This window comes from Scomber scombrus, chromosome 8, assembly GCF_963691925.1.
Source record: "Scomber scombrus chromosome 8, fScoSco1.1, whole genome shotgun sequence".
Lineage (NCBI taxonomy): Eukaryota > Metazoa > Chordata > Actinopteri > Scombriformes > Scombridae > Scomber > Scomber scombrus.
Window position 1 is genome coordinate 13,635,111 of NC_084977.1, and position 60,948 is coordinate 13,696,058.

Below are 60,948 nucleotides of genomic sequence, written 5' to 3' on the forward strand. Positions count from 1 at the left end.
ATAAACGAATCTTCAATGCAGACATTTCAATAAGTGAGCTCAGAAATGTGGCTGGAATATAATGGTATGGTATTGTAAGATAGCGATGATTATACTGTTGAAATCCTCAAAAAACAAACTTGACTTAAAAAAAAAAGAAGAAGATGTTTGGAAAGTTATTTTCTCAAAAATACATTTCATAAATGTTTTATCTTTTCCTCCTTGATGGTGGATTGGTGAAGTGATTTTTTTTAACTTTCAACTGACCTCTGTCTTTCTATTTTCCTTTTTTACCCTCCTTTTCATTCTTTATTTCTTTCTTTCTTTTCTTGCCCCTGAATCTTAATCCAAGGTAAGGGAGACCTTGGCAGCAGAGACTGGTCTGAGTGTTCGGGTTGTGCAGGTCTGGTTCCAGAACCAAAGAGCCAAAGTAATACAAAGTGCACACACACACACACACACACACACACACACACACACACACACACACACACACACACACACACACACACACACACACACACACACACACACACACACACACACACACACAGTCATATGCGCTCCTAATAAAAGAACTCTTTCTGCACCGTGTTTGTATGCCAGAGTGGAAATCAGCCTGGTTATCTCCTCATACAGGAAACTGATGACATCTCACTGCAAGATCACTGTAGATTAAACCCCATATTTCCTCGCAAAGTGGGCTCATGTGTGGTTTCCCTCCTCCACTGAAAGATGTCCTTTACCTCACTGTTAATACTTTGCAATTGAATGAACACACTCATATGCCTGGGTGGCAGAGGGGCTGTGGAGTGAAAGGGAACTTTTACAGTAGGCCTGTTTGTGAACTTTGATGTCTTTTTAGATGAAGAAACTGGCCAGGAGACAGCAGCAGCAGCAGGAGCAGCAGCAGACTCAGGAGCAGCTTGAACACCCATCACATCACACAGGTATTATACTGTTGAAAAGTATTTTAATACATCCACATATACACCACATTACTCCGTGTAGTTAATATAAAGTTAGATACATCCTTTCCTTCTCAGTGAAGGGAAATCAATTAGGAAGAAGTAACAAAATAAATATTTAAAAAGTGGGAGATTCTGTTTTGTCAGTTTTAAAAGATTTCTGACAGATTTTTTAAAGTTTTGATAGCAGCAAAAGTCAGTTAGTAGATAACATGAAGGTAATGCAGGGAACAAAAGTTCACCAAAACAAAGACATTCACAGACACCACTAAGCATGATCTCCTGTGTGACTCCTCTGCTCCATAGTGCCCTCCCGTGGTCTGACCTCTGAGCTGGAGTGCCTGGGGTCCGCTTACTCCCACATTCAGCAGCAGCAGATGGGACTCACCACGCTGGAGCAGCAGGACTATGACATGGACCCCTTCAGACAGGGCCTGACCCCACCTCAGATGCCAGGGGATCACATGCACCCCTATGGTAAAGACCTCAGTGCTGTCAAACCGTGATGGGAAGTCACAATGTTTACAAATCCTCAGTGTGACTATAGCAATTTAATAACTTCATTTTTGAAGATATGTTATCAGTCATGATATTGTTATTTTAAATGTACAACAGAGGTATATTTACTTATTTATTCAGATCCCAGTTAGCTGGGCATAGGATTTTTTTCCTTGGGGTTTTTCTGGGGTCTTTGTGCTGCAGAATAACTCAAATTTACTTTTTAGTATGGGGCTAGTTGAAAGGTTTATTTGCAAAACATAATTGATTCATGGGGGGGAAATGTTACCACATTTCACAAAGAAATATCTAAAATGTTGTTAATGATGCTTAAACAAAGTGCAGAAAACATCCCTAAATGTACTTGTATTATGCAATCATTTTACAACTGGAATAGAGGATGAACAAAACTCCCTGGCAATTGTCAAAAGACTTTCAGATTCAAATACCAGGAATGTACACAATAAACAGAAAATAATCACAAAATTACATTAAAATATAATGTGACTTAATATAGTGGAACCACAAACAAATATCAGAATTCCTAACCTTTTGAAACAAAAATGCAACATTATATACAGTAATGTTTGTCCACGCCTTCACAGTGCAAACTACTTTAAAAGTCCTATACAACTCCACCAAATTATATTTTCACTCAACCCAAAAGATGATCAGCTTAATCTCTAATTATCCAATGATCAGCGATGTGTGTGTCTGTTTTAGGTTACAAGGGCCTCTACAGTGACATGGACCAAGACCATTTTTGTCCTGTGACTGACAGCGACTGTCTGTCTCTGGGTGACTCCTCTCTACTCACCCCCATTGACCGCCTCTACTCCATGCAGGACTCGTACTTCGCCTCCTGAAAGTAGACACCGGACTCAGTGAGAAGCGGTTCATCTCCTTCGCTCAGCATTGCTCTCTGGCCACATTATTTGTCTGTCCAGACCATGCACAAGGTAGTTGAGGATGTGGGTGCAAAATGACTGCCATGGGGATATGGGTACACTGTGATACCGTGCAATACACTGTAAATCAGTGGTAATCAGGCACCTCCATATAAACATGCACACTCTTATGCTTTACTACCCCGCTGTACAACACAGCCTCTTAAAAAGTCACCTGTGTATGCATGATACTGTCAGACCTCTCCCACTATGTTTGAATGTTAGATTATGAGATTATAATTGCATTTTAATGTAAATAGCTGTTTGAGTGTGTATTTGTATTTATTCTCACTTTGTGTATATGCTGTTAATTTTGAGCGAATCAACAATGATCAATAAATAATGGTTATGGTACAGTGAATCAGTCCAGTATGAAGTGTGGCATTGTGAGTATAAAGCTCCAACAGATATGTTATGAAGATGGGGTATTTGTGCTGAGGGTTGGAGCCAGGTCAGTCCATCCTCAGTCCTTATCAGTCCAATCTAGGTGACAGGTCAGCAAGGCATCTTCCTCTGGCTGTTGGGTGGATCATCAGATTGTAAATGCTGGGCTATGACAGCAGTATGGGTCAGTGGCAGGTAAGCATCACATCCACGCCGCCATCATCAACGCTCACATTGTGCTCCTCGCGGTCAAAGGCCTTTGCTGCATTTTTCTGCCTTTTCCTTCCTCCAATCAAAGAGGACGGGAGGGAGGGGACCACCCAGGCACTGTGCCCAGCTGGAATGCACCAATCCTGGGGAGGCAGGCTGAGAAAACCCAGGGAGGGGGCTCCAGACAACGGAGGGGCTGAAAGCTGTGTCAGGGGAGAATGCCCAGGGTGACACAGAGATATGAAGCCCCACTATATGGAGTGCCTCCTTGCCCCAGCCATGAACCCTCTCCTGGACCCGTCTCATATTTCCCACTATGAAATCAGACCTTCTAGAGCAGAGAGCGCAAGTCAATGGTCAGGAACAATCTAACTGTCTGTCACCAAGGTATGCTACTGCCAACCAGAGCTAAAGAAATGTGCAGCAGAGTATACTGTGTGTGTGTTTCTTTGAGTCTGTCCTTGTATCTGTGTCTGTATCTGCTCTAAGTGTCTGCTGGCATGTGTGCACACTCGTGTTAGGAGGAACAACACTCTTTGTTGTATGGACTGAAGTATCATGATGCATTTTCCAGTATCTTTAGAGGTAAAGAAAGGGAGAAAAGTCAGACTTAAATATCAGGGACGGAAGCCAAGGTGGTCACCTGCGGGGCCTTTTCCCTTTCTGTGCGCAGTTGGCAAGCATATATGGTTGCCAGCAGCAGTGGGTGGGATGAGAAAAATGATCAAACCGTGATCATACGGTCACAGCAGGTAGCAATAACCTCATTATTATTCTGACGGTAGCCAAACAGTTTCCTGTCAACAGTTCAGTAATTTATTGCACCCTTCATGCCAACAACAGGCCACAAACCCTCTGTCTTTTAACCACTATAATTGGCTTCACGCTGTTGCAGCGCCAAGACAGATGCACATGCTTTGCTGAAGATCCTCCGCCATTTGCAGCACACATTTAAAGTCTTGTGGTATATTTCTGGTGCATTATTGGCACAGATGGGCACCAATCTATACAACAGACAGCCATACAGTAAATTAGGGAAAGTAAAAATGTATATCATCCATAAGATGGAATATGTTACATCCTGAGTGGGTAGTAAATTGCCCCTCAATGTGGAATCAGTGCCCAGTGTGACACATTGAGCAGAGACTGATAATAGATCACATCCTCACCACTCAGTGACAAGAGCTTTCTGGCTGCTAAATGTGCTAAACTGACACTGTGTGGTGGTTTGGTAATCTCAGAGGTTTTCTGCCACTCTGTCCAAATTGACTCCACAGAGTTAGTTCCTATGGAGGAGGTCGATGTGGGTAAACTGACCCCATACTGTATCATTTGACACTTAACATTGTTGAAAAGACTGCCAAACAAAGGGGCGCCATCACAACAGATTCCCTGGTTTGAGTATGGTCGAGGACCTTTTTGATGTGTTGTATTGGTGATTAAGTTGATGATTCAGAGGCATACAATGGTGTTTCAGAATTTATTGACATTGAAGAAGATTTAAGTAATACACAAGCAGGAAACAATACAAAAGCTATGCTGAGTGTGCATTAAGCATTAATAACAGGTATTCATTTTAAAGGTATTCATCTTATATATTAAGGATCTACTAATTTGAAATGAATTCAATCCAACAGGGATCTTTCGTTACCAGTATCATAGCATTACTAGCAAGCTACGTATCATAAAAGCAAGCTCAAATGTATTTGAGATTATTTGCTGCAGAATTGAAAACACAAAACAAACAAACAAAACTGTTATAACTCAAATGCTGGATTCTCTTGCTCCTCCCATGCCCCATGTTCATCAGAGATGATTGGATTTTCTGGACAGAGCAAAGGTTACAATTATGAATATCCAGTTTGTGCAACACAATCAACTGTATGTTAATGTTTGTAACTGTGCAGCATCATTACAGCAGCTCTCACCTTTTTTTTTGAATAGTCTCATCAGCCACAAAGCCAGTCCTATCAGGACAAGAGGCACGATAGCAGTGGCTGCTCCTACGCCAGTGTACAGCAACAAGGCAGACCCCACTGGCAATCCCTCCACTGGAACACATGAAGATCACAGTCAATACAAGCTTTTATCTTTTTGGTTTTCTTTATCAGCAGATCATAATTTTATTAGATGTTTTTTTAGCCATCCTGTATGGCTCTGGGTCCACCACTTTGGTACAGACTGAAATATCTCAGCACATAAAAAGAAATGCCATAAAATTGTGTACAGACACTTGTCTTGAGGGAAAAAAAGCCCCTGACTTTTCCTTTATACCAACATGAGGTTCACATTTCATTTTTGTGTGAAATTCCTCAAAACTTGTTAGATGGATTAAAATAAAATTTGGTAAACATACTCATTCTCAGTCCAACACTTTGCTTTATGACCAAATACCTGCACAAAACTGATGGTATTTCCACCAGTCTTTGCTGTACTTTGTGTTTGTGCTGATTAGCAAATGTTAGTATGCTAACATGCTAAATTAAAATGGGGAACATGGTTAACATTACACCTGCTTAATATCAGTACGTTAGTATTTTCACTGTGAGCATGTCAGCATGCAGACAAGTCACATTTAGTGCAAAGACCTAAGTACAGCCTCTCAGGGTCGCTAGCATAACTGCTGTTTTAGATATCCCATTCATTAATCTTTCAATAAATCAATAATCCACCACCCATATATCACAAAGACTGTAATTTTGTTCAGTCAGTCAAAAAATGTATTTACCTATGCAGGTAGGAAGTGTGTCACTCCACAACCCAGTAGAGGAGCAAATCAGCACCTCTGTGCCATTCAAAAAGTACCCCTCTTTACAGGTGAAAAGACATTGGGAGTCAAATCTGAAATTCCCCAGGGGATGGGAGCAGTCCATAGACAAACGTAAAGACAGGGGATGGATGGCTTCACACTGTACAGCTGGAAAGAACAGTAAATGTAATAAAATCAGCTGATCGAATAACAGAGAAATGTATGGTTATGCTGGGCAGTAGGGACTCACGCTGGCAGGTGGGCACATCTGGACTCCAGTGGCCTGAGGTGTTGCATGTTGTAGCTGATGTTCCTCTCATCCAGAAGCCCTCATTGCATTCAAAGTCACAGTGGGAGCCATGACTGAAAGGGGAATATGAATGGCTGCAGTTCATGCTCCTATGTTGCGGAGCATTGGCCAGTAGGGGGCATGGGCGTGCTGTAGATAAAATATATAACCATCACCTTCACTTCAAATAACCCTCATTATCTGAATCAAAGTGGAGGAGGGGAGGAAGGGGTATTTTCCGCCAAGGCCAAACCCTTCATATGGGTTAATATGAATAATTATGTCACCAATGAATGCTTGTACACATAAAAACACATATTTTAAACACAAGTTTATAGTAATGAATGAAGGGAATATATTTCAAGTGTGGCTCTCTCATATATGATTTATTACCCAGACAGTGAGATATTTCTGTGCTCCATGTGCCCACAGAGGTACACTCTGTATCAGCTGTTCCATTCAAGAAAAAACCCTCCTCACATGTTGATTTACACTGAGAACCAAAACTGAATGCTCCATGGGGATCAGAGCAGGCTAAGGAGCCATGAGTTGGAGAATTCAGAATGGGACATCTCTTAGCTGGAGGTGAACAGGGAAAAAGAGAGATAGTTAAGAGCTGCACAAGAAAAAAAAGTAAAGTCAAGCCATCTAAACCCTTAAATTAACTGCTTCTCTGTTGATTTATGATCAACAGATTATGATACAGGGATTTGTACTTATTCTTTACCAAAGCAACGTGGGATATCGGTGCTCCATGAGCCCTGAGAATTGCACTCTGTGTCGGCTGTCCCATTCAGGACAAAGCCCTCCTCACAGGTGGACATGCAGTGAGAGCCAAAACTGAACGCTCCATGTGGGCCAGAGCAGGCTAAGGAGCCGTGAGGGGGAGAGTTCAGAGTGGGACATCTCTTAGCTGGAAGATGAACAATGAAAAGGAAAGAAAGAGATATTTAACAGCTTTATGAAGTGAGTGCAGAGCTTTTCTGTTGATTTATGATCAGCAGATAATGACAGCAAAAACCAGCCCTGGATATGGGCTGAGGTGCAGACAGACATTGTAATTACAGAACAACAAGGTCAATCTGGTATTGTGTTTTTATGTAACTGTTGGTCAGTGTAAATTTCACTCACGTTGGCAGCTGGGTACGTCCTGACTCCATTCGCCTGATGTGTTGCATGTCGTAGCTGATATCCCTCTCAGCAAGAAACCCTCATTGCATTCAAAGTCACAGTGGGAGTCATAGCTGAACAAGGAGTATGGATGGCTGCAGTTCACTGTCCCGTGTTGTGGAGCCTTAACCAGTAGGGGGCATGGGCGTGCTGTAGTGTAGATAACCATAAAACATAATGTAGAATCATCAGCTTTAGACCAAGTAATCTACATCATCTGAATCACAAAAGCTTACAGTCGAGGTATTTCCTAGTGTGATGATTGTGATACAAATAAATGTATAAATCTCACATTACCAGGACATTGAGGTATTTCTGTGCTCCAAATGCCCACAGGGGTACACTCTGTCTCAGCAGTTCCATTCAGGATAAAACCCTCCTCACACGTTGAGTTGCACTGAGAGCCAAAGCTGAACACTCCATGGGGATCAGAGCAGGCTAAGGAGCCATGAGTGGGAGAGTTCACATTGGGACATCTCCTAGCTGGAGGTGAACAGGCACAAGGAGGAATATTAAAGAGCTGTACAGGGTAAAGAAGTAAAGTCAAGGCATTTAAACCTTTAAATGAACTGCTCCTCTGTTGATTTGTGATTAACAGATTATGATACAGGGATTGTACTTTTTTATTTTACCCAAGCAACATGGGATGTCTGTGCTCCATGTGCCCACATAGGTGCATTCTGTGTCAGCTGTACCATTCAGGACAAAACCCTCCTCACAAGCTGATGTGCAATGAGAACCAAAACTGAACTCTCCATGAGGATCAGCGCAGACAAAGGAGCCATGAGGGGGAAAGTTCAGAGTGGGACATCTCCTAGCTGGAACAGAAAGATGGAAAGACCAGCGAGATATTTTTCGAGCTGCATGTGGTAAAGAGATACCAGAATGTAATCTTAATTTATGTAAATGTTTTGTTTTTTATACCCAGGCAATGAGGGATGTCAGCACTCCACATGCCCAGGGAGTTGCACTCAGTTTCAGCTGTTCCATTCATTAGGAAACCCTCCTCACATGTTGTGACACACTTAGAACCAAAACTGAAGGAGCCATTCGTGTCATTGCAAGATAGGGAACCATGAGGGGGAGAATTTATTGGATGGCACCTCTTAGCTTGAAAACAGACAGAGATTGGATTACATACACTTAAAAAACTGACTTGCTCCCCTGAGATGGATGAGCAATGAGAACAGAATGAGCAGCATTTGTTCTGACTGTGTATCTGTTTTCATGCTTATTTACAGTATACTTCAGCAATTAGTCATCTGTAGTCATACCCTGGCAAAGAGGAAGTGCATGACTCCAGTTGCCCCCTGACAAACATTTTGTCATGTTTGTGCCAATCAGATCAAACCCCTCTTCACACTTGACTGTGCATACTGAGCCATAGCTATATGCACTTAGAGGATCTTGGCATTGCATTGAACCATGAGGTGGAACTTTCAGACTGTTGCACTGTACCACTTTGAAAGAAGAAAACAGCAATCATTATCAAAGGAGTGAACATTTTTATGTATTTCGGGAAGCTTGTATCACTTTCAGGGGACTGAACCCTAACAATAATAAAGGTTACCCACCTGCGCATGCAGGTGTAGGTTTGCTCCAATTTCCAGAAGCCAAACAAGTGATTGTGTTCTCCCCAATCAGGTAGAAACCTTCCTGGCAGGAGAAGTTACACTCTGAGCCAAAGGAGAAAGGCTCCACAGTGTCCACACATGTCATGTTGCCCGTTGGAAAGAAAATGGAGGAGCACTTTTGCACTGTGGTGGGATAGATATCAATCGGTCAGCTTCAACAGTCGTGTGTTATGACTCTGTTTTTATAAACATAGCATTAGCATAAAGTAGTGGCATGAATAATCACGCTGACATAATTTATAGCCAAAGGAAACAGCAACTTTCCACACACATTAAACCACAATGTTGTTTGCCAAATGCAGACATAAATGAGTGTGAAGTAAAGTGTTAACACATATGACCTGGATCTGACCTGCAGTCCAGTCTGTCCAGGATGTGACTACACATTGAGGCCAGCTAATTAGCTATTAGTAAAAGGTGACCATCAGTTTATTAAAAGAGTATTACAAAAAAAGAAGTCACATGAAAAGTGATGCTTGCAGAAATTTTCACGATTGACATTCATACAGGGCTTCACAGAGCATTCATTTGTGATAATGCTAAAGTTTAAAACATCATCTGGTCTAATTTTATTATACAATGATATTGACATTAACTTCACCTTCACATGTTGGGACACTGGCTGTCCACTGGCCTGTATGGTCACATCGTATATGGTCCTGTCCACTGAGCCAATAGCCTTCTTCACACCTGACCTCACAGGTGGAGTTGTAGCTATAAGGTGCAATGGGGTGGCTGCAGTTCATATTACCTCCACTGATCTCGGTGTGGTTCAAAACTGGACACTGTTCAGCTATGACAGACAGTAAAAAAATATTTTCTGTGTAACTTTGACATCTGAAATAACAATTATTTTGGCATTGTTTGACAGGCAGTGGCCATACCTTGACACAGAGGAACAGGGTAGTCCCAGTGTCCCCTGGCTTGGCATAGCAGCTGGGCCGCGCCTACCAACCGAAAACCGAGCTCACAGTGGAAATGGCAGGAAGAATTGAAACGATTGGACCCAAAGGGATGCAAACAGTTGTGAGAACCTTGTTCTAGATTCAGCAAGGGTTCGCATGTGATTGCTGACCCAAGATATTGAAGAATAAACAAATATGTTATTCAACTTATCACAGAGAGAGAGTTCATGGCTTTTTTTTTTAGATTATGACAATGTTTGCTCACCTTCTTCACAGCGTGGTCCCTGGAAACCAGGATGGCATTGGCACGTGTAGTTCCCTACGGTCTCTACACAGTCTGCATGGGCACTGCAGGAATCGTGCTTGCAAGAGACTACATACATACAGAGAGAGATCTCATATGTAATAAATATATTGGAGTCAGTAAATGTGTCCATGAAACAAAATAAAGAGTGTTTTACCAGTATAGCAGACAGTTCCCTTTTTATTACGGCATTTCTCATTGTTCCACTTGCCCGTGTCGGTGGCCCTAATATACATCTCCACACAATCTTGGCCTGGTATGTTGTCTGGCTCTTTTGGTGCCCAATTCTGATTCTCTTCGAGCACGACCTCTTGGGTTCCTACCTGGGTCCACATTCCTTTTACTTTGAGGATGCCTATCCAATAATATTTGGAGTGATTTGGCAGTAGTTTGATGAGAAAGTCAGTCTCATCCTGGTTCTGGATGACCACCATGTCTGTTGCGTGCTGCTGACACCACTCGCGGGCCTCGAGCCATCTACGGTTTGGACTGGTGCTGTAGCTGTACGTCCATGCCTGAGCTCCTCCTCCACTGCTCAGGTCTAACATTAGGTATATATAAATTATCAAACAAAATTGAACTTGTGAAGCAAAGAGTTTAGTGTTTATAGGATTATGCAGACCTACCTTGGGCAAGTACAATCAATGCAGCAATCAGCACCCTGTGATGCAGGCTTTGTCTAACATTTACTGATTCTTGCAACATCTGAAAAAAGATTGAATGTTAGAATTAATTTACAGTGTATTAATGCATCTATAAATGTGAAACAGATATTTTACAGGTCTTACCATATGATCTATCTCTCAGTCACTCAACACATGTCAATGCATTTACTCCACTTGACTGAAGTTCACAGAAAAATTGTGTTAACTGTCCCTCAGTGAATGGCCCAATGTCAAATGTTGTAATATCACTATTGGCGTAGCTTCCTCTCAGGAAGAACACTACAATACCACCCAAACCACACCAGTGGGAACATACACCCAGTCACACACAGACATGCATACACACACACTGCATATACATGAATAACCTTAGAGACATTCACTACTGATAATAATTTTATTTAACTAAATGTAGTCTTTGACAAAGTTACCACAGATAGACAATACTAATGTTGTTAAATACAAGCATTTTGAAACAACATGCACTACCATGTGCACACTTAATATGCAAACATATACAGTATATTAGTGCAATAATTGGTTGATTAATAAATTAGTTGATCAACAGCAACGATTTGGATAATCAAATAATTGTTTAAGAAATATTTAGGCAAAAATGCCCCAAAACTTACTGGTTCCAGCTTTCTGCTTTTAACACTCCTCTGTGATAATAAACTGGTTATCTTTGGGTTTTGGACTGTTGATCAGACAAAAAAATACTTTTTTCAAGATGTGCATTTTACAACCAAGTCTACAGACTAATTGAGAAAAATAATCTGTAGATTAGTGGACAATGAAAACAATGGTTAGTTGCAGCCCTTTGTAATAGTGCACTATGAACATCGTAAAGTTACATATGACCGATAATAGATCTATTTTAAAACATAAACTAGGTTTCCGATTGCCCTTCATCCCTGAACCTCACTGGATGGACTTGTCACTTCTTCAGGCTGCCTGTTAAGAAATAACATTGGCATTATTTACTGGATGATGTATACAGTTACAGTAAAATATATTTAGCATTTTAAAGGACAAAATCAATATACTTTTAAACAGCCATATTCTCTGACTTTTTAAAGTTTATTTATTAAATGTTGGACATAAACATAGTTCAACATAGTAAATGGGTGGAGCTTGGTAAAAATACCCAGATTTCAAAACTGACCTTTCTTGAGCAAGCTTCTTTCCTGTGGGCGAAGGAACAGATTATTGAGGTCTTGCGATATGATTGCATTGGGTCTCTATTTCTGTAAATTGTAACTGAGAAACACTGACTTTTCCTGCATTTCATCCAGCAAAAACAGATGCAGCAGGTGCTGAAGACTCCACATCCCAATACAGCCAACAGAGCGCGTTTATAGCCTGAGAAAACAGTTTTATACTCAGTCATACAATACTAGTCAGTATTGTCAAGTTATATTTATATTTTTAGAACAAGTTATTACAAGGACCATTGCTGCTGCTGCCAATAATAATAGTAACTTCCAGTTAAGAGCAGAATCACTTAGATAGAGAAACAGCAGATCCTATGCAATAAATTGCACTATTTTCTTAAAAAAGGTATTTAACTTAAGATAATTACTTGTACAAGCAGGCCTCGGGCCACTCCAGGCACCAGTGATCCCACAGGTAACTTTTGGTGAACCTATCATTAGGAAGCCTGGGTTGCATTTAAAGTGACAGGTTGAGTTGAACTTGAATTTCTGGTTTCCTTCCGTACAGTTATGGTATGCATCAGGTTGAGACAGAGGGGGGCATTCCACAGCTGGGGGCACACACAGGTTGAAGTTTAACAGGGATGCAGTTATGTAACGTTTATTGTGAAAATATTTCTTAGTGCACATACATGCTGATGCAGGTATTTTTGATAACTATTTTGAATGTGAATCCCAGTCTGCATGACACCAGGAAACAGAGGAAACAGATGCCAGGCTTTAGATGACAAGTTAAATGTCATGCTGTGAAGAAGTGCAGTAGAATCAGCACTACTCAGAGGACATTCAGGAGATGATAAGAAAAATCCATCAGAATGTGAATTTGTAAAAACAAAATATGAAAACAGACCGGGTCCCTGTCATTCCTCATCCCTAACAATTAACACCTGAACTTGCAGACTGTGATAGTTTTCAGGTTTGCCTCCACTTTAATTGTCTGAGGCAAGAAAACTAAATGCCTCTAAGGGCACAAAACCATCTCAGCAATAGCAAACATAGCATACTAACTCAGGCCCTGAATTTGAGACAAATCTAACACTTGCACAACTGGATATTCCCACACACATTTACAGTGATATATGTTAATGTTCAGCCAACGTCTACAACGTGCTGAATGCAGGACGACTGGCCGGAACCGCTGCGTCCGACTGTCTCACTTCGACCCTGAACACACCTGTAGCTCTCTGCTCTCTGAGGCTGTGACGTTATCGTTAATGCTGTTGAAGCTGCAGTCACTCTCCTCCAACTTACAACTTATAGTTAAGAAAATATAACTACTTAACTATACTATAACTACTAATTACTATAGTTTAGTGAATACCTTAACTAGATAATATTCATTCATTGGCCTAGCTCTTTACTGGGTACACCTGTGCAATCTAATGCAATCTAACACAACAGCTCTGCTTTAAATTCTACATTTATGAAGTTTATACATTTTCAGTTTTTGTTAACATTTCCAGGAAGGTGATAATTCTACGATCCATTCACATTCTATCGCACAGTGTTTTTTTGTTTTTTTACATTGTAAATGGATAGTGTAATCCCAATCAGTATACATTTACTATTACAACAACCAAAAACCTGTACTCAAAACTATATGGACTTGTGAGCATTGTTTTTAGATAGGCTTGAAAAAATGTGAATCTATCATTTAAATAAACATTTCACACTGTATTGGTTGGTGAATTATTTTCAAATAGCTCTCTCCTTACCTGTTTGGCACCTGTCACCCTCAAACCCAGGATCACAGAGGCAGGTCATGTTTTCTATGGTCTCCTGGCATCTTCCTCTGCCACATATAGTTGCATTGCATTGAGCTGTCAAGAAAAGGGTCAATATTAAAACAATCTGTCCCAGTTTTGAAACAATCTTTAAAAAACAATCAGCTTTAAATACCTTTGTAACATACTGGGCGTTTCTTATTGGAGCATTTCTCATCATTCCATTTCCCTCTGTTTTTACCTGTATTGAGGTATATCTCCACACAAAACTCTGATCTGTGGTTGTTGTTGGGCTCGTTTTCCGCCCATGAATTATTACCAGTCCAAGTGCTGTTATTCCCAACCCAGGTCCAAGTTTCATTTATGTGGTTTTTCGTGATTCCAATCCAATAATATGGACTACTACTTTGATTTGGCAGCAGGGAGACCAGATAGTCGTTCTCCATCTGGTTTTGGATGACCACCATGTCTGTGTAAGTTTCCCGGCACCACTCTCTGGCATCGGTCCAATTCTTCCTGTTGTTTGAGTAATGATATGTCCAACCTAAGGTAGTCTCTGCCAAGCTACCTACTAGTATCAAATTTAAAAAATATGAAAGAAAAAAAGTTAAGGATTACTCATAATGTGATAATCATCAGATGTGACAGATAATCTTCATGTTCATGTCTTGTCAAAGGATCAAAGCTCAGCAAGTAAACATTTTGCTATATTGTTAATACCAGTACTCACCAAGGAGGAAGATTAGTGTCAACTTCATTTTTAGTGATTGACCTACAAACACCTGTTGTCTGTTAAAAGAAAAATAATCAGAAGCCAAAATATTAATGCATATAAATGCCACTATTAAAAGTAAATGAACCTGCCTACGTATCTAGAATTGATATTGGTCTATATTAATGGAATTGTTTCCAAATCCTTGTTTTTCTAATCATATAAAACATAAAACATTACACCACTGTGGCACAGCAAGTGCATGTTAGTTTGCTGCAAGCATGGACCAGTGTCAGGCTTTTATATTTGTGTCATGCCATTCAGCACAACGTTATCATAGAATACCTGGATGTTTACTGTACAAAGTGAATGCAGGTGTTGATAGATTAGCTTGAACAGACCTTCCAGGAAATGCCACGTTTCTGGTAAAGGTGGGCTCGAGGACAGGTTTTTGAGTCATGCATGAGAAAAAATAAATAAAGTACAGTCAGGGTCACTGTACTTTTTTGTTTGACTTAATTGTTTGACTTAATTATATTTTTCTATATTTACCTACTTAAGAACAATTTTGTTTTTTGAAATCATCTTTGTTTTTAAAGTACTGAATAAACACTTGTAGCTTGTGACTAGTCTTTCAATATCCTATTTGGTGTTTTTAATAACCGCTTTGCTCTGCATCCTCACATGTTGAGTTAAAATGATTTACATTAAATACTTATTAAGAGACAGAGAGCTAATGCTGTGGCCTTTGCTCTCATGATGTAAGATATCAGATCTATTTATGACATAAAGTATAACTCTAAGAAAAGCCACATTATGATAGTTAGAAGCGCTGGGGACAAGAAATCAACTTTTCCAAACTTTTATTTGTCTGACAGTCCTCTTGCTGTGTGTGAGGAAATTAAACACCTAGGTCATGTCATATCCGATGACTGGATGGATGACAAAGACATCCATCGACAGCGCTGTAAAATTTATTCTCAAGCTAAAATGCTCATAAGGAAGTTTGTGCTCTGACTATGTGAAGTGTTCCCTGTTCAGAACCTATATCAATCCATTTTATACTGCCCAATTGTGGTCTAACTATAAGAAAAAGAGTATGCAGAGGCTCAAGGTAGCATACAATGATGCAATGAGGCTGCTACTCTGTGTTCCTACTAGGTGGCATAGTGCCAGTCAATTGTTTGTGTCCACTAGAGTGCCAACCTGTGAGGCACTCTTAAGACAGCTGATGTTTAGTTTTATGCGTGGCCTGGACAAGTCAGAGAACCACATAATGGTAGCCCTAATTAGCCCTCTGAAAAGCTGTTATAGATTCACGTCTAGGCTAAGACGGCATTGGTGCAATAGCTTGTATATCTTATAATATGCATATTTTTTGTATTCTTATTGAATCTCTCTTTTTATACTATTTTTACTGTATGTTGTGTTATATGGACCTGTGTCTGCAATAAAGTGTATTATTATTATTATTATTATTATTATTATTATTATTATTATTATTATTATTATTTCTGCCTCCTTGAAAATGCTGACATAGAAGACTCTGAAACAAACAATGATGATGATCTTTAAGACAGATTACTCCTGTAATATACCCCTTCCTCTCATGCATACCTCTCACTATCTTGTTCTGACCCCTGTAATTTGGGTGAGAGAGACAGACAAGATAATATTTGAAAGAGGTCCTTCCTGGACTGCTGAAAAAACACACAATGTCCTGTCAGGGGGAATGTCACTGCTTTAAGTGTGGGAATAGGTTGGTGTTGTGTGTGGAAATGAAGGCTGAACCCTCGTACTGGTGAATCATAGTGACAAAACAACTACACACTGCTGCATATCAGTATATATATATTTTTTTTTATTGTATAATATATATACATGTAATATATTTTTGAACAGACAGAGAATATTAGTTATGATACAGGCAGATACATAAAAATGAATTTCAACAAAAGAAAATAATGGTTTGAAGTTTTTTTACAGAGAGAGGATTGCACATTTCAAATGCAATAACCACTTGTTAAATAAATAGTACATAAATACTGGTATTAATATCTCAAAATTATTCACAGTTCAGCAATGACATGGCAGTGCACAATGTTATGTAACATTTACAATAACATGAACAGAGCCACCTTTCCAGCATGTTCATAAAGATGTAGAACAATGTGTTCAATACAAAACTCCCCTCGGGAGGAAATACCAACATTAAAAAGCAAATCATAGATTGGTCTTGAAATCTTGAATCAAACTATCAAATGCAAAGGTCTGAAAAAACATCTCACAATTGATAGCCCTGACACATTGGCTTTTTCCATTTAAACATTTAAGTCTCTAATGTAAATAATAAATGTTGTTAACATTACTATGACTCACATACAGTTTTGTTTCTATTATTTTAGTCAATTCCTTTGTCGCCCCTGGAGGATATGAATGTGCTCTATATGAGACTGTCAATGCTGTTTTTGTAAACCTGTGGTGGGTCCTCTATGTCGGAGGTGCTGTAAGAAAAGACAAAATAAGATGAGCACTGCCATTCGACAAGCTTATTTTTAAAAATGTATGATTTAAGAGAGTTGAAAACGTATTTTACCTGTTCAACTCAAACTTGGTTGCTTTCCGTCTCAGTCGTTTCAGGACCCACAAAGCCGCAGACAGACCGGACAATGTCAAAACCCCTCCCCCTGCTGCCAGACCAGAGGCAATGGCAGGAGTCTGAGATGCAGGAGCTGTGGAAACATCATTGAAAGTGAATATTTACTTTTGAGACTAAAACCTGTATTTTAATCTTGTATTATGTTTAAATCTAATTTGATATCTGTTCATTTATTTGTTATACCTTGGCAGTTCGGTATCTCTCCTGTCCAGTTGCCATGACGATCACATGTCAGCAGATCATGTCCGTCCAATGAGAAATCTTGATTGCATGTGAAGGAGCACTGAGAGTTATATACTGGCTCACTGTTTGAGCAGTTGACATGACCGTTTTCAGGAGACTCAAGCAGGGGGCATCTTTTGGCTGTAGGAAAAAACAACAACATTTTGATGTTAACCATCAGTAGCCCACAACCTCAAAGCCTTTGAGCATCCAGTTAAGTGACTGTTACGAATAGTTCAGGTAACGTGTTCGCATATATACCTATGCAGGTTGGTGGTGTGAAGGTCCACTGGCCTGAACGAACACACTCCATGCTGAGTGCACCTTGTAGCTCATTGCCTTCATCACAGCTAAAGGTGCAGACTATACCAAGTGGATATGGGGTCCCGGCAGAAACAGGGGAAGAAAGAGAAGGGGTGCAGCTGACTCCCACTCTTGTTTGAACCTCAGGAGCAGGACATCCCATTGCTGCAAAAAAGATGAATGAGGTGTCATTACATAGCACAAATAGACTGGGTTCTGTAGATGGTATGCAGTGCTGTAAGCACAGATGTGAAGATATGCTACCTTACCTTTGCAGGTAGGTATGGCTTTGGTCCACTGTCCATTCTCAGAACATTTAATAGAGTCCGCTCCTTGCAGTTCAAAGCCTGCTTCACAGCTGAAGCTGCAGGTAGAGTCTGGCCGCAGTTCAGGATGGCTACACCGGGGTATCAGGTGAGCTTCTCCCTCTGGATTTTGACAAGTAATTGCTAACAAAGAAAAAAATTGCAAATAAATGCAAAATGTCTCATTTGTAATAGTCACTTACATTTGTGAACTTGGAAGCCACAAAACAAAAAAATGTTTCATAATCATAAAGAATGTCATGGAATTACACTTGAAGTACACCCTCACCTTCACAGCGAGGCATTCCCTCATTCCACTCAGCTGATGACGTGCAGGTCACTTTGCTCGGTCCAACCAGTTTATAGCCAGGCACACAGCTGAAGCTGCAGGTGAACCCATAGGTGTACCTCATATCTTTGTTGTCTGAGCAGCTGACATGGCCATTCTCTGGGTCCTGGAGAGCAGGGCACTGGACAGCTGCACACCAGAAAAGAAATACAAGAGGTCAGCAGCAGCTTTTTAAAAAGCAGCTTTTCCTGCATAATACTACCTAAACACTAAATGTTGCTAGTATGAGGGGACTATAAAATCCTGCAAGGTATCTAACATGAAATATGTGCACTTACGAACACAAAGGGGGAGCGAGTCATTCCACTGCCCTGACGTTTCACATTGCAGAGTGTTAGATGAGGAACCAACAAGAGCATAGCCTTCAGCACAGGTAAACACACAGGTGGACTGGTAGCTGAGAGGGCCCAGAGGATCGGAACAATTCATGGATCCACTTTCTAGATCGGACAGCTTTGGACACTGAACCACTGCAGACAAGAGAACCACGAAAAACACATTAACCAGGGTTCTTTATTGTGATCACAGCATTTAGATGCACTGAATGTGATTACTTGAAATTGCAGCCACCTTTGTGTGGGTATTAATGCAATAAAGCTAAACTTACATTTACATGTAGGAGGCTGCTCGGACCAGGTTTTGGAGGCAGTGCACTTCAGGGGTCTCGACATACTCAGCTGGTATCCTTCCTCGCAAGAATAGCTGCACTTGGAGTCATAGGAGAAGTTTCCATTCGTATGAGTGCAATTCACACTTCCTTTATTTGGGACGGTCACCTTGTTTTTGTCACACTTAACAACTGCCAACAGAGAGAACAAGACACAATTAGATAAGAGGCCCTGGCTGTAAGTGACTTAAATTAGTATAAACTTTAAAAATAATACCATTATTGTATTTTCTTACCATGCTCGCACCTCTCTCCGTAAAATCCTTCAAAGCACTCACACTTGTGGCTGTTGATGGTTTCTACACACTCTCCTTGGATGCATGAATCATTCTTACAGGCAGCTGAGAAAAGAAGACTTATTGTTATTTGGCATGCATTGAATAATTATATTTCTCTAAGCTATAAAAATAGTTTTCCTGATAATGAAAGAATACAAAAACAAAAGCAGTTAAAATTGGTAGCTTTTATATCCTAATGTTTGCTCACCTGTGTAGCACAGAGCGGTCTTAGTCTTCTCACATCTCTCATCATTCCATTTGCCCGGCTGCTGTTCTCTTTTAATGTACATCTCCACACAGTCCTCATTCAAACCCCCTCTCTTTCTTTTTTTGCCGTTGTTTGGTTCTCCCACTGCCCAGTTGGTTGCTTCTGGTGTCAGAGCCTTGTTGGTGCCTACCCAGGTCCAGACATCATTGATTTTGCGGATTCCAATCCAGTAGTATGTGGATTTCCTGGGCAGCCACGTGTTGAGATGCCCAATCTCCTCCTGGTTCTGGATGGCCACCATGTCTGTGTAGTGCTCCCTGCACCAGGCTCTTGCTTGTGACCAATTCATGGTGTCGTTAGAGTAGTAATAGGACCAGCATTCTACACTAGTCCACATGCACAGCACTGAGGATGGAGGATAGAAACACATGTTAGATGGTGGGGCAATGAGGATGATTTTTTTTTTAAAGTTTAAAAAAAAAATGCTAAGAGATGTAATGGTTCCATTTGATTTACATACTTGAGTAAAGAAGGGTCAAGCTGATCCATGAGGCAGAGCGCTTCGATCCACTGGTCTGAAGTAATCCAAAGCAGAACTCCTGTAAGAATAAAACAAAAATAGAAGATAAATTAAGGTAAATCTATAAATACATCACTGGCCACAAGAAAATAATGAAGAAATTTTCTCTGAACAAAACTCTACACTCACCATTTTAAGCTGGGTGTGTGATAACCGAGTGTAGTATTATACTGTAGTTTGTCTTCAGTCTCAGCACACCAAAGGATAAGATGCTTCTGATTTCGTGTGCTGTCCTGCTGCTTGCTTTTATACGGATGCTGGTCCAGTCCAGTTTTCCAGGAAAACATTTCTGTGGAATTTCCCACTTACCCCCTCCTCTACTGTCCCACTCGAGGGAAACCGCCTCCTTGTATATTCTTACTATGAAGCAAAATATTCCTTTGTTTTCTCTGCTAATATAAAGTGAAAGTTAGGTAAAATTTTGAGGCAATTGATTATTTCTCTTTAATGCTGTTTTATACTTTTACTCTATACATTTCAGAGGGAGATATTGCATTTCACTTGACAGGGGTAGGTCCTAGTTGCTTTTCAGATTTTAATTTACATCCAAAACATGAATTGATGAATTTTCAAGATATCAGATACTGTTTTAAACTATCCAGAAATATAAAGTAATGTATTTGTATATAAATATATAAAGCAATGTATCTCAACCAGCTACAAAATTCAAATGTTACTTACACATGAAGATAACACTAAAAATAATTAGATTATATAAACCATGTAATGATATCATGCATGGAAAGTGGAAAATCTACCTAATAAGTACTTACATTTTGCTGCTAGTAGCCTACTTCTGCACTTTTTACTTGTAATGTAGTATTTTATATTTCATTTCATTTTTATTTTAGCAGGCAAAAAACAGCAACGCAATGTAAAACCTTTACCAGCTGTTTTCCAGCAGGTTTCCTGTGGTCCTACAGTGAGTATAGAGTGGATTGTCAATTTTTAAAAAATACAATATTAAGCACAGAACAACAAAAGTAAACAAATACTGTTGTATTAGCGCCTTTCCTTAAGTAAAGGATTGAAATAATTGCCTACAAATGGTGCTAATGTATTCATGTGTACAAGATGGTACATAATGCATGTGTAACAAAATAAGAGAACTTGCATGACATAAAAAAACGTCTCCTGGAGAAGGCACAACAGCACACTGCACATATGCATGTATAATGTGAAAGTTGACGGAAATTAAATTTGGCTATTTTTGAAGCTGTGAAACCATGTGAGCTGATAAGACTGACAGTTTTCTTTTATTGGATTTGACCTTTCTAGATATATGACTCACCAAATCAAAACAGTGTTAACTTACCAGCACTAATGAGAGTTCTGATAATGGAGTCTAGACTTCATGAGTGTGCATGATGAGTCATTAGGTCAGAAGTATGCTAAGATTGCCAGTGGAAATCTATAGAATGAAACATACTTGTCCTGTCAAACAATGTGTTCATGATGAGAAAATGAAAAAACAAAACAAAAAAAACAACAATGTAATGGCATTTACTGGTATCTTTTTTATGAGCATCCAGGGACGGGAAACGTGGTATATGAGCAGAGGCGCCGGTTTACTGCCTGCAGGCGACAGTTCCTTCCTTTCGGACACAAGGCACTGGATAGTAGCCACTGTTGCTTGACACCTCTTACCTCCACCCCTTCCCCTGAAAAATTATATAAACTCCTTAATTAACAGAACAAAACCCAAGAGTGAAACACACTCCCTCCTTTGTTTGAACATTCTTATCAGATGCTCATCTAGCTTTGTGCAGTTCTCTGGAGTTCAGCTTCTGACTACACATTATAAAAATCCCTTTATGTTTGTTATATTACATCAACCACATTACTATATCTATTATTGTTATAACCTACTTTGTGTGTATGTAACAATAAAACACCTCCAACTGAATTTTTATTGCACTTTGTGTCTAATATTATGGGAGGGAACCATCATCAACCCAACACACAGACAATTCTTGAGGACATGATCACTTCACTGTCTTGTTTGCTTTGATAGCAAGGAAACCACTTCATGGGGAGAGGATTGCAACTGTCTGTTGAACTTCTAAGTGTTTTGGCACCTAATTAAAAGCTGAAGGATGAATGACTGGATAATGAAACCATGCAGAAGCAAGGTTCAAGTACCTACAGTGAAAAACAGCCATCCTGGTTAAGTGTTCTTGCTTTTTTTTTTAAATAAGATCCAACCCTGCACCTTTAATCTCCCTGATGGACATCAGAGGAAAATCTTCTCTGGTAGCAGGAAGGTGAAAATTAAAGATAACAGAAAAAACTCCCTGAAGAGAAAATTTGGCATTACTGATCTCTTCCTTTTCCATGAAGTGGTCTAGTTACTGGAAACATTGGTCTTGAAGGCTGTACTTCTTGCTGCCACGTGGGGTCGCCAGTGCGAGCTTGCCTTATCCTGAACAGTAATGTGGCTGTCTCTTTAAGACAGGAAATAGACGTCCTCGACTAAATAAGGCATTAGCATGAAAGCACCATGTTGTCTGTCGTCGGAAGACCTCTGAGCAGTTGGAGAGTCTCTGGTGCTTTGTGCAAAGCGACAGTCGCAATGGCAGACACCCTGGCTAAAATCCCAGATGTGGAGATTGATCCAGAGGGAACTTTTAAGTACATACTGGTCAGGGTGACAGTGAAAGATGGTGATGTTCATAAAGACATTGTCCGGGGAACAAAAAGTGCACAGTACCACAGTAAGTTCATGAAAGTAGTTTGCTGCTGAGGGTCAAGTGCGTCAGTTCAGCTCGAGATAACACGCACCTCAGATGATTATTATTACAGCAGCAGCATATGCCTGAATTGATCCATTAGCCTACATTGTTCTTAGAATGGAACCTGCATACATCCTGGCCAGAAGCAGTTTCTTTATAAGTAGGCAAACTCCAAAAAAAATTGGAGACAACAGCTTTAGAAGATGAAATGATGCCACAGTTGTTTTATAAATTGTGTGATTGCTGTGATCTGCCTTTGGTGTAACTAGTGAAACCACATTGTATTTTTTCCATTAATTGACATTTTTTTAAATTATTTTCAGATCATATTTTTGAAAAGGTCAGTCCAGCTATGGAGGCCTTGGGGATGGAGTGCAAATGCCTTGGTGGAGGGAAGTTAGAGCACAACAGCCAAGCGAAAAAACTAAGGGTGTTTGGAGAATCGACTGTGAGTTCATTTGATTGCACATGTTTTAATATGGATTACATACCAAAGTCTTTGCTTTACTGGAAAGTATTTTAATATGTGAATGTCTTTTGCTTTCTCTGTTATTTTCAGGGCTTCGGTAAAGCAGACCATTCTGTATCTGTAGAGAAGTTGAAGAGTGCCTTTGGTGACTATGAGGTCACCTGCAGTGATGACACAAAATAGAGCGTAGACCTGCATCTCATTTCAAATATCTGCTGAACTGTATTCATTTCAGTATGAACACCACTATTTAATGCTGTCACCCTTCTGTACAACTTGTATTTAATTCAATAACACCATTCTGAATTTCACTGCTTGCTTTTTTTTCTCTCTGACAGCACAAAAAAATGTACACATATTTGCAGATTTGATCATTGTCCGTCACCTAAAATTGAACAGATGATGTATTATCCACTTAAAATTACAATAACTTCTTTTTCACTTTCACCCAGAGGTTGATTCACTTCCTCAGAGCTGGAGGCCATGTGACAAGCGTAAAGTCCATACAGGAAGATGGGAGTCAGTTGATATCACAAACATATCCTGTTACTCTTAGGGAAAGTTTGGAGGAAGGGGGAAAAAAAGAGTGGCTTTGATATGGTATCACAGTTATAAGCTTACATTTCTGTGTAATGCTCAATAAACGTAATGTTTTACTAAATTCCCCAGTGCCTCACAATCATGCAGCATAGAATAAAAAACAGGAAGGTGGGTGGATGGAGTGATAAAATAGCCTGAAATTAGTCCTACTGTAATAATGACATGCTCTTTTTTTTTTTTTTTTAAAGATCTAATCCTTTGGTTAGTTTCCTTTCACTTTTATTTTCAGCTCTCAAGGCTTTTCACTTTCTTTAGCAGGCATAATGTTTACTGTTTAGCATCTACATGAAAACTTAAGGATTCACCATTATAACTCTTCAGGGCATTCAATAGTTGTCGACACACATTTTACTAAAAGCCAAACATGTCAACCCTGTGGGGGTGCTAAAAGAAAAGTCAGGAAATGACCAAAGTCAGGACAATATGTAAACAAAATTGAATGCCTTCCTTTCATGAAACATGTTAAGTGCAAGTTTGTTAACTGAAAAGCCCCTAATATTTTAGACAGTTTCATTACTATTATCATATACATTAATATAGAAATAAGAAACCGAAAGTTTTAATACGTGTTTTTAGCAAGTGATGATACCTGAGCTGCTCAGATGACTTTGAAGTGGAGAATGATTTGATGACTTCATAGAACGTTGATTTGTCTTTCATTTGGTTTTGTAAATCTTATCAACCACAAAATATTTCCTTTATTCCTGTGAGATTCCAGTATCCACTTTAATGGACCCCACATCCTTTTCACCAGGATTTCCCCACATGAGGTAGACTGTTTTTTTAACAGTTACATATACTGTAGCAATGGAGCCATTCCTTTCTTGCATTGTTTGTGACTCATCATATAACTGTTGAGTTACAGAGAGACCATTTAGCGGAAGAGTAGCATGCAACTCTGCCTGTTGAGTATATACAGAATTGGCTACTGTTGACATACTGAAGAGACCTCCGTTTACCTTGACCCTCATCAGCAAGCCAGCTTCAAAAAAAGAAATGGGTATCTTCCTCCCTTACATCCTAAATCCAGAGCCAGTTTCCTGTTAACTGATAACCTTTCTATTATCTGCTAACAGGGAGGTCAGAACAAGAGGGAGAAGTAACGGTGTCAGACTCCGCTGTCTTCTTGGAAAACACTTTCCAGTCAGGGCCTAATTAGTAATGTATTTTTGGGTGAGTTCAACTGAACTGTTACCAGTTTGTGGGAAAAATCTCTAATCTAAAAAAAATTAAATTATTTTATGAGCTTTTGGGGTGATAGATAAGATTGACTTTATGATCTGATTTCTCAAAAAAAAAATTCTTACATGTGTTCGGGAAATAATTGTATTAATCATATGTTTGTGTGATCACCTATGTATGTGTAATCATATAAACTGTGTGTGAAATCGATGTATGGAGGCTGAGTTCAGCTGTGTGTGAAGGCTTTGAGAGCAGATAAAAGGACTGTAAAAGGACATGCACCCAATAGAATAGAAACTTAATGAGCCACAGTTTGTTTTTTTGGAAAGGTCATGGACAGACATCTAAGACAAAGCTAAGGCAAAGAGCATGAACATAACGTGCAGATAGTTTTGATTAAACAGTATCAAACAGCGCATGAAAACAGCACGTACTCGTAACCACTGTAGCATTATTTTAACCAATATGGAGATCCTGACACTTATAATATAAGTTTATATTGTGTCAAAACTTGTCCTTGAAGGTTTCAACCTCTTGCTTATTTGACTGGCCATAGCTGAACACAGCCTTCCTTATCAAACCTTACCAAATAAGTTTTCTTGTGTTACCATCTCTTTGGTATAAAATAGATCCTGCAATGTAATTCAGGGCCTCTCATTGCTATAGTTTTTGTGTGGCCTGTACATGTACAATTTGTGTGATTCACTGAAGGCACTTTGACTGTAGTTAGTGTGTCTTAGTATTTTACCATGCTTCTCATGTTCTTTCTAGACCAGCTAATCTTTCAGCTTCTGCACACACCAAAAGCACACTGTAGAAGACAATAATGTAAAAACGACCAATAACATAATAATGGCCAATAACGTAATAAATGTGCCCGTTTTTGTATGTAATATGCCATTGACGCAATAGCTTGCCAATAACGAAATAAAAGCCCTGAACCAATAACGTAATAACTTTTGTATTACATTATTGGCTGGTTATTACATTATTGGCTGGTTATTACGTTATTGGTCTGGTTTAAAAAAATGTTGAGATGCATTTCCTAAACAAGAAGTTTGTCCCTCCCTGTAGTGACAGCACCTAACACTTCAAGGTTGCCGGGAAGCAAATGGTGTGATGGCTTACATCAGTGTTCAAGATCTTATCAGAGAAACAATAAAATACCAGACACTATAACTTCTTTGAGCAATCAGGTCTGAGCCAACAGAAATTCCAGACTCCCAAGCGAGAAATATAATAAAATCTAGTTTGAACAATACATATTAATTAATTCATAATTCATCTGATATAATCAATGTTGAACAATGCATACAAATCTGGATTTAATATTACATTATTTCAGAAGTTTACCTTTTTAATTCTTTTTCTGGCCATTTTGAAGCCCAGTATAGTATATATCACCAGCAGGTTTAACATAGGTCTGACCTATTCTGTTTTTGTTTTTTTAAATGCAGACAACATGACCAACAAGCTTTTGGGGGGTTTGACTGTATGAATCCACATCCAGATGTGTGACGGTTATCACTTCATGTCTACCAAGGTTATAGATTCATCATACTCACAACTTTTTATGTAATATTCTGACAGCACTGTTTCATATTGTGAATGTACCCTGCAACATAAGTATGGGTCATCTTCAGAGACCACCTTCACCCTAACACACTCCCTTCAGCTGGTGTAACACTAAATACAACATGAGGCATCACAGAACAGGAAGTAGCAACACAAAACACAAGCTGCTTACCATTTGCAATATGACTAATTACCAAACCCACAGCCCATCTGAAGTCATAGTTATTAGTAGTTATTATCATCATTATTATTATTATTGTTATTATCCAATGTTACATATTTGTTTGAGGCAAAATATTTGAACCTTTTCATTCAATAATGGGTGTGATCTTTCACAGCAATAACTTCAACCAAACGTTTCCGTAACTGTTTATCAGCCCTATACATCAGTTTGGAGGAATTTCATCCCATTCTTCCTTACAGAACAGTTTCAATTCAGGGATGTTGGTGGGCTTCTTGACATGAACTACTCCCTTCAGGTCCTTCCACGGTATTTCTAGAGGATTAAGGTCAAGACTATGGCTTGGCCATTCCAAAACATTAACTTTCTTCTGCTCTAACCATTCTTTGGTAGAGTGCAACCTTTCTGTTGAGCATCAGTTCACAGACAAATACCTTGACATTTTCCTGTGGAATCTGCTGGTACAACTTAAAACTCAAAGATCCATCAATGACTGCAAGTTGACCTGGTCCATCAAAGAAGGCTCAAACTATGATACTGTCACCACCATATTTCACAGATGGGATGAGGTTCTTATGTTGGAATGCAGTGTTTGCTCATTGCCAAAAAGAAAAAACACTTTTGTAAGGGTTGTTAAAGGTATTAGTGACAATAAAACGTCCCCCTTTTCACATTAAATGAAATATGTCTTATATTATGTACAGATTGGAAGTGTTTTTGAGGCTTCACTTCACCCATGATATGTAATGATCTTTTTAAAATATGTATTAATCTATTTCTATTTGACCTTACATTTGATCTCACGATGGCAGGTGTTTTTTTCAGCGCTGTGCAGTCGTTGAGCCCTGTGATTGGCCATACGCTTTACAGCCGAACGTTTTCAACCAATCAGAATCAGAGCAAAAGAGTAACGTCAGTCCCAACGTCACATCCGACTCAAACAACGGCGCGCTGAACACTGCTCAACTGTTTTCGTTACTTTTTAGTGTTTGTAGTTGAGAAAAGTGCAAATGTTAAGGTTGAGAGAAAATATTTGTTTGTGTCATTTTATACCACGAAACAGACGATAACGGCTCGTATTTATGGTAAGAAGCTGTGAGTTTTATTAACATATAAACACATTTAGTCTTAGCTGAACTTTGGCAAAGCGTCTCTTATCGAAACACTAAGCGAGTTTGAGAAAGCGTTTATATTTATCTGAGTAATCACTAGTGACTCATTTGATGTTAATGTCTTTTGGACAGTTGTGCTGACCTTCTCTGGCGCCTGCTGTCATCATGTCCCAGACTAACAGCTCTCTCCTGGATGAGGTGGTACAGTGGAATCAGGAAACCTGTCGCCAGGAGCTCAAGTCTGTCCTGCCAAAGCTTACCATATCCTCTCAAAACGTTACTGAAACCAACCCTGTGATTATTACACATGGGTACAGCAAACCCTTGAAATGTTCAAATTATTTGAAAAAGCATGGACAAAATATGACCATTTATAAATATCTATGAAATGGTATTTTTTAATGGGGCGGTGTCTGTTAATTGAATATGTCTGCAACTAATGATTCATTTTCTTATCTATTAATCTGTCTAAAGTTGATTAGATTTGAGTTGTTCTGTTAGTTAGCACTAATATTTCAACACAAATATTAGACATCAACGAAAATGTTCTAATCCACTCAAGATAATAAGTGTATTTCCATAGGTTTTCCTCTTGCTAATGATTATTACTGCTACTATCATTACAGTCTGGACATATGTGGCAAGTTAGCAAATGTTCTTCAATGTAACTTCATTACAGTAAAGGGATGTGCTGCAATGCTGTGGTTTTTCTTGACTGTTGGAACTCTTTGCATCATAAATCAGAGAGTTGGGATGATCATATACGTAAGTTTCTTTATTGCACAGTTTGTAATTACAATCTATTTTCTGCCTTTTGTACAATTTTTGATCTAACTATAAACTGTCTCAAAACATAACATTCCTGTAGGTATACTGAAGATAATCACAGACATGTTCCTCCCTCATATCGGTTTGTCCGAGCTGGAAGATGAGTGCTTCTCCAAGATCTTGCCAAAGGTAAACAGTGAATGTCAGTTGGCACTGTCGTCTGAAGGGGATATCGTTTCTTCAAATTGTTCATTTGCTGGAACTAGTATTATTATTATTTTTTTTTAATTAGGTCTGCTAAATCTTTGTCCTGTGAAGGACTTTTGTTTCTTGTAATTACTGCCTCATTGACATCTTGTGTGTTTGTGTGTCTTTGTGGTCTGTCACAAATGTCTGCAGGCAGTGACCATGTTTGACAACATGATGAAAGAAATCTTGGTTCAAGTTGGGGGACTGTCCAGTCAAAACACAGAACTGTGTGCTTTACTGAGGAACATTCTTCAGGTATTATTATCTCCACTAGGTTTGTGTGTGTGTGTGTGTGTGTGTGTGTGTGTGTGTGTGTGTGTGTGTGTGTGTGTGTGTGTCTGTGTGTGTGTGTGTGTGTGTGTGTGTGTGTGTGTGTGTGTGTGTGTGTGTGTGTGTGTATGTATGTGTGTGTTCGTCCGCCCGCAGCTATCTTCCATACTACTGAACCGGTCAGCTTTATGTTTTTTGTGCACATTTGATTGTATGCTCAAGGACCTCTCTATTGCTGTGATCCACAATTTAAAAAAAAACTAAAAAACACCATTCCTTATGAGCCTATCATAAAGCTCAGATTTTCATCTTTTTCAGTGGTCCTCACCATTTTACGATATGTGTTACCACATAGCAAAAGGAATCTTTGGCAATCAGCTAGGCTAAAAAATTATTATTGCTGTTGTTACATTGCAATGCTGTGTATTTCAAATTGATACAATTAGTAATTTATCTTTTTATTCTGTGTATGATATATATATTTGTATACCCTCATCGGCCACTGCATAAGGTAAACCTGTGCAATCTGATGCCAATAAACAGCTCTGCCATAAATTCTAATTTTATGAAACTTACACATTTTCATTTGTATTGACATTGTCAGAGAGGTGATAATTCTACTTAAAGTTTATTATTGAGGTTGTAGTGGGTGGTGGTGTAGTGGGGTGCATTATATTGAAAAGTGTTCATAATATTTTGTCTACTTTATTCACATACATGAAGGGGGCAAAATATTAGGAACCCTGAGTACATATGTGTATATTTGTGTGTATATAATATATATATTAGTAAAGCATAGTAATACTGTTCTCATTCCATTCTCACAAGATCTTTTTGACAAGATCTCATTGTGTGTTTCAGTCAATGATGCAGATAATTGATGCACTATCCTCTTGTGTGCGTCACGTTGGCACATTTGAGGAGACCCCTGAACTGGTTGCAATCCGCTCCTTACCAACTTGTATCCTGAAAGTCTTGAGGGATACATTTCTGCACTGCAAGGTCAGTCTGCTCAGGTTGCCAGTGGCTGTGACGAGTGCATTTTAACTATGGATTGCATGTTTTTATGTAATACAGTATGCTTCATCCTTAATTGTACTGTGCAGTAATACATTAAATTATTGCTAAATATTTTGATAGTATTGATAGATAACAAAATCTGGATGTTTTGTTGGAAATGTATAAAAAATGAAAAAGTTTAAACATATTGTACTTGTTGTCTGCAGGAGAGTGAGGTGGTGTACTGTGGCCGTCTGTCCCTGGTGGCTGACCTGCTGCAGGGACTCTTTAAGGAGGCCTACTCCCTCCAGAAGGGCCTGTTGGAGCTGCTGGACAGGATCTCTCTGGACAGCAGTGCCTCAGAGGAGGAGATCTCTGATGTTGTTACAGGTGTGTGTTTACAGTGTGTGTGTTGTGCATTCGCCTGGTTTCAGCTGACATGCTCTTTGTTATTTAAGTTTAAGTAACACAGAACATATGTGGGTCACACACCCAGTAAAATGGATTTAAGAGGAATTTAAAGCACATACAGTGCCTTTTTAAATGTGTGAACCCCTTTGCTCTATTTCTGCATATACTGTAAAAACGGTCTAAAAGTCGCAGTCTATTTTGGGGGATGTCATGTGGGTAAAAACGCTTTTTTATTAAGGGCTGGTTTATTTGAATGCACCTTTAAATATTCATTTATAAACACATGTTTATATTCCAAAAAATTTTCAATTTACTATTATATCTGAAACAGTGTGTCAGGTTAATGGTTAATTGTAATGATTTGCTTAACTGAACTGGACCGGTATATTAACTCTGACTGGGTTCAGATTAGGCTATTTGTTTCAATTAAACCTTTTTAAAAAAACACGATAACTTTACATATTTGATACAATGTGTAGCTGTATGCTATAGTTATTGTTCTTACTGTGGACAGCCTTTTATCCAAATTGGGTTTAAGGTGCGTCTTATACACCGGTTTTTACGGTATATGACCTTAATCAGGATCAAATTTCTAAAACTAGAAAAAAGACAAAAAAAACCTTCAATTTGTTCTTTTATTTATTGAGGAAAATGATCCAATGTTACATATTTGTACATGGAATATTTATGTGAACCTCTAGGATTATCAGTTCATTTGAAGGGCAAACTGGAGTTGAGTGTTTCAATCACTGGATCACAATCAGATTTGAGTCATGGAGGCCTGCCTTGTTTAAAAAGAGAAATCTAAGACTTCTCTATCAGTGTCTGAGCTTCACAACACATGTTTGAGGAAGTGTGTCATTGAGATTTCTTAGGACCTTAGAAGAAGAGTTGATGATACTAACTAGCCTGGAACCATTTTGAAAGAGTTTGGACTCCAAAAGTAGATTTGCAGACAGATTGAGGCTAGGCGTATGATAGTGTGGGAGGCCACAAGGGACCCTGGGGTAATGCCTTTTTTGCATTTGCATGCAGTGTCTAATTTTAATGTTCATGAGTCCACTATCAGGAGAACTTTGAACATCAATGGTGTGCATGGCAGAGTTGGAAGTAAAAAAGCTTTTTCTCTTCAAAAAGAACAGCTGCCATATACGGTTTGCTCAACACCACATGAATAAGCCAGAATGTGAGTGGAAAAATGTTCAGTGGAAGGATGAAACCAAACTTTTATGCTTGAATGAGAAGTGTTTTTTCTTTTTGGCGATGAGCAAACACTGCATTCCAACATAAGAACCTCATCCCATCTGTGAAATATGGTGGTGACAGTATCATAGTTTGAGCCTTCTTTGATGGACCAGGATAATTTGCAGTCATTGATGGATCTTTGAGTTTTAAGTTGTACCAGCAGATTCCACGGGAAAATGTTAAGGTATTTGTCTGTGAACTGATGCTCAACAGAAAGGTTGTACTCTACCAAAGAATGGTTAGAGCAGAAGAAAGTTAATGTTTTGGAACGGCCGAGCCATAGTCTTGACCTTAATCCTCTAGAAATACCGTGGAAGGACCTGAAGGGAGTAGTTCATGTCAAGAAGCCCACCAACATCCCTGAATTGAAACTGTTCTGTAAGGAAGAATGGGCTGAAATTCCTCCAAACTGATGTATAGGGCTGATAAACAGTTACGGGAAACGTTTGATTGAAGTTATTGCTGTGAAAAATCACACCTGTAATTGAATGAAAAGGTTCAAATACTTTTGCCTCAAACAAATATGTAACATTGGATAATAACAATAATAATAATAATGATGATAATAACTATGACTTCAGATGGGCTGTGGGTTTGGTAATTAGTCATATTGCAAATGGTAAGCAGCTTGTGTTTTGTGTTGCTACTTCCTGTTCTGTGATGCCTCATGTTGTATTTAGTGTTACACCAGCTGAAGGGAGTGTGTTAGGGTGAAGGTGGTCTCTTAAGATGACCCATACTTATGTTGCAGGGTACATTCACAATATGAAACAGTGCTGTCAGAATATTACATAAAAAGTTGTGAGTATGATGAATCTATTACCTTGGTAGACATGAAGTGATAACCGTCACACATCTGGATGTGGATTCATACAGTCAAACCCCCCAAAAGCTTGTTGGTCATGTTGTCTGCAATTAAAAAAACAAAAACAGAATAGGTCAGACCTATGTTACACCTGCTGGTGATATATACTATACTGGGCTTCAAAATGGCCAGAAAAAGAATTAAAAAGGTAAACTTCTGAAATAATGTAATATTAAATCCAGATTTGTATGCATTGTTCAACATTGATTATATCAGATGAATTATGAATTAATTAATATGTATTGTTCAAACTAGATTTTATTATATTTCTCGCTTGGGAGTCTGGAATTTCTGTCTCAGACCTGATTGCTCGAAAAAGTTATAGTGTCTGGTATTTTATTGTTTCTCTGATAAGATCTTGAACACTGACGTAAGCCATCACGCCATTTGCAGCCGATTTGCTTCCCGGCAACCTTGAGGTGTTAGGTGCTGTCACTACAGGAAGGGACAAACTTCTTGTTTAGGAACTGCATCTCAACATTGATGCTATCTCTTTTCAGATATAGTATTGTAGCACTGCTTGCAGTGTGCTTGCATTTGGAAATAAATAACAAAATGTACTGTAAGTGTGACAGTTTCCCGTAATGCTGAGTCGGGCTGATCCCCCTGCCATGCAGTGCTGGTAGTTATGTTACAATGAATAATTCTATAATTCGTATAATTAATAATAGATTTCTTTTTTGTATTGCTTTTATATATTTATATATATATATATACACATTCTGCATATGTGTGTATGTATATATTCTTTTTTTAATTATTTTTTTTATCTTCGTCAGTAATTCATAGCCTCCTGGATATCTGCTCCGTCATCTCTAAGCTGGACATGGCACTGCATGCAAACACATGGAAATTCCTCGTCAAGTTAGTACCACAACACTCACATTGATATTTTTTATTAATGTCATATTGCCTGTCATATTAAATAAGTTCATTTGTTTAAAGTGTTTGGTAGGTTACATTTCATAGTTGATGAAATTGGTTACTGATGACTTATTCCAAACATTCATTACTCTGTTCAGACAGAGTCTGAAGTACCAGTCATTGGTGGAGGAACATCTGCATCACGGTGACATCAGCAGCAGCCTGTGTGACAACCTGCTGGTTTCCTTCAACAACAGTGTGGAGCTGGCTGAACAAATTAAACATGCTGATCTGCAGGTAGGAAAGCTATGTGCATGCTTGGCATTCCTTAACAAACACTTGGTAATAAAAAACAAAACAACAACTTGTCAGCAGCTTCACAGGTTTAGCAGTACTAAACTTGCATTTCTTTGATATCTTTGTTGAGTTTTACTTTGCTGTGAACTGTATCATATTTATTTATTTATTTTTTAGTGTTTCCTTTAGCAGTTATATAACAGTATGTCAATTGTAAATGAAGGAACCTAACTACAATGCAATGTATTTGTCTTCACTGAGCTGATAAACAACCTGAGCCACCACTGTGGTGCATTTTTCTGTGTCAGTTATTCTTTACTGTACCCTAAATGATCAGTATTTCCTGTGTTCTACCCTTTTGTTCATAGACATAAGTGAAATTTGTGTTTTTAATCAAAGGGTCAATAGTACATTTGATCTTTGTCACCTTTTTGTTTTCATACTATTGTGTTCTTTTTATAGGAGGCAACACAAATCCCAGAACACAAACTATTCCAGAAAACTGCAAAGATGTGCAGATTTTTTGCCAACACTCTGGTTCATTACATAAAGGTACTGAAAAAGTGGGTCTTGCAACCCTCCTCACTCTATTCCACTTTAAAGTCTCTGCTCCATGACATAGCAGTGAAACTTACATCCCATCATATACCTCCTTTTAACAGGAATTCAGATGTTTTCTGACAAAGTACTGTAGCTGCTTTCATCAACTCTACCTTCAGGTCATCAGGTACATGTGGTTTGGTTTTAAAAAGCAAATCTAGATCAAATCTTATCCTTTGTGTCGGCAATATTGAACACTCTGCGACCGTGATGTCTTTTAGTAAATTCCCTCCCAGCTTGTGTGCTCCAACGCTGCCCTCGACTCTGTCCGACGAGCTGAACATGGCGGCTCTGGTTCCCATGGATGCACTTCTGTTGCAGCTGTTGCCTTTAAGGCCTTTTGCTGAAGTTGTTCTCCAGAAGGACCTGCGTGAGTTTGACACTTCTTCAGTTTTCCCTTTTTTCCACATATTGTTGCAGAGTTAATAAAGGATTTCCTGTTTCCCTTTGTGATAGAAACATTGTTTATAATTTATTGTAAGTTGTACTATGTAATATCTGCCTCAGGACTACAGATGAAAATGTTAATTTTGATTATGTCTGGCAAATTTAATCACAGTAAGGCATATGTATGTCAAGTGATTTGACATTTTCAACTATGCTATACAACTTAGGGTATTGGCCAAAACCAACTGCTGATCTGATGCCAGTGATCTCTTTTCTTTTTCCTAACCTAAACATCTCTAAGAACTAACGAGGATCACATTCTTCTGTGTAAAGTAACATGAGGCCTGAACTGCATCTCATAACTGAAATATAAGTGGAGATATGTGTTCTGTTTTATGCCTGTGGAAATGTAAATTTTGTTCTTGAAGCTTTAGTGACTATGAATCATGTTTCAGTGATACTTGATAAAGTAAGATCAGCAATAACACTGATACCAGACAAACCACATCACAAATACTCTAGAGTTAGCAGTTTGGGCTCATATCCCAAAATGTCCTCCCATACACAAGTCGAGGGCTCTTGAGGATACATAGTTGCTGATTCCAGTCTTTTACTGCAAAAACATATAATGCACCGAAGACTGACATCTTTTTCAACATCTTCAGGAAAATGTTGTATGTTCTTACTCAAAAGAAGAATACTGTTTCTATCTGTTGACTGATAGTTTTGCAACATACAATCCCAGACTGACCGTTGTGTTTCTGTTCACAGGGTTAAAACCTGAGCATGTGCTTCCTCAGTGCCTTTTGCTAGTGAACGTGCTGAGTCAGCTTGCCTCACAACCAGAAGAGGTGCTTCAGCTTTGGTACACCGGCAGCAAATTCTCAGAAGAGACACCCAGGTAGTAAAAGGGTCATCAACTGAAATATTTTTCAATTTCAATTACACGTTTGAAGCTGACAGGAGCATTACATCAACTGTAGTAACATTCTTTTCTCATCATGACTAAAATGCTTTTTAGCATCTTTTAATACTTTCTATTTCCAGGCTTCCTCTCTACCAGGCCATGTTCACGAGTTTCCGGCATTGTTATACTGAGCGGAAAGTGCCAGTGTTGCTGCCAGGAGTGATGATGAAGGGTCAGGCCCAGGTCCAGGTGACTTTGCACCACCACATCTGCGTGCAACTCTGTGCCAGTGTGGCTGCACTTCCTCCAGTGTACTTCCCCGTGCTGGTGAGCTCTACACACAGCGCAATGTGTCTTTCATCAAATTTTTAATTGACTTTCACTGGAACTTTATCCGCCTTCAGACTTCTCTGTAAATGGATGCTTGCAATAAGTTTGACTTAATCACTTTGTGACTTACTTTACCAATGATAAATGGTGTTTTTTTTGTGTTGTTGTTTTTTTTTGATCAAAGGTACTTTACAAGCCAGACTGATGTGCTGGCAGTAGATATTATTGGGTAATATTGGCTTATCACAGATATAGTATTTCAATATTGGTCTTACTTTTCAAAGATTCTGTCAACTTGAATAAAAAAAAAAAAAGTTTCTTGACTGGAAAAATAATAATAACCAAATTTTAGGGTTCCTATTTGTCATGTATTGTGCTAAGAACAAATATTGGCCAATATATGGTGTTTAGATTCCTTTTTTTGCCTTTTAATTTCACAATTGGCTGAAAAAACCTGTATTTAGTTTGGCTCTAGTTGAAAGTCTACATCTGGATCTCATCACATTTGATCATTGTTTGTGTCTAGTTTTACCCTTCATTCAATACAAAGTCTTCTTTCACTTTCATTCTTACTGGTTTAGTTTAAACCTTTGAAACTTTGTTTTTTCTGTGTCGCTGGTTTATGCCCCAGACTTCCCTCCTGCTGTTACTAAACCTCCCCGCTACTTTATCTCTTCTCCTCAGGAGTGTTGTTTGGCTGATGCTGTACTGCAGGCTGACACACAGACAGCTTTACTGGCAACAGATGTGTGGTGCTTTACAGCACGGTGAGAATGAGGAGTAATGGTGGAGTTTCCCTCAATAGAATAGGGGTTTTACTTTAATAGAATAAGCATTCACTATTTTCATTTTTAATGCCATGGTTTACAGATGTATTCACATATATTATTTGCATTAAAAATGTGTACCGTGCATCTGCATTTTGATGAGGCATCTCTATTTGAAACATTTTCCTGTAACCTGTCAATTGTTGTGGCGCTCAGTATGTCATACTTATACCATAAACCTTAGATTAGAAGTACTTTTAGACACATAACTAATTAAATAAGTTTTTCTTTACTGTATTGAAGCCACTGCTGATTTTGTCATCTCTGTTTACAGGTATGGAACAGCAGAACTTTGTCTACATCATGTCCTCCTCATTGCTAAGCTGGTGTGTATAGACAAGGAGAATAATTTAATACAAAAACCATCAACACAATGTTTGTCAGGAGGTCCCAACTTCCATCATTTTCTCTATCCTTATGTACTGGTGATTTTACTCCTCCTGAGCCTTCACACTGACACTGACACTGTCCCTCATCTCCTCTCTTGCTTCTCCCGCTCCTCCTTCAGGTGAAATCTTGCGCCACAGAGTGTTACCAGTTGTCCCACTTGGGCATGCTGCTCAGACGTATGGTTTTCCTTATGACGCCGAATCACCAGGTTAGAAATCACACAAAAATGTTCATGAACTCATCGCTAGAGTGTCTACACATTTTTTATATATCCAACAGTTTTGGGTCAAAATTGACCCAAAAGCAGCAGTTAAGCAGATATTTATTAACATTGGAAAGGCCAAATAAAATGTAAACTAAAGAAAGCTCAATAGAAATTATGTGGAAACAGCCAAACAAACTAATTCATTAGGAATATTATAAGCATGATATTATAATATTATAAATCCTTAAGAAACTATTTGTTTACATTGAAAGCTCTCAGGGTCCTTGTTTCTGGTTTTGGTTGATGCTTGTTGATTGTATCTGTTAAATTATGTTAAGTGTTTTGGGGTTTTTTCCAGATGGAGTTGGTGGAGCGTTTCCCCCCATCTGAGTTGGAAAACCTTCCCGTGTGGCGTCATGTCCTCTTCAGAGCTCTTTCACATGATGTCCTTCGCCGTGTAGAGAGTGACATTATTGCCCTTTCTCAAAGAGTTCTGACCGACTGGCAGAGCGGAGGATACAAACTAGGCCAAGTGGACAAAGTGGTGAGGATGACTTCTGACCCCAAGTAATCTGTAATAGTCGGCAGTTCTTACCTCCACCTTGTATACATGAGCATTGACTTTGTGCGTGCTTTGAACTCTAAACTGACGCCGTGATTGGGCAAAGACAAAAAACAGCATTTCCTAAGAGAGGAAATGGAAATGGGCTCATTCTCATTCATGTTAACTCTACATAGACGTTTTCTTTTTTGTTTATTTTACATTTGGGTAAATGCCATTAATGTGAATTTACACACAATACAACCCCTAAAGATAACAAGGAAAATGTAGTGACTGTGATCTGGAGTACATGAAGAGAAAGAAAGGTGTATGAATATCAAGTGCAAGGCTGCAGCGCAAGTCCTTGTGCACTAAGACAATGATGACAAATTATCACTTCAAGTGATGTTAAGAGTAAGATAAGCTTGTTGCCTTGGCAAGGAACAGATGATACAGATAAGATTATTGTGACCTCACTCTTTTTTTGCCTTTGACCTCTAAGTGCTTTTTGAAGTGAGATCTAAAATTTGCTCACATAGTATTGCTGCTGTTAAACAGCTTTTTTGACCCTTTGATGTAACATGGATGTTCTGATTATCTCATAGCTTTTATACCGTAAAGGCATAATATGGGTTTTATTTAATGCACTAAATCTTGTGTCTTTTTTATGATTTGTCACTTTGCAGGCAGATTTAAACTAAAACTACCAGATGCATGAGGTTTGATATAACACAATACCCGTTTTGCACTTCATGCAGGATTAAAAAAAAACTTCATTGGCAAAAACAGTATGACTAAAATTAAGAGTGAATTTAGTATTCACTCTTAATTTTTATCTACAGAGGGTTCTGATCATTTAAGTTCACATTTTTATGACACATAGATGTCCTTTCATTAACCTTTCTATAATTCTTAAAATAATTTTTATAAAAACAACCCTCTCTTCTTCAGAAAAGCATATCTTCCGCTTCAGGGTGGTGTATTTCACGGTCATACTGGCCAACTGCTATTAAATCCAGCCAAGACGACAATGCCAGGAAAAAGAAAATATGCACAGATTTTATATTTACAAAGCCCATCCTGTTTCCAGAACGTGATACTGTTTGCCCTCTTAATGGTCGTTCAAGGGCAATCATCTCCTGAGGAGCAGTGCAAGTTATCTGCAAAAAGAATAGTAACACAGCTCTGGTTACGAATGAGTCCAGATCAGGTGAGATCCACACGCGCACACGCACACGCACACACACACACACACACACACACACACACACACACACACACACACACACACACACACACAAAGTGTGAATGCATGACTGTGTAACCTGCTGCCTTCAGGTACAGACCCACCCTGAGCTCCAGTGTACTCTGCAGCTGCTCCTGTCTATATCAGCTATTTTGGTGAAAAACATTGAACCCCAAGTCATTTGTCAGGTATGCTGTTAGTTTCACAGTTCACAATAAATACACAAAGAATGTAGAATACCTTTGTTGACTGTTGTTGTGTGTCCCAGGCTCTGTTGTGTGTAGATGCTCTGGTGTCTCGGAAGTGTGCAGATCAGCTGCTGCTGGCAGCTCTGGAGTTCCTTGCATCGCTGGGGAAGATCTTAGTCCCTCCTGACAGCCAGGTACCTAAACCAAATCAAACAATCACTATTTTTTACTTTATTAGCCTCTTGCACTACTGACTAATGGCTTATTAAGGGAAATTGTTAACTGATTCACTCACTAGAAATCGCTCTCAAGGTCTTTGACCCACAAGTGAGTAAAAAAACCTAAACATTGTGTGTGGGGAAAAAAAGGGATTTAAGATGTCATTTGAAATTTTGATTGTGAGATATTTATATGTTTAAAGTAACTAAAAGGAATTTTTAACTGATCATGAAACGGCTTCCATGTGATCTACATAAGCAAATAAGACCGTTTTCATGTAGTTATTCCGATTGTCTGCCACACGATTGGATTCCCTGTAAAAGCAGATGAAACAAATTGTCACGCAGAGCGGAAGAGCATATGTTTATATTTCAGCAATTTAGCTTGAAGGAGTACAAACACATAACTAGGTCAAGGGGAGCTCAGCAAATTTCATTGTACGACTATGTGCAAAGGCAATAAAGGCATTCTCCTTTGTTTCTCTTTGTTTGAAAGTTAGACTTCTTGTCAGCTTCCTTACTCATTAGTTATTAATCTTACACAGCCACAAACACACACTACCTCTTCACTATGCATCCTGCAACCAGCTGTGTATAAAAAAAGTCTTTCTTTCACTTACACACACTACCCAAGATGGTGGTGCTCATGGGAAATAGTTTTCATTTTACTACTTTTCTCCACAGGTTGGCAAAATCAACACAAAATGAAAGTTCCTTGAAGTAACTTTAATAAAATTACAAAAACATTTTTTTCTTCCTCTTCATAGAATTTTCTTTTTTTTTTTGTTGTTGTCACATATGCAGTGTAAATCATTACTTTGGGTATTTGCAATGCCTGATGTGCATGTCTTCTTTTTTTTTTTTTTTTTTTACATTTTATAAACTAAATGAATATAAATGGAATTATCAGTTATAGTCATTACTTGCAGCTGTAATGTTTTCATTGGATTCTGAAGTGAACAGTAAAAACATAATATCTATTTTCCTTCTTATTCACACCAACTGTTTGTGTCCACAGAGTCAAATTTTGCCAAGTTTGAGCAGCCTGTTTGGAGTTCTGCTGGCTGAGAGGTCCTGGCTGCTACATCAGCACACCCTGGAGGCATTTTCTCATTTTGCAGAGGTGCGTCAAGAACTTCATAGATATTGCTAATGTTACCCATGTAGTCCTGTTGATGTTGATGTATTAACAAAACCTGGAATGTCTCATTTCGGTATTAAAGATTACAAACCACGAAGAAGTAATTTCCCAGAGTTTGTGTGTAGAGGAAACCAAGAACAAGGTGGTGAATTATCTTAGCAAGGTAAGAAACATCAACACATCTAAATGAAGGTTTACCAAAGATAAAACTGACACTGAACATTGAAGGTGTCCTGTCTTTTTTTTGGTGGGGGGGTTTGTAGACTGTGAATGCACAGGAAGATGTAGAGTCACGGCTCGAGAGGCTAAAGCTGGAGACTCCAGTTATTGAGCAACACAATGAAAGGCTGGAAAACAGCAAAGTAAATGTTTCCAACGTATTGGCTGCAGAAGCGGTTGCTAATTTGGAGGTGAGTGGCATCATTGAAATAACTTACATCCTCATTCACAGGCTTTCTGAATATGCACTGTTATGTACAGCTGTATTCAAACCCACATGAGCAGGAATCATGGATGACAATTATATTTTTATTTATTTGATAGTTTATGGACAGTGAATAAACCACTGATTTGTTGGTTGGAGCTACACTTCTTTGCCCAAATATGCTGTAATTATGTTAAATAGTATTTCCCTAAACTTTGTCTTAACTTCTCCTGACAATATCAACAGTTCTATTAAGTATAGTGTATTCATTCAGGAAAATACTACATCTATCACATCCCTTTTCTCCTTCTCAGCAAGTCAAATTTTTGTTTGTACAAGAAATGTCTCATAATGTGAAAAACAATCACGGTTGTAAGCAAGAATTTAATTCATGAAAAGATGGATATTTTTTCTCCGTTATTATTCCTCCTCCTCAGCCCTCCCCTAAGAGAGCCCGGCAGGAGACTAGTGCAGAGGAGGAGTACAGCCGCTACATCCAGACAGCAGAGTGCGCTTTGAAAGCCCTTCAGGCGCTCACTGAGGGCAAAGCCAAAACTACTGAACCACCTCCACAGTGGCTGGAATCCAGACTGCAGGAGCTTCAGACCCTCATAACCCACATCAGAGAAGCCAGTCAAACATCCTAACCTTTGTTTTCTAACCAAGATTATTTGTTTTCTATGTAGAAAAACTATTTAATCGCAGTCTGGGTCTGTGAAAGTATGCATACCCTTTGTTGCTGCTGAGAGTAGTTCCTCTTCACGTTTTAAAATTATTGTCAGTTTTGATTGATGTTTAATAAAAAAGTTTTGAATACAAAGTCACGTGTATTTTGTTTTAATTGAACAGGAAGTAATTGGGCGTATTGGCATCAACAGATTGATGTATTTGGCACTGTAATTAAGTAGATGCTTTTGTTTGCTTGTCTGGTTGAAAAAAATCCAGTGATTACTTTCTGTCTGTAGCCTCAAACAACTGCAGTTACCTCAGAGCAGAACTAAAAAAGGTCTAATGAAACAGAATGAGATCATATTGGATACAGTAAAATCTTTATTCCACCAGCAACCGAAACGCTATTAATAAATTATGTAAGTTTTATTTCACATTCATTCAAAGTGCAAACCTTCTGTAAATCAAACCTGACACTTTTTGGTGTCTTGCCAAAAAGTGTACCTTGATTTTCATGCCAGTAGTGATGTTGGCACATTTAAAAGAAATTAGAGAAACAATTAAAAACAAGATGACATTCACCTCTGATTACAATCCTTGTTCATCTTGAGGTGACAGGTATCAGTTGGCAAAAAATTAAGAATGGCTTCATTTATGTCCAAGTCTAGCACCATCTGATAAGCATCCAGTTCCAAAGCAAATCATCTTGATGAATAAAAACTGATAATAAAAGTCTGGGTACCAACATAATAAGATATAAAAACTCTGGTGGTTTCTGTTTGTCATTCTTACTGCATCATGTTGTTAAATGAGAAGTGGATCTGTGCACAGCAGCAACGTCCAGTTTACTGTCAGTGAAATGCTGCATCTGGAGGATACGATTGATCCAGTGTTCAAGTCTTTAACTTGTCGCTCCAGATGAGACAGACGGCTAAAACGTCATCACCAGGCATTCTCATCCTCCCAGTTAAGGTCATCTTCATCACCCCAGCCATCTGTTTCAGTCTTTGAGAGAAAAAACAAACATTAAAATGTAAAACAAAGACCAAACTAAAATGTTTGTGTAAATGAAGCTGTCTGTTCAATCAATTAGAAAAAGAAATGAGATTTGAAATTTAAACTAGGTGCCCCATTTAAGCCACACACCTTAACCTTTTATACTTAAAACTTAGGCATTTTTCTTAGATTTCCCCTCCCCCCAAGAATGTTAATTAAATGTATTGTGTTATTTTCTAGATTTCGAAATCCGTTTGAAATCCTTTCAGGGCACAAAGTTAACACCAGTAACAAGCAAGCCAAATGCTAGTAAAATATGCAAGCAGCTGGTGGATTTGTTTCAATCACCAACCAAAAACACAACGCTAATATATATATAGCTAGTAAAGTTTGAACATTCACTTTCTTTGAGCAATGGACACAAAAGTTAATTTTGCACCCTGCTTTCAAAATCCTGAGAAAAGAGAATTAAATGTAACTAAACACCCACACACACTCACCTCAGTCAGACTGGTAGCTGCAAACTTGGCTGTGAGAGTTACAGTATCTATGGATGAGTCCACCTGCTGTGATTTAGTGTTTTCTGATGAGGCTGATGACAGTCCAGCATCACTCACACGGCTTTCTTCCAGTGGCAGCAGACTTGGAGAGGACAGCTTTATATCTGGCACCATGTCTGCAAACAAATCCAGCTCTGGGTCTTGCTCTAGCTTTTTCTTCACTCTTATGGTGAACTCCTCTCCTAAACCTCCTATCCCGACATTTTTCTGTGACGCTGTGGATTTAGGCTTTGATGGGTTTTGTGTTTTCTCTGAGTCCATCTCCTCTTGAGCCCAAATGTTGTCCCATGTGGAAGTGGTCTTGCTCTGTGTGGATTGTCGCAGCGATGAGCTCAGTTTGAGGGGTTTGGAGGATCCCAGTCTCAGAGGTTCATGTTTCACAGAAGTAGTGGCATCCCCTCTGGGTGGAGTGAGTATAACTGGGTCTGATAAAGGAGCTGTTGGGGAAAGATCTGAGGTAGGTTCAGTGTCCTCAAAGTCATCCCATGGCTCCTCTTCCATGTTCTGGTGTGAGAGTGGTAGTCTGCTGCTGACTGGATCCACTCTCTCTGAAGCCTTAATGTGGATTTGGACTGGCTGTCCATCCCGGTTCTCACCCTCCTCAGGGTCACTCCAGTTCGGCCAGTCTTCCACTGGACCTTTGAGTCTGTCTACCTGCCCTGGGCTGTAAGAAAGTGGCTCCAACTCACTGCCCTGACCAAAGCCGTTCAAAGGTAGCGACATCTGTTTGCTGACATCTGAAACACACGTCAGGAAAAACAGGCTGAACTTAACGAATGAAACCGTCAAACCAAACTATGAAGTAAAGTGAATAGTAAGAAAGGGGGTGTCTCACCGGATTTTGGTGTTAGAGGGTAATTTCTTGTAGTCTCCTTGCTAGTCACTAAGCTACCCATGTTACCCAGGACCAGGCCTTCAGTCCCTGATGGTCTGGGGAACAAATTCAAGACTTTTGAAGGCTGGGCAAGTTGAGGGTGGGAGCTTCCAACAATATGGACAGGTGAAGCTGAATAAGGGAAATTTAAAAAATTGTTTAAAACTTTCACAGTTAATAGTTTATTGAGCATGCAGATCTTTCAGCAGCACCCTACTTCACTCTGATAAAGTTTTCTTATCAAGTCTTGCAGCTTGATGGTTCAGTACTTATTGAGGAATAAGACTGGAATTCAGTTTTCTAAATCATGAGTTTGTAGTTAGTATGAACTGGTTACACTCCACTCAGAAAACCTGATTTTTACACTTTGAGGCCATCACTCAGATGTTATTTGACAAACATAAATATGGTGATAACATGATGATCTCAATCCTCCACCACTTGGTTTAGAAATACCTCTCGTCCCTGCAGCTTACTGACAATACTGCTGCAAGAGTTCTTTCTCTTTATTTAAATATTCCTGTACTGATTTACCTAATTATCTTAACACTGAATTCAGTGTTTGACTTTTGCAGATTTTTAAATTACTATTACCCTGAGTTAACACTGGGCAGAGATCTCCAATCTGTCCCAAAGTGTGGACTCAAACCAAAAAGGGACCAAGCATTTTCCATTAGGACCTTGTAACTGTAGCACAATTCACCTCTGGAGCCATAATGAGTAAAATCAGTTCAGTCAAAAATCAATTCTCTAAAAATTCATATAAACACATGTATAAAGTTGTTCTACCAAATGAGTCAAGTAAATTTTGTAATATAATGTACAGTGTAGGCTTGGACAGTATCAAGTTATTATAGTATACCAGGGTATTTAAAAATCCCCCCCCCCAAACACACACACACAAAAAAACCCAACGAATGCTCTTCTTTCTATTAATCTGATACGGAGATGCCGTATTGAGGTGACGTATTGAAGTGCACAGCACGTGCCACCAGAGGTCAGTCTCTACTGGTGGAACAGGTAGCTGAGCTGAGAAAGATGGAGACTGAGTTTTGGGGATAATGTTACAGGACTAGTAAAACTGACCCTGTTTGGGAGTATGATGATAAAGGGAGTCATGATGATAAAGTTGAGAAAGCCAACACAGACAATGCTGTGTGCACTATTTGCCTCCAGAAAATTGGGGCTAAAGTGTCAAGTGTCATCAGGTCCCTCAGTAAGAATCCATGGAAGAAGGTGCTTATTTCCTATCTGTTCATTATTCAATGAGCCGTAAATATCTAAACCCAGCCAGATTAAGTCTCAGTAGGCTCAGTGCATATAAGACATACAGCATTGTAGGCTAGCTTTTTTTCTTTGGACACAAGTACCATCACATACTGTACACCCCGATGAAATGTGAATGTATGAAAAAATAGATACTGCCCAAGCAGAGTACTGTGTGTTTTCATTTGTATGTGTTGCTTACTTTCAGGGGTGACCTCTGTAGATTTGTTGAAGTTGGGTGTGGTGCGTTTAAAGACCTTGGTTCTCTCTCCACCAACCACCACCTGAGCCCCCAGCAAAGGCACCAACACTGCCAGACTCTGCAGTGTCATAGCCACCAGAGAATCATTGGTGTCTCTCATTCCCAGCAAAACCTGCAGCCAGACACATACAAGATAGTTACAGGAGATATCATTTAACAAAGAGAAAAATGCATAATGACATTTAAGAGTCTGTTATCTCCAGATAAATAAAAAAAAACAACATGTGTGGAGTAAGCTCATTTATCACGCTTTATTTTCGAAATTCATTTGAATGTTGGGTGAAAAGTTCATATTCGAGCTGTATTGACCTGTTTGAAGTATAGGTGCAGTCTCTGTAAGACCATTGGAAGAAGTTTGCCTTAAGATCCAGCAGAGGGCGCTCTAAAACTATTAACTTCACTTGTTGTAGGCACTATTGACCTGTCAGTAGGGGTGTGACAATACACTCAACTAACAAGACGAGAGGATACACAGTATTGGGTTCACGAGAACAAGACGAAATATATGACTGGAAAAACAGTCTTTTTTTTAACTGAAAGTGACAAATTGCAAAACAATGCAGGTGCATTTTGAAACATTTTAACGAATCATATTGTAATGAATGTCACTTCTGTTCTACTTTCTAAGTATGAATTATCATATGCAGTATGCAATATGCAAGCACTGTAAAATAATTCCCCTCTTCCATCCCCTCCATAGAGATAGATATTTTATAGATATATAATTTTGGTATTTATGGAAATAACAATCACAAATACCAAAAATGAAATATGAACAATATAGAAACAATTCTAGTATATAAATATAAATGAAATAAAGAATCACATTTTCATGAATTATAATATATTGCTAATAAAAAAAACACTTATAAATTGTGTTTTAATTTGGTAGTGTGACTCGTTTTACTTTTTGCATCATTAGGCTTCCATAGCTGCACTAGATTCCCTGCTCCTCCTACCTCAGACTTTCAGTGTAGAGACCTGAGGTCAATCTACCCCTGCTCCTCTCCCCATCTCCTACATCTGACTGTGAGATCTTCTCAGCAGGTAGAAGCTGCGAGTTCACAAAGAAGAACGAGAGCGCCCTCGCAACAAGGTCAATTGATCCACACGGTGACATTATAAAAAGACATGATGTGCAAATTAGCGACAAAGAACTGATTGTCTTTTTTTTTTGGCGTGTGTGCTCTGTACCGTAACCTGAATACTGCTTTGCGAGACAGCATTAACCTTGACGAGAAATATTGTCATGTTTTAATAGCGTCACACCCATAACTATCAGTAAACTAAGCTAATGTTAATGGAGTGTTGTTTTATTAAATGGAGGACAACAGGGGGCAGAGCCATCCTGTGCTCACAATCATGACACCAAAACATCTTAGAAGGCGCATGTTAAAGTATTTTATATTTCTACACCCTGGATGGCAAAGTGACACAGAGAAAGATTTTTGTCGACTTTGTAAAAGGCAGCTTTCAACGACAATAAATCTGCGGGCTCACCTGCTAGCTTACCACCCCACTGAGCTGGCTGAGGCACCACAGACAAGTGGAGCAGCATGTGTAGCAAATGTACTTCCTCATTTGACTGCATATTATTTGGCACACACAGACTGGTTTGCATGAGGGAGGGGTGCATTTGAATTCATCCGAACAAATTATGAGTCATTTCAAATATGTTTGAACTTTTTCTTTTTCTTTTTTTAAGTGACAGCCCTAGAGCTCACTGCTTCCACTCTATACTTAACTAAGCTAATATCCCGGCTCTATTTATCTGTAAGCAAAATAGTAAAAAGCAAAGGAGTAAAAATGGTATTTTCCAAAATCTTGAACTATTCCTATTAAACTTAGCTTAGTTAATAACTGTACTTTGATGTCAATACTCCACCTGAGGTAGGATATGGTTTTTGAGTTCATCGTGGTAGAAGAACTCAGCGTAGATGTGGATGTGAGCCAGTAACACGATCCGAACGTGTTCCTCGTTGACTTTGAAGAGCTTGAGAAGTTGAGGAATCACGTGTTTACGGTAAAGGGACACTGACAGCAGGCATTCTTCACTGCTCCCACTACCGCTGGAATCTATGCACACAAACAAAATGAAGAACAGTAGTTGACCTCAAGAACTGCTTACAGTATCACATTACCATTAAGCTTGACAGTTACAGTCGGCTTCTTTCTCTTTGAGAGGGGATTGCCAAAATGTATTCGTTATTATTAACAGCAGGGGAATGAGTTCATTAAAATGCTGTCTTACCCTTCTTTGGCCTAAGAAGATGAGGCAAGAAGCTTTTGACTGCCATGGGCTCTGCAAAAACCAGAGAGTTGAGAAGTTTGGGGACAAGGCGTGCAGCTATCAGCTCTCCAGGGAGGTTCTGGACTCTGTCTAGAAGAAACCTACACAAACATACAAACATACAACCAGCATGTTACGGATATTCTTCACAAAATAAGGTAGTTACAATTCAACATTTATGTGCGGGGGAATGTATCAGAAACACAATTTTAATTTCCTAATTGACCTTATCTATCGAATCAATACAATTATACAAAAATGCAATGCTGAAGGAATAGATCTCAATCTAAAGCTCTGCAAGAGGACTGCCTTGGAAAAAAAATGTATGCTACTTTGTAAATTACTCTAATAACAAAACACCAAATTGCTTCTCACTTGAAGAATTCATTTTTTTCTTCTTCTGTCTTCAGGGTAAGGCTCTTCAGGAAATTCATCACCTCCAGAAAGTCATTCCTATTCACAGGAAAATACAGGCTGTGAATCATTCTGAGTAAGTATATATTGATCACAAATAAAGCAAACATGACCACACAAACCTGAAAAAATCATGAGTCAGCAGTGAGCTCAGTGGAGGGCGCAACAAAGGGTCGGAGTTCAGCAGACCTGCCTGCAGGGTCTTCTTCAGACTGTCAGACAGTTCCTGTGACACTAACAGGAAAAAAGAGATGGATGAACAACTGTATAAAAAGGCATATACAAGCTTTAATAATTTAGACACTGCTGTAAATATTAAAGTCATCACTCTATTACTTACCGTAGCCATTAAGAAGCGGAATAAGGGTCTCTACCATCATTCCAAAAGAGAAACAGTCCCGAGAGTGAGCATGATTATCTGGAAGCATTTTAAAGCCCTCAACCTGCCAACAACATGTTTCATGAGAACTTGTGAACAAAATCGGAGCTTATAAAAAATGTTCCATCATGACCTTTAATCTGCTTACCTGCTCTTCTGGAGGAACACAACTGGCCTCTCTCAAATTCTGTATGCTTGTGAGAAACTGAGGAGATAAAGAAAATCAAAACATGTAACTGATACACAGTAAAGTGAGTCTGCAAATATCTGACAAAGGTACTTTTAGTTTTTGGAGGGAACAAAACAAAAAATATACAAATACAGACTCCCTCTTGAGAATATGTTTATTTATTATTATTTATTTATATGTATATTATTCTACCTCTGGAGTTGCTTCAGAGAACTTGCAGACAGCATCCATCCCTCCCAGTTTCCAATGGCCATCTTCACTGACAAATACAGATGAAATGCACACGTTGTTGTGGCTTGATTTGCCCTGGTGATTAAGGAAGACAGGTCAGAAACTTGCACATGCATGCCTGTTTTAACACAGGCAAAAGGACAAAGAGTGACTTGCATCAGTAGCTTCATGCTTATTATTGCTCACCCTCTCATGCAGAAAGACGAGTGCCTGCAAGAGGTCATAGATTCCTGCACAGATTTCCTCTGGGGACAGGCTGTCCAGCAGCAGCTCCAGGGGTTGCACACGCTCCGTCACCAGGTGGATGCCGCCATCCTGCACTGAGCAGGACAGGAAGCGCAACAGACATGGATGCCTCAAGGTCTTCAGGTGCTGCAGGAAATGAAAGTTTATAATATCACACAACTGATGGAAGATCCATGTGTAAGAACAGGTTCTACAGCCTGAGTGCAAAAACCATGACAAGCTTAGCTGAGCTACAATGAAAGCAAATGCATCAAGACATTTTAGGGACTTGGGTTGAGTATCGAGTCTTAACTGCTGAGTATTTTCACTGTATGAGATAGTTATTAGTTTCTACTTATTTGTTTCAAAGTGATGCTAGCAGGTTTATTGGTGGGTCTCCTGAAGTTGCAAACTACATAGATAGATAGATAGATAGATAGATAGATAGATAGATAGATAGATAGATACTTTATTTAAACTACAATAGTCACCACATGCCAATACAAATGAAAAGAAGAAAAAATATATAAAACAAAGACAGTCAAAGCCACGATAAAAAGTTAATGAAGCAAGAGACAGAGCAAATAGAGTCCACTAATCAAACAACTGAGAATTACATAAAGTAAACGATGTGTTTGTTTATGCTTGTTTGCAATGTAGTATTATATGTAGGACTATTTGCTTTTCGGACTTATGCTACACCACTGTAGCAGTATTTAGTGTGTTTTTAGTCCATGAGGGTTAGTGAGGCAGTGCCATGGTATCAGGAACAGGCTTCACCTTCACTTACCTTGGCAGCTTTGTTGACTTTGTCTTCATTTCCCCGTTTGTGCACAAACACGGATGCAGGCTTTCCATCCTGGAGCACAGCAGAGTGCATGGTGAGTCCGGAGGGCAGCGTCAGGAGCGGCTCCTCCAGGGTGCAGCTCCGAACCGCGCTGCTCTCCGCACCCATGGCCGCGCTTGGTCCCCCCTGGACCTGCAAGGAGACACACAGACGTAAACACACTCGAGCCTAACGTTGATATGTGACATTACGACGCTGTCAGTAGTTGCCTAAGCAAACACAGACCGAGTGAAGTGAACATACCCATACCTGTTTCACTGGATGGACCGCCTCTCAGAGAAGTTAGCCGCTGCTGTTAGTTTACTAGCTGGCTAACCTCGGCGCTACGTTAGCCAGCTCGTCATTGCTATGCTTCTCTGAAGCCCTCCCGCCTCCAAACAATCATGCTAAGCGCAGTGTCGCATACAATTATCCAACTGAACTGACAAAACTGTCAAACTGTTAGTTTATTGGTGAATTCCTGTTCCCTGCTCGTCTAATCAACGATGCTAACGTGGAGAGCGAAAGCTGCTGTAAACACGGAGTCTTCCGGTAAACGAAGAAACCAAAGCTCACGATGGGACTGTAGTGTTTTCAAAATTGTTGGGTACGAGCCACTGAGGCGCATATACAAAGATTTTGGAAAACGGTTTCATTATTTTACTGGATTTATATCACATTAGCAGAAGATGTTACTCTGATCGGCCTAATTTTGAGTTTTAACGTGAGACAAAACCAGAAAATACCCCTGTTCTTATTGCTAATGGTTGCGACTGGAGTGGTTCGAGATAACGCAGGTACTATATGAAAGCGATGTGAGGTGACTGCCATATGGCCTTAGATGACATCCACTTACTTCATAAGCACAGAGAACATAACATAAGCATCACTTTATTTACTCAAATTAGACAACCCTCTATGTATGTATGTATGTATCAATCTATCTGGGGATCAAATCAATGCCTCACTTGTGGTAGGCCACAATTCAAGCATTCACATTATGTGAACAAGCTGTAGGGGCATATTTTGAAGAACTGATTGTGTTTTTTTTGGTTGTTTGTTTTTTTAAACAGTTGCTAAAGTATTGATTTACCTGCTTTTGTAAACCTGTTTACAAATTAGCTGCTAATGGAAATGTTAAACAGCCTAGGCCTACAACAACTGTACATTTTTAAATTGAATTTAATGTTTTAATGTTTGTTGTCTTATGTGTGCATTGATGGAGGTAACATTAATAAGTTGTTAATAAAACTATATTGATATTTTTATATTAGTATCTGTGGTGTGCGACTCAATGATAAAGGGACTTGAAGCACTGACATTTTTTTTGTGTCTATTTTCTTTTATCATATTTTAATCTACTTAAATTGATTTTGACTATATTCAGTGCATTTATAAATGCATTTTTCCCCCTTAAATAAAGCACTTTAAATTGCCTCTGTGTTTGAAAAGGGTTAATAAATGCCTTGACTGACAGTCACTTACAATTGATGCCTTCTGAAGTCTCCACATCTGAGTGTATCTGTCAAAGTAAAAATATGTATCATGCACACATGACATGAAAGCAATACACAAATCCTTATAAGGATGTATCAGGCGTAGCCTAAGGGAACACCTCACCTTCACTGTTCAGAAACTGTCCTTGGTTCTGCTTTACCAGGAAACAGCAACATTTCATATTAAATATGGCAAGGGTTCTTGATTCAGCTACAAAGGAAAACAAACGTCTGTCAGAGGAAGTGACGGTTTTGACTAGAAGACATATTTGGGTTGTAACCTCAGTAACTAACCAGCAGCAAAAAACTCATACTCACTCTTGAGTATATGTGTACTGAGAGCAGGAACCAACATGGATGAGCTTGGTAAGACAACTTTCTTTCATGTTTAACACTCTTAATTATCATCAAACTGATCAGTAGACGGACATTTTGAAGCAAAATTGTAATCGTAAAACATTACAACATGCTATAATTTACAATTCATGAAGAAAATAGCTGTGATAAGACAAACTGGTTATGGACAGTGAGTATATACAGTAAACACCAAATACAGAACAATATACAGTATATAACTATTGTAGAGTATGTTTTAATACATTCAATGTAATTAGTTAACTTTTTTACACTGTCTTGTTATATCTATTGGGTCTTAGTTTTGTTATTCTGTATTTTCAGTTGCACTTAATAGTTTGCTAACTGTGCTGCCGTTTTAACCACGACTCTTGGAAAAAAAATCCTAATAATATAAAGGTTAAACAAAGTCAGACTGATCATCAATATGTACAACTTGTGTTTCTTAGAAGTGTAACAAGTTGTTTTAATTTAACTATGATCTTAAAAATAAGACAACTGTCAAAACAATAGAGCTAAAAACTAATTTTCTTTTCTTTTTTAACGTCCATATCGTTTACTTCCCCATAAAAATTGTTTTCATAACAATATCTACCCATTTTCTTAGATATATTGGTTTAGCTTGTGTGAAGGAGAGAGTCGAATTTGGGGTAATATTTGTCACCAGAGTCTTGCAACATTAATAAAAAGTTTCACTTCTGCAAATGTGTCATACCAATACTTCCTGAGGAAGCTGACTTGCATGAAGCAACCTCAGACTCATCTGCTTGCACCTTTATTCGTGCATCGATTTTTATCTCACTTCACAGGAAATATTACACAACACTCTAAATGATACATATCCTTTGGTTAAACAGTTAACACCCTAAAAGTTGAATCAATGTGTTGTAGTGGGTGTTTCTGTGTGTATAATGTACACATGTATTTATAATTATATGTTTGGTTAGAAGACTTATGGCCTGTATCTTGCCACAGATTTGCTGTTGGAAGAGCTGGCTTTGACATCAGATACTTCAAAGAGTGTTGATGAGAAAAGGAGTGGTGGTACAGCTTCTGAGGAGGTAAAGACAGAGCCACAAAAATTACAAGTTTATACTATAACATAACTACATGGATTATCACCTATTTCAGTTGTAGTCGAACCTGCAATCATTTCTCAATCAACCAGTTAAGTTAACATCTGCATTTAGGAACTTTGGAAATACTGTCATTTCAACAAATTGTCCACGCTTTGTTCATATGATCAGATCGACTCTTAATCTTTGTACCTCCATCACCAAAACTCCAGAATATTTTGGTCGTGTGTCCACAGGTGCGAGGCGCAGCTTGTGCTGGGCCTACCAAAAAGGAAAAGAACACTGTCAGCTTAAATGTCTACAGGTAAATCCCTTATTCTTTTTTGACTTCTGATTGACATTATTATTGTGTCAAATGTGTTGAAGAAACAGGAAATCCCTTGAAATTCATTGCACAGTATTTCAAAGTTATTTCTCTTTCAAAACATTGATGTAGCTAATGATCTTACATGTTATTATATACTGTTATTACTCTTATTTGAATTTCTGGGTCCTCTTATAGAAACCTTATAGTTTCACATCACATAACTGTAAAAAAAAAACACTGCAGATGATGTCTAAATACAGTAGTCTAATAGTCAGTTAGTGTTCTCTGAGATTTGCTTTTGAACTTTGGATAAAATGCTTTTAATTTTTTTGTTTGCCTCTCTCTGGGTTTTAGTGATCTGCCAGCTCCTGTGGCAGCTCCCCTGAACTCTGACTCACCCACTCAGGAGCTGGACCTCATATTGCAAGATCTGATGGGTCTGGCACAAGGGGTCAGTACACCGTCTGCATGTGCGTGTTCCTAAATGATTGAAAACTGTCAATATTAATCATTTGCGGCCATTGAAGCTCAATAATCTCAATTAAGCACTATTCTTGTATTTTTTTATGTATGTGATGATGTTAAAACAGTGGACATGCAGCAAAAACACTGAAATTAACCAACTTTAACAACAGAGGGCAGCATTGTTCTAAAGTCAAAACTGCATAAGCCCACTGACCTTTAAATATATCTGTGCTTATGATTTGTATCATAGTGCATGGATCCAGGGTCTTCATCAACCCCACCGCCACTAGCGCAAAAGCAGTCTGTAAAAAAGAAAACAGAAGGTGGGCAAGAGAACAAGGGGAGCAGCAGCTCAGCGAGTTCAGATGCAAAGGCCTCAATGCAGAGCAAAAAAACAGATGCTATAGATGACCTGTTAGGAGGGCTGAGCTCTGACTTGGAAAAAATTGGCGTCCGCACGACTGCCAAGGGCCATTGTGTTGCCTGCAACAAATGCATCGTAGGAAAGGTACAGCACGTCACATAAAACACAACAAGACGTGAAATCAGTGTGTTGCAGATAGAAAATCTGGAGAAATGCAAAGGACAAAGAGAACAATTAAAAAACATCTTGCTCTTCCTTGAACTAATATTTTGTTTCCTATTCTCCAGATGATCACAGCATTGGGTGAGGTGTGGCACCCTGAACACTTTGTGTGTGTGGTGTGTAAGACAGAGCTGGGTACCTCAAGCTTCTATGAGAGGGAAGGGCAGCCGTACTGTGACAAAGACTACGAAAAGCTCTTCTGTCCACGTTGTGCCTATTGCAAAGGGCCCATTATGCAGGTGAGAAGGGGTCGTTTCATTTGCGATATACTTGTCATATCATGATTATAGTAAAACAAAAATAAGATTGAAAAAATGTGGTTTTACAAACATTTTTTTCTAAGTAAGGCAAAAAGATTTTTAAAAAAGAGCAAGATGTATTTCACATACCTGTAAGATACTAAGTATGTACTTGTTTTCTTTTTTCTTTTTTTAAAGTATACTTATAAAGAGTAGCTACATCTAAATGCCATACAATTAAGAATTTAGCTATCCCTTTTCTGATTTGTCCTGTCATATATTACATTAATTTATTTACACAATAATCTTTTGAAGATTTGGATGAGGACACTTACTTTTTCTAGATGTATTCCACATGTCATAGTAATAGATAAAATACAAAACCATACTGGGATTTTGCAGACTTATGCTGCAGACCAAAGTCATTAATCAGAAACTAATGCAACTTCTACTGTAACGATTCATTTTATGCGGTTCGCAATCCACATTTTTGTGCTTCCTGACATCTGAACATGTGAGAGGAGAAAAACTTTACTAATCCCCAAAGGAAGTAGAAAACATGATGTCAGTTTTTTTTTCTATTTCTGGCTACCAGAACATCCTAACAGCCTTGGACCAGACCTGGCATCCAGAGCACTTCTTCTGTACATGCTGCGGAGAACTTTTTGGACCTGATGGTAAGACGAAGCTTGTGCAGTCATTTCTCTCCACGGGGACCACGACTTCAGCAATTTATTACTTTTTATGTATTTTCACTTGGAATGTATCTTCTACCTGTCCCAGGTTTCCTAGAGAAGGACGGGAAGCCATATTGTTGCAAGGACTTTTACCACCTCTTTGCTCCTAAGTGCTCAGGCTGTGGGAAGTCAGTGACAGAGAACTACCTGACGGCTGCCAATGGCACCTGGCATTCGGAGTGCTTCGTCTGCGCAGTGAGCCCCTTACCTCAGACCACACACACAGCCCTGGCTTGCACACAAGCCTGGGAATAAATGAGAAAGATACCCACACATTTGCTTTATTTGCAACATTGTGACCACAAGGTTGATGAAAACCTTATGCCAGATGAATACGCTGCGGTTGAAATGATGCAAATAAATCAAGGAAACCATATTCCTCAGTGTGGGTATCTTTTATATCTCTTCAACCCTACTTCTGTAAGCAGCATCTGCTCAAAAACGGTTCAATGTGCAGCTTCAACTTTAGCTTTACTCGGCTGTGACCAATTGTTGGACATGAAAAATTCTCAGTACAGATGTTCTGAGATAAGGTAGCAACTTCAACTTTTATATTTTATGGTCTCTAAAGAAAATGTTTCTTGACAGACAATACAATGTTCTTAAACTTTGCTTTTAACACCTACCACTCAAAATTAGATAAATACATTTAATAAACAACATCACATAAAACATGGAATACATCCAACTATGACTACGAAACCCAGTCATTACTTTTAGAAGCCATTGCAACAAGCGACAAAACCTAAGCATTGTTTTATAAAGAGCATTTGTCATCAACCAGGCCAGACTTTTCCCTGGACCGTGATCGCCTGAATCTAACTGCAGAGGCAGGAGGTCCAACACTCCATAAAGAGGATGAAGTGGACACTCAGGCCTTTTTAATCAACCTACTGCTAAAAATAAATGAGGCAGTTCATACAATTTAGCACCTTTGATCTTTCTGGTCTATCACCCTGTGCTGCAGTCCATTCCTGTCAACAGTGGAGAGATTTCCATACCATGAAATGTTGGGAAATATGATGACAAGCACAACCATGCAGTTGTAGAAGAGTCATTACCCCCCTACACACCCCAGATGGAGGCACAGTTGAGGAGCTTTTTGCAGACTTAAGTTTTATTCTCGTAAAAAAGTCAGCTGATTTGAGAAATTCTTGACTCTACTTTGTTTTTAATGGAATTTGAATGAGAGCATGTGCACAGTATAGTTTTAGCTTCATTACTTTTTAAGAAACAGTGAACAAAATAGACCTTTCACATTGGACATTTTGTTTTGTCAGACAGGTCTTACTAATGTCATTATTAATGGCTGACATCCATTCAGGTGTTGTGCCAGGGTCCTGGTGTTGTGATTGCTGGCTCACTGAAATGGCTTATTGGCGCATGTAAACGGAACAAAACCATTGCTAATGTTAAGAGTTACACCTGTTGTTTTACTACTATGACAAGTCAAATTGTCTGCCAAAACAAGGGTCACTAATCAACTAGAGGGCCATGTGTAGCATTATGCCTGTAATATTTAGTTTGAAACATTGACGGTATCGGACCAATTCAGATCATGTTCCATCAGTTATCAATTGATTGTTGACAGAAACAGCTGTCGCATTGAGCTTTCTCTTCCATCCCATGTCTAAGCTCATAACATATTATAGGACTGTGCCAGTGATTTTGCATGTTGTATGTTAGTAAAGATTATGTAGCATTACTTTACATTACAGTTTACCATTCTGAAAAACAATCTATCAAAAGGATTAATATAATTATATAATTAATTTCCTATCTGCCGGAAAGGCTTTGGCTTTGTTCCTTTTCAGCAAAATATCAATTTACAGAGATTTGAAATTTGAAAGTTAGATTATCATCGCATGGTGTTTCAGTTGTAAACTAAGTTGTATGAAATTCTATTAAAAGGCTTCCTTATTATTCAGCAAAGGAAATTCTGATATCAGATATTTGAGAGTCAGATTCCAAGTAAAAATCATGGAATGAATGAATGTTTGGAAAATGATCAGCAGTATACATGATGTAAAGTTAAGGGTTAGGTTTAGGGTTAGGGTTATTATAACTAGCAAAATCACTGGAATGAGCCTTTAAAAGCAGATTTTACTCCATTATCCTCCTTTCTCCATGTTACCACTTTTTTCCTCATCTCTCTCTTCTGTTCTTATATCCAGGACTGTCGGCAGCCCTTCCCTGACGGCTGTTTCATGGAGATGAATGGTCGACCCCTCTGCTCAAAGGACTTCCACTCTCGGCAGGGCACTCTGTGTGGAAGCTGCAATGAGCCCATCGTAGGCCGCTGCATCTCTGCTCTTGATCGCAAGTTTCACCCCGAGCACTTTATTTGTGCCTTCTGTCTGCGTCAGCTCAGCCAGGGTATCTTTAAGGAGCAGGAAGGGAAGCCATACTGCACACCTTGCTTTAGTAAACTCTTTGTGTGAGGATACAGTGCATATTATACAAATAATATACTGTCCACTTCATTGCAGAGGTTTTAATTTTATTATCATTAACGGAAATGAGACAATTACTACTCATATCAACATTGTTAATACTGTCTTTGCCTTTGTATAGATGAGAAATAAACCTTCCACTTCTTAAGTACTTAACATATATCAAGAGAAAAATGTTACAGATGTAAAATTATTAATAACATGGTTGTAAAACACAAGAGAAATATTTTACTTTTTATGTATGTGAACTTTGGACGATTCTAAAAGGTGTGTTGCTGACTAACTTTTATGAGATTTCATACATCATGCCCACATAAAATGTATAAATGGAGAAAGAAAAACATAGAAGTGCAGTTTAAACCCATGGTTTCCATTAAGCTATCCTCAGTTTGCCGTAAGACTTGGCAGTCCAGAGATACTCACTAGCAGTATGGAGCAGTTTGTCAAGGGGCTTGTCTATGTGGCCTGATAGCTTGTATTGGCAGTAACTGGCATGGAATCGGCGTGCCAACCTGAGTTTCCTCTTACTCTCACTGACCATTTGGCCCATTGGCATGCACTGGATTCAGACAACCTCATCACTCTTTACACAGGCTCCTTTATGGCAGCCTATGGAAGATTAATGAAGGTGCTGAATTCAACAAAGGTGGTTTCAGAAGGAGCTCTTCACATCGCTGCACCTCTTCAGCAACTCACTCTGCCTGTTGAGGGATGAATCAACCACAAAGTGCTTTCAAGAAAAAATATTTTGGTGATCCTCCATTTTGTTGCTGCGTAACACTCCCATTGATAACAAATACTCTGAATAGTATGATCAGATATTTAGACAGGATGTGCTGTAGTTCCTCAAGGGAGAAATGTTTAATCTATGTAAATGTGAGGTTTTCTATCAGTTATGTATTAAAAAAACCAAAATGTTCAAACTGACTGCTTATTGCAAAAAACAAACAAATAAAAACATTGTGAATTTCATCAAATACACAGCACCCTGATGTTTTTATTAAAGGCCAAAACCTCATGGCTGTAACTGATTTTAAAAATCTTGGCATCATTTTGGATTGCAATTTAACTTTTAAAAAACAAGTCAAAAAGGTGGCTAATACCATTAAATTTAACTTGGCTAACTTTAGACATGTGAGGCCGTTCTTGACTACAGAGGCTGCCAAACTTTTTATGCATGCTATGATCTTTTCTCACATCTCATACTGTTACACAAGCTGGTCTCAAGCAAGTACAACAACTCTGAAACCAATAGAGACCATCTACAAGCAGACCTTAAAAACACTGGACCAGAAATGGGCTAGCACCTCCTCCTTTGAGTGAGTTCATAGAGCTGAAGGGCAGCAGTGGCAGAGCAACCAGGGCAGTCACCAGGGAAGACTGTGTTATACAGTATAGGCGCAGTACGTTAGGAAAGACAGTCTTCTCAGTACGAGCCTCTTCTGGAATACTCTCCCTACTGATGTAAGAGAGTGCACCAGCTATCTATCCTTCAAAGACAAACTTAAGAGATGGATTAAAAATAACCAAAACTGTAATCATAACTAGACTACTATATAACCCACACTGTAATTTCTCTGTTTGTCTAACGACTTTTATGTCTGTCTGTTTTAAACAACTTCTTGTTCTAACTGTGCTGATTTGTCAGTCTGTTGTTCATTTATTTATTTATTTTCTTTCTTTCTGTCCTGACCTGCCAAGGAGACAGTGGATGAAAACTAGCTCTTTTAGCTAATTCCGGTGCATTTACATTTTAATTTGAAATGTTCATGAATGTACACTGTCCCTTTTTAAACAAATAAACTACACTAAACTAAACTAATGAATTATCAGCCCTTTTTCAGGGGGTCAAAATTATCCAATAGGTAGGAAACTGTAGGAAATATTTAATAATAATAATAATACATTTTATTTTTAAGGCGCCTTTCAGGGCACTCAAGGTCGCCTTACAATACAGATAAAAAACAATTAAAAGAGCCAAAAGGGACACATGTAAGTGCAATAAAAACAAAAAACAAAAAAAAAACAAATACAATCAGAAAACTGCAGGATGGATGACAAATTAAAGTGAGTATGAAAGTTTGAAAAGGTGGGTTTTTAGACGGGATTTGAAAATGGATAGAGAGGTGATGTTCCTGATGTCGGGGGGAAGGGAGTTCCAGAGGCGGGGGGCAGAGCGGCTGAAGGCTCTGGACCCCATGGTGGACAGACGGGCAGAGGGAACAGCGAGGCTGATGGAGGAGGCTGATCTGAGTGCCCGGGAGGGAGTGTTGATGTGGAGGAGGTCAGAGAGGTATGGGGGGGCGAGGTTGTGGATGGCCTTGAAAGTGTGAAGCAGGATTTTGAAGTCTATGCGAAATTTGACAGGAAGCCAGTGAAGTTGTTGAAGAACAGGAGTGATATGATTGATGGATGGAGTTCTGGAGACAATACGAGCAGCTGAGTTCTGGACCAGTTGGAGCTTACGGAGGGACTTGTGGGGGAGACCGAAGAGGAGGGAGTTGCAATAGTCTAGGCGGGATGTAACTAGAGTGTGGACCAGGATGGCAGCGCTGTTGGAAGTGAGGGACGGACGGAGGCGGTTGATATTGCGAAGATGGAAGTAGGCTGACTGGGTAACTTTATTCTGAAGCTCAGAAATTCACATGAACCTGTTGATGGTCATATTGTACATGTTCCTTTTCGCTTGTCTGATATGTTTGATACCTTTTCAATTTTCAGCAGCTAACTTTCAAATATCTGATATCATCATGTCCATAAGCACACCACCAATAAATAAAGCTATGCTATGCGACTTGCATTAAGAAATCTTTAATTGAAGAAGACTTGAATGCAGCAAGATGAGGGATAATGTGAACATAAGAAAAGTAAACCACACCATTTTATTACTACATAGTTTAACTTCAT

At 38.9% G+C, this 60,948-nt stretch overlaps 8 protein-coding genes across 13 annotated transcripts in view; 4 read left to right on the plus strand and 4 right to left on the minus strand.

Moving 5' to 3' along the window:
- lmx1a (LIM homeobox transcription factor 1, alpha) overlaps positions 1-2,535 on the plus strand; it is a 10,331-nt gene extending 7,796 nt beyond the window's left edge. Inside the window, exons 4-7 of the mRNA XM_062424419.1 lie at positions 332-409; positions 845-929; positions 1,254-1,424; positions 2,169-2,535. Of these exons, the coding sequence (XP_062280403.1) occupies positions 332-409; positions 845-929; positions 1,254-1,424; positions 2,169-2,311 (477 nt within the window). The 3' untranslated portion in view covers positions 2,312-2,535. The remainder of the gene's footprint in view (positions 1-331; positions 410-844; positions 930-1,253; positions 1,425-2,168) is intronic.
- Positions 2,536-4,510: 1,975 nt separating this feature from the next.
- selp (selectin P) lies at positions 4,511-10,742 on the minus strand. The gene is made up of 14 exons (XM_062424451.1): positions 10,664-10,742; positions 10,195-10,578; positions 9,999-10,106; positions 9,713-9,898; positions 9,430-9,621; positions 8,769-8,951; positions 8,469-8,654; positions 8,119-8,304; positions 7,827-8,012; positions 6,752-6,937; positions 5,986-6,174; positions 5,715-5,903; positions 4,915-5,037; positions 4,511-4,811 (listed from the first exon to the last, which is right to left on the minus strand). Exons 1-14 carry the CDS (start codon positions 10,740-10,742, stop codon positions 4,744-4,746), a joined length of 2,445 nt encoding a protein of 814 aa, XP_062280435.1. The 3' UTR covers positions 4,511-4,743.
- A 2,869-nt stretch (positions 10,743-13,611) lies between these two features.
- Positions 13,612-14,398, minus strand: LOC133984796 (L-selectin-like). The gene is made up of 3 exons (XM_062424271.1): positions 14,371-14,398; positions 13,816-14,211; positions 13,612-13,736 (listed from the first exon to the last, which is right to left on the minus strand). Exons 1-3 carry the CDS (start codon positions 14,396-14,398, stop codon positions 13,612-13,614), a joined length of 549 nt encoding a protein of 182 aa, XP_062280255.1.
- A 1,843-nt stretch (positions 14,399-16,241) lies between these two features.
- Positions 16,242-20,115, minus strand: LOC133984574 (E-selectin-like). Of its 2 annotated transcripts, XM_062423985.1 has the most exons (12): positions 20,053-20,115; positions 19,864-19,942; positions 19,344-19,748; positions 19,094-19,198; positions 18,798-18,989; positions 18,469-18,660; positions 18,131-18,319; positions 17,806-17,985; positions 17,495-17,701; positions 17,195-17,374; positions 16,949-17,084; positions 16,242-16,856 (listed from the first exon to the last, which is right to left on the minus strand). In XM_062423985.1, exons 1-12 carry the CDS (start codon positions 20,053-20,055, stop codon positions 16,796-16,798), a joined length of 1,929 nt encoding a protein of 642 aa, XP_062279969.1. In that variant the 5' UTR covers positions 20,056-20,115; the 3' UTR covers positions 16,242-16,795. The 2 variants fall into 2 exon arrangements, with proteins under 2 accessions (XP_062279969.1, XP_062279970.1); XM_062423986.1 differs by lacking the exons at positions 18,469-18,660; positions 18,798-18,989.
- A 2,280-nt stretch (positions 20,116-22,395) lies between these two features.
- si:dkey-51e6.1 lies at positions 22,396-23,435 on the plus strand. The gene is made up of 3 exons (XM_062424187.1): positions 22,396-22,637; positions 22,979-23,103; positions 23,215-23,435. The coding sequence occupies exons 1-3, from the start codon at positions 22,424-22,426 to the stop codon at positions 23,305-23,307; spliced, it is 432 nt and encodes a 143-aa protein (XP_062280171.1). The 5' UTR covers positions 22,396-22,423; the 3' UTR covers positions 23,308-23,435.
- Positions 23,436-23,552: 117 nt separating this feature from the next.
- firrm (fignl1 interacting regulator of recombination and mitosis) lies at positions 23,553-41,952 on the plus strand. 3 transcript variants are annotated; one of them, XM_062424186.1, is made up of 26 exons: positions 23,553-24,897; positions 26,364-26,449; positions 27,907-28,034; positions 28,499-28,539; positions 28,643-28,731; positions 28,942-29,046; positions 29,923-30,063; positions 30,288-30,450; positions 33,361-33,445; positions 33,604-33,742; positions 34,205-34,294; positions 34,405-34,469; positions 34,564-34,712; positions 35,501-35,630; positions 35,777-35,963; positions 36,651-36,733; positions 37,068-37,119; positions 37,302-37,391; positions 37,747-37,932; positions 39,020-39,139; positions 39,268-39,363; positions 39,444-39,557; positions 40,600-40,704; positions 40,805-40,885; positions 40,986-41,132; positions 41,584-41,952. In XM_062424186.1, exons 3-26 carry the CDS (start codon positions 27,940-27,942, stop codon positions 41,791-41,793), a joined length of 2,763 nt encoding a protein of 920 aa, XP_062280170.1. In that variant the 5' UTR covers positions 23,553-24,897; positions 26,364-26,449; positions 27,907-27,939; the 3' UTR covers positions 41,794-41,952. The 3 variants fall into 3 exon arrangements, with proteins under 3 accessions (XP_062280170.1, XP_062280169.1, XP_062280168.1); XM_062424185.1 differs by lacking the exon at positions 23,553-24,897 and having other exon boundaries at positions 26,326-26,449; XM_062424184.1 differs by lacking the exons at positions 23,553-24,897; positions 26,364-26,449 and adding an exon at positions 27,588-27,747.
- A 234-nt stretch (positions 41,953-42,186) lies between these two features.
- scyl3 (SCY1-like, kinase-like 3) lies at positions 42,187-50,856 on the minus strand. 2 transcript variants are annotated; one of them, XM_062423755.1, is made up of 14 exons: positions 50,599-50,856; positions 50,293-50,481; positions 49,464-49,649; positions 49,239-49,352; positions 49,005-49,061; positions 48,818-48,920; positions 48,600-48,711; positions 48,439-48,516; positions 48,025-48,164; positions 47,659-47,849; positions 45,714-45,885; positions 44,207-44,377; positions 43,312-44,108; positions 42,187-42,820 (listed from the first exon to the last, which is right to left on the minus strand). In XM_062423755.1, the coding sequence occupies exons 2-14, from the start codon at positions 50,455-50,457 to the stop codon at positions 42,758-42,760; spliced, it is 2,349 nt and encodes a 782-aa protein (XP_062279739.1). In that variant the 5' UTR covers positions 50,458-50,481; positions 50,599-50,856; the 3' UTR covers positions 42,187-42,757. The 2 variants fall into 2 exon arrangements, with proteins under 2 accessions (XP_062279739.1, XP_062279740.1); XM_062423756.1 differs by having other exon boundaries at positions 50,593-50,856.
- Positions 50,857-52,131: 1,275 nt separating this feature from the next.
- lpxn (leupaxin) lies at positions 52,132-59,020 on the plus strand. 2 transcript variants are annotated; one of them, XM_062424685.1, is made up of 9 exons: positions 52,164-52,190; positions 53,154-53,239; positions 53,491-53,558; positions 53,916-54,012; positions 54,277-54,534; positions 54,678-54,851; positions 55,447-55,528; positions 55,635-55,783; positions 57,763-59,020. In XM_062424685.1, the coding sequence occupies exons 1-9, from the start codon at positions 52,178-52,180 to the stop codon at positions 58,027-58,029; spliced, it is 1,194 nt and encodes a 397-aa protein (XP_062280669.1). In that variant the 5' UTR covers positions 52,164-52,177; the 3' UTR covers positions 58,030-59,020. The 2 variants fall into 2 exon arrangements, with proteins under 2 accessions (XP_062280670.1, XP_062280669.1); XM_062424686.1 differs by lacking the exon at positions 53,154-53,239 and having other exon boundaries at positions 52,132-52,190.
- Positions 59,021-60,948: the final 1,928 nt, after the last annotated feature.

Excerpts from the sequence above, each read along its gene's own strand:
- firrm (XM_062424186.1), top strand. The coding sequence starts at position 27,940 with ATGTCCCAGACTAACAGCTCTCTCCTGGATGAGGTGGTACAGTGGAAT. Across the intron at positions 37,392-37,746 it reads TTATGACGCCGAATCACCAG|ATGGAGTTGGTGGAGCGTTT; the intron begins GTTAGAAATCAC and ends GGTTTTTTCCAG. Across the intron at positions 39,140-39,267 it reads TACGAATGAGTCCAGATCAG|GTACAGACCCACCCTGAGCT; the intron begins GTGAGATCCACA and ends TGCTGCCTTCAG.
- si:dkey-51e6.1 (XM_062424187.1), top strand. The coding sequence starts at position 22,424 with ATGTTGTCTGTCGTCGGAAGACCTCTGAGCAGTTGGAGAGTCTCTGGT. Across the intron at positions 22,638-22,978 it reads AAAAAGTGCACAGTACCACA|ATCATATTTTTGAAAAGGTC; the intron begins GTAAGTTCATGA and ends AATTATTTTCAG. Across the intron at positions 23,104-23,214 it reads GGGTGTTTGGAGAATCGACT|GGCTTCGGTAAAGCAGACCA; the intron begins GTGAGTTCATTT and ends TGTTATTTTCAG.
- LOC133984574 (XM_062423985.1), bottom strand. Across the intron at positions 18,320-18,468 it reads CTCGCTCCCCCTTTGTGTTC|CTGTCCAGTGCCCTGCTCTC; the intron begins GTAAGTGCACAT and ends TCTGGTGTGCAG. Across the intron at positions 17,702-17,805 it reads AGCCATACCTACCTGCAAAG|CAATGGGATGTCCTGCTCCT; the intron begins GTAAGGTAGCAT and ends TCTTTTTTGCAG.
- lpxn (XM_062424685.1), top strand. Across the intron at positions 53,559-53,915 it reads GTCAGCTTAAATGTCTACAG|TGATCTGCCAGCTCCTGTGG; the intron begins GTAAATCCCTTA and ends TCTGGGTTTTAG. Across the intron at positions 54,535-54,677 it reads ACAAATGCATCGTAGGAAAG|ATGATCACAGCATTGGGTGA; the intron begins GTACAGCACGTC and ends CCTATTCTCCAG.
- LOC133984796 (XM_062424271.1), bottom strand. The coding sequence starts at position 14,398 with ATGAAGTTGACACTAATCTTCCTCCTTG. Across the intron at positions 14,212-14,370 it reads GACACTAATCTTCCTCCTTG|TAGGTAGCTTGGCAGAGACT; the intron begins GTGAGTACTGGT and ends ATTTGATACTAG. Across the intron at positions 13,737-13,815 it reads ACGCCCAGTATGTTACAAAG|CTCAATGCAATGCAACTATA; the intron begins GTATTTAAAGCT and ends TTTTCTTGACAG.
- selp (XM_062424451.1), bottom strand. The coding sequence starts at position 10,742 with ATGTTGCAAGAATCAGTAAATGTTAGACAAAGCCTGCATCACAGGGTG. Across the intron at positions 6,938-7,826 it reads AGACATCCCATGTTGCTTGG|CTAAGAGATGTCCCACTCTG; the intron begins GTAAAATAAAAA and ends TTCATCTTCCAG. Across the intron at positions 5,038-5,714 it reads CACACTTCCTACCTGCATAG|TGGAGGGATTGCCAGTGGGG; the intron begins GTAAATACATTT and ends CATGTGTTCCAG.
- scyl3 (XM_062423755.1), bottom strand. The coding sequence starts at position 50,457 with ATGGGTGCGGAGAGCAGCGCGGTTCGGAGCTGCACCCTGGAGGAGCCG. Across the intron at positions 49,062-49,238 it reads TCTCTGAAGCAACTCCAGAG|TTTCTCACAAGCATACAGAA; the intron begins GTAGAATAATAT and ends TTATCTCCTCAG. Across the intron at positions 48,517-48,599 it reads CTGACTCATGATTTTTTCAG|GAATGACTTTCTGGAGGTGA; the intron begins GTTTGTGTGGTC and ends TCCTGTGAATAG.